The sequence below is a fragment of the Brachyistius frenatus genome, unplaced genomic scaffold (genome assembly GCF_029030835.1).
Source record: "Brachyistius frenatus isolate BFR_SWC_R1_liver_20210118 unplaced genomic scaffold, ASM2903083v1 Contig_10, whole genome shotgun sequence".
NCBI classification, from domain to species: Eukaryota; Metazoa; Chordata; class Actinopteri; family Embiotocidae; genus Brachyistius; species Brachyistius frenatus.
Window position 1 is genome coordinate 2,881,487 of NW_027210609.1, and position 60,948 is coordinate 2,942,434.

Sequence of the window (60,948 nt, forward strand, 5' to 3'; positions counted from 1 at the left end):
CTTTGCCATGACACTCAAAATTGAGCTCAGGTGCATCCTGTTTCCACTGATCATCCTTGAGATGTTTCTACAACTTGATTGGAGTCCACCTGGTAAATTCAGTTGATTGGACATGATTTGGAAAGACACGCACCATCTATATAAGGTCCCACAGTTGACAGTGCATGTCAGAGTACAAACCAAGCCATGAAGTCCAAGGAATTGTCTGTAGACCTCTGAGACAGGATTGTATCGAGGCACAGATCTGGGGAAGGGTGTGTATAATTTTGAGGAAAAACATGAATTTTAATCCATTTTGGAATAAGGCTGTAACATAACAAAATGTGAAAAAAGTGAAGCGCTGTGAATACTTTCCGGATACACTATATGACTGGACACAAGGAGACATATGCTTTTCTGCATGAAGGAACCAACCTATCTTAAATATGAATGGTGACAATATGTACAAAATTGTGAGGGAGTTGTGACCATTCTAAATATTTGCTGTGAAGATTATGAACGGTTTTAGAGGGACTGTTTCTTGGGTACAAAAGAATATAAATGATAAAAGTCATTGTTAATGGAAAGGCAATGTTACTCTTTCCAGTTTTTTTTTTTTTTTTACAAAAGTAATGTTGACTTCCATTGTACTATGGTCATGACAAAGATTTGACAGGTGACACAAAGCAAGAAATTAGATGAGTGACCAGTTTTTGTGTAGTTTTAGCTCCAATTTGAACTAACAGTGACAATAAGGCTGCAGCATTATATTCAAAAATCGGTCATCTGGTTGTGTTGTGATATCAAGTATTCCTGCTCCATTTTTATTTTGTGATAGAATGGAAAAAAGTAACTTTGTCTTGTGTCATTCATATAAAGAAAGTGTGATGGGAAATAATTATAAAAAATAAAAATAAAAATGTATTAAGCTGAAACGAGCACTTTTATTTTAGGTAGGTTTAATTCTTATCAGTAATTTAACAGATGCCTGTTGGCTATTATAAATGATCGACAGCAACGAGAGATCCCACACAGATAAAGGATAATTGGCGTGACACGTGTTTCTTTGAACTTCCTCTTTCCGCCCTATTTTAGGTTTCAGTCTTTACAATATGGATATATTAAAATCCATCTATACCATCGGATCCTGGGCCAGACACAAGACATATTCTTACGGAACATACTCTGGGATTTATTTATTTTATGGAAAGAAAAAAAAGTGAAGTAAGCAATGAATTTAATTTTTTTTTGTTGGCGGTCACTTTTTGAATACATCCTTTATTTACAACCCTGTTTCTGTTAACATTACACAACTTTTCCAGTCTATTGTTGACCCTGTCCCAGCGTTTCAGAATCATGTTGCTGGTATAAAATTTGAAATAAGCACATATTTTTCATAAAATAATATTTCTGTTTCAGCCTTTAATATGTTTTCTTTGGTCTATCAAATTAAATATAGGTCTACATGATTTACAAATCATCACATTCTGTTTTTATTTAGATTTCACGCAATGTCCCAAGTTTTTTTTTATATATGTTGTATATCACATTATTTCCATGATATATCACACTGATGGTGTTTATAACTTCATTCCTAAATTTCTTCAATGCTAATGTTACCTAAAACGTGAAGGAGAAACAATCTAAAGACTGCCTATTTAAAAAATAAAATAAAAAAAAAAAAGTAGGCCCCTGAATGATGACAGTTTGCATTAAGGTTCATTGTGGTCCTATGGCAAACAGATGTAGTTCCATGCCACTTCCTGTCCATCAGTTCCAAAAGACAATCGCAAGACCTCTGTCAACTTCAGTGAAATTTGCTTCCTTCTGCTGCAGCATCTTTTGGCTGTCCTGAAGAAAAGACGGGCATTTCTTCACATCAAAGCTTTTAAATAGACATTTAGCATGAGGAGCAGATGTGTTGTGACATGACTCTCAGGATGGTTGTCTGTTTGGCTAACTTGTGATGTAGACTGACAATGACAAGTGAAAAGGTTCCAGCGGGTGTTTTGTGGCTGAGCCACCCGCTGAAGCAGAACACGAAGGGGACTGAGCTAACCTTGCCTGAAGAACCTACAGGCTGAGGAAGGGGTGCAGCCACATAAAGTCTAATGTATTGTGACATATTACAACACTGAACTCTTTAAATTAATGCAAAATTTAAGTCAAGCAAGTTAATATTCTTAAGGGCCTAATAAATAAATGTTCTACCGTGGTAGAGCATTCAGACTATGGTGGGACATCCAACATGAGAGGTGTTATTCCCCCGCTGCTCGCCTATAGGATAGGTAGAGACTATGCCTCTGCCAACATACATGTGTCCATAGTTGCATTTGCTTGTTGGCCCTCAATCTGCCATTTTGGGGTACTCCAGAATTTCAGGTTATTACAAGAAACAGATGAAAGAATGAATGGTTAAAATAAGAGAAGCAGAGTCCGAGAGATGATCTGACTATTAGTCTTCCATGAAGGTCAAGCTGACCCCAGCTGTTAACAAAGGTTTACTGTCAAATAACTGAAGTTTCCAAAGTGGAATTCAAGATAACTCCAATGATAATAACTTTCTCAGAGTTGACAAAAGAAATTGTTAGCCGCACAGGATATTATACAGCTGTTTTCCCAAGTAAGGAGCTAGTGATTGTTGATTTCTAATTTTTTTAGAATAGTCATTAGACAATAAAAATCTAATTGTTTCTGCAACTATCATCTCGTCTTTTTTTTCCAAGCTTTTACGGGCGCCTGGTCGTAATGCGTTACTGCTGCAAGAAGTTGACGGTAATGCACCTAAAAGCTGTTTGACAATTGGCTGTACACTACAAAAGAAGATGAAGGAGAACACATTGGTACCTATCTCTTGTCAAATTTGTGTGGTGCTGTGAGATTAGATGCTGCGGTACAAACAGCAGAAACATGCAAAGACTACTACAACCATCAAAAAGTGTGAAGAATCTTTATTATGTGTGTTAATTCTCTCTGGTAAAGCTCCCATTTCATTGGTTTAACACGACTATGCACAGTCTTTAGATGAGCGCAACGTTTCCAGCAGATGGTCCATCCACAGATCAACAATCAAGAGTTAGCTTTGTCACCAGACAAAGTTTGATGTTAAACATGCAGAGCACACAACAGCCTTCATCTCAAAGATGATATCAAAAGACATGTTTCTCATCAGCTTTTTCAAAGTCAAGGGTTTTTGAAGTCTGATAGCATCTACTGAGCCGTGAGTATTTAAGGCGTGAGTAAGTCTCTCTTGTGTGTGTGGGTTTGTGTTGCCGTGGGGATATTTGTAGCTGGGAGCATTTTTGCTTGAAATGCTCATTTCTATTCGTAACGATGATAAATAAACAGACTATTCCGTGTAGATCCCATGTCGAGTTTTGCAACCATTTCTTTGTATACGTCAACAAGTTTATTCACTATGAAAGCAGATGTCCCAACAAACCAGCAACTTTTGCAATTACAAGGATGTTTCTTTGGTAGTTTCTCACTTGGGAGCAGGGATTTAATGCTTTTAGTTGGACTTTTATGTGATCAAGTCGGTAATAATTAGCCATGCACCTGACCATTGTTTGAAATGGTTTTGAAACTATAAACAAAAATAGAATCTCATTTTGTTTTATAAAAATGGTTTCATCATATGTGTGTTACAATATTATATATTCAAATAGAATTACTATAATGATTAAGAATGGTAGAATATGAATACTGGTTGTAGTAATGCCAGTTACTTATAAATTAGTCTGCAGTACTTATTTCCTTATTTCGAGGGTAGCTACAAGATCTGTCTTATTGTCCAACTATAGCATGTAAGGCTGTAGCTCAGTTGGTAGAATGGGTTGCACACTAATCAGAAGGTTGGTGGTTCAATTCCCAGCTCCTCCTGTTCACATGCCTAAGTGTCCTTGAGCAAGACACTGAACCCTTAAAAAAATAAAAAAATAAATAATAATTACTCCCAATGATGTACCATCGGTGTGTTGTAAGTCGCTTTGGATAAAAGCATCAGCTAAATGAGATGTAATGTAATAATAAAGGTAAGGGTGATTGAGGAGAACAATTACCATGTTCCTGGTTCCAATGCTTGTTTCTGCTCTGAAGCTTAAGTGTAAAGGGAATTTAATGACTGCATTTAATTTCTCTTAAGTGTGTCGAAGTCTTAATGTTTAGGAGAATCACTGGATACAGAGAGAGAGAGAGAGATGTTTGTCTGATGCCAAAGTGTTCTACATCCATTCACTGTCTAGGGCTCACAGGTGTAATGGATGTTTGGTGAGGGAGAGAAAAAAAACTAATCAAATGCAGGGAGGGTATTGACAGAAGAGAATGAGGAAGAAAAGGATGACATTGGTAAGGGTTAAGGGTACAAAAAGAAGCACAGGAAAAAAGCTACTGGGGAGAAATAGATTTTTGGTGCCATAGGATAATAAAGAGGGAATGAATAAAACAATATGGGACACGAATCACAAACTAACCCAAAATGGTTCATGACGAGAGATACAATGAGCACGATAAACGGAAGGAAGCAGAGAAAAGGAAGAACGGTCGGAGAGGGAACAGCCAGTTGAAAATTATTAACAGCTAGGCGCTGCTGCTGGCTTAGCTATTGCATGTCTACATCACTGAAAGGTTACCATGAATAGTACTGACAGTTTTGCCTACTAGGCTCCAACTGGCATGATTTACTCATAGCATAGGGAGGAGGAGGACATAGGAAGTGTATATAAAGAGGAAGTATGAGAAGAGAAAACAAAGACTGAACAGGCATAAATATGAAATAAAAAATAATTACCAAGCACATGGAAAGATGAAGGGACAGTGAAAGAGTTAAAGTGATTGTGGGGTGGAGGAGCAGATAAAGGAGAGGGAAAAGAGTCAAAGTGAATGAAGAAAGGGTAACATGGAGACCCTGAATGAACACAGATGATTGCGTGATGCTGAGTCATTAGTCCTGGAGTAATAGCTCTCATCACAGTGCCATTTACTTAGGGTAAAAAGAGGACAGTTGGTCCAGCTGATCACCATATTAAACTATTCCTGTACATAGAGACAGAAAAAAGTTTTTGTTTGTCATACAGGGAGTTTGACATTAAAAGGCGTGTTAAATGTACCTTTTGGGTTTACAGCTGAGGATAAAAACAAGCTGTTAGCACTACCTTGTACACTTGGCATTACCTAATTAGGTAGTCTAATTTGAATTTCTCTTTAATGTACTAAAATGGAATGTTATTGCAAGGAGATACTTTTTCCTCATATTCCGCGAATTCACATTCGGTCGAGTTGAAAATATTTAACTTGAGGGGCTGCATTCGCACAAATTGTTAAGATGAGAGGCATCAAGTTCCTTTAACACTAGAATTTAAATTGCCCAGTTTAAGAACTGTTGTCCCGATCATTACAACGAATTTGTCAAGAAAAAAAGGGAATAATGTAGATATATCGATATCGGTGTCAGCAATCAACAAAAAGAAATGGCAAAATATTGGCATTTTGGACATCAAAAAAAAAAAAAATCCAACATTGGACATTCCTAAATTCAACATGTGAAGATGATAGCAGTATCTTTGGGGGTATGTGGGGGTGGACAAGGTGATTTGGTAGTTGTACTGTTTTAAAAAAAAAAAAATTATTCAGTAGTGAAGTACTTATGTGGTTAAATTTGTTTTGTTTGTTTGGCCTTGTCCTTCATTCCTCCAACTTTTGTAGCATTGCACAAAAGCAAATGTTTTTATGGCTATGACTGGAAAAGACATTATTTCAAGAACAAATTTAAAAAAAATTATAGACGGTTTGTATCCTAAATATAAACAGCATTTTTACGTTTGATATGGGATTAAAGAAATTAGCACTGGCCTTCTGTGACTGAGGTAAAATGCTGCTATGAAAGCTACAACAAAAAGACCTCCCCTATCTTAAAATACATGAAAATGCAGACACGCCAGCTAAAGCTGTTTTAAATATTTTATAGTAACGATTTTTTCCCCCCAAATCTTTGTAGAGATACTTGATTATGATATATTTAATACATTTTTAAAAGAGAATCTATATATAAGATGACAGTTTTCCTTTTCTTCCGTCAATCACTAAAACTGGAGCTGGATCATCATATTGCTTCTTGGAGTTACCGTCTAATGTAATTTATTGATTTCTGGCCTGCAGCCTCTGGCCCATAATGTCAGGAAAGGGCCACAAACAATGAATATCTTCTCCAGTTTGACAGTGGATCAATTTTTCAATTCCTATTACTGTTGACTGACTGAATTTCTTCTGGTGGAACTTACGTTTGGCAATCGTTTCCTCTTTTTGCTGTAGAATTAGTTTTAAGAAGTTATAGAATGCCAAACAAACATACATTTTCATGCCAAGGTAGTTAATATAACAGATACTGTGATTGTGAAGGAATATTGAGGAAGTGATGCAATGGATTTCTTAAAGAAGTGTTACTGTCCTGCAGGGTTTTTTTTTTTTTCCAATATTATTCAATGGGGGACCAATGGACTCTAGTTTTGCTTTAATTTTTGTATGATTTCAATTAAAAATAAAAACAGATTCATAGTCATGTTGAGTTAGTTTTATTTATACAGGACAGCCAAAATCACTAATTTGCCTTGAGGGGCTTTACAATATGTATGACACTTGCTGCTATGACCCCTATGTAGAAAGTACTGAAAAGAACTGAGGAAGGGTTCCTCCTTGAAGATGGACCGACATGCAATAAATAGACTAAATAGCATGACAATATGACTGCATTCAGATAATTGTTGTTTTAGGGTTGGATCTCAGGGCACATATATTTTTTTTACAGAAATTTATGTTACAGTAAATATTTGGCAAAAAATGACTAATATACACTAATATATGCCTTGTGTGACACATAAACTCAGTTAGATTGGAATTGTAAATACTTATTGAACAGAATAAACAGTAACCTTTTTCTTTATAATTAAATGAAGACTGTTTTCATTGTTGGCGGTGAAATATATATTTTTTTCATCAGTAGTTTATGTCTGTTAGACTGCTACCTACATGTTTTTCAAGATAAAAAAAAAAAAGAATAAATTAAAATTTATGTTTATTGGGATTTATACAGGCCTGCAAAATGCACTCTTCCCACAGCAGATATTCTAAATTACGCAAATGTTTTGATGCTAACGTATCACTGTACTGCATGACTGTTGTCACAAGCAATGGGTTCAAATGCAATCTGGAACTTTACAATCTGAGAGTAATATTGAGAAAAGATGCCTACATTTCAAGGATTTTTGGTTGCATTTTGAAAGAGGGTTGTTTAGAAGGTTGAATATGACCAAATCTATTATCAATGCAGTTTCATCAGCGGCATATCTTAGGTTTTTACCTCAATTAGGCTTCCTGTGGGAAATCTGACACTAAAGGCAAATACTTTGCATACCAGCTCTGACGCAATTGGTGTGTGAATGGGTAAAAGGAAATGGTCTAAAGCGCTTTGAGTTGGCAAAGGTAATAAAGCACTGTGTAAGTGCAGATCATTTAAATCTTATAAAGACACATTTGGATTTGTTAAAGGAAAATTATTTCATATTTAAACTTGGGTTTTATTTTTGGAACTCAAGCAAACTCCGCTTATTGTAACAGAACATCCCCCCCAAAAAACATCCAATCTAGTTATATAATCGGCAGTTAGACAATAACAGAAGTTGCAAGCAAGCCAAAATTTTTGCCAGATTTACAAAATCTGGTAAATTTGGAGATAAAGCTGACTGTGAGCATGCCTGTATGACGAATACAGATTATCCACATTGCACAAAAACAAAAAGTGAACACAGAGAAGCTACCCTAGCTTTAAGAAGGAAAAGAAGATGTTAATGACCAAAAATTGGGGTTTTAATTTTAGCATTCACTTTTGTCTTCTGAATAATTTTGGCAAACCCCATCAGTTGTTTACTACAAGTCTGCCTGTCTGACTACCTGTTGGTGTGCCACTGGACCTGCTGTGCTCTGAGATCTTTTCAATTACTTTGGGAAGAGCAGTGTTTTCAGGTCATGGAGAGCTATAATAATATAACCCCAGCTGTTATTTACCATTTTTTTTCAGCTTAATGTAAATCTGTGACACAATGTGTTAGAAAAAAGATGTGGAGTAAATACAAATATATACCTGACAGCATGTACAAATCTACAACTAGATTATGATTTATTATTTATTTATTCGATATTATGAAGACATTATTATTCATATTGGATCATCCTGACCACCACCTACTGCAGGGACAATGGAGCACTTTCTGCAATAGACTCCTCCAGCTCCGCTGTCACAAGGACAGATACAGGAGATAATTCCCGCCCACCGCTATCAGACTATACAATAACTCACCCCTCGCCAAATGCATCACACAACAATGACACCATTGCACTGTTGTTTAGTTTATTTAATATTATTCAATTGTATTTTATTGTATAGAATGTGCATTTAAAAAAAAAGTTATATACAGTATGTACATGCTGCTGGAACGGAAAAATTTCGCTCTGAGGGATTAATAAAGTATCTTATCTTATCTTATCTTATCTTATCTTATCTTATCTTATCTTATCTTATCTTATCTTATCTATCCATGACTGTATTCAAAGCACTTTCTTTATGGGTGGGACGCTACCTAAGTAGCGGCATACCGTCAACTAGACATTTGTCCCTGCAGGGGACAGGAAATTACAAACTGCCTGAACATACAGTAGGAAAGGGTTGTGGTCAGTAGAGTTTGTATCTCTACATTCTTGTTCACCGTTGCATCTCTGCAGATGCAACAAATATGGGATAGCCCCGAGGAAAATTATTCATACAATGGCTGCCTTAAACTCAAGATGCATTGTGTCAAGTCATCGTCGCACATTATTATGAATATAAATTAAATCTTTTCAGAGATATACAGTACTTCACCCTGCCGACTTTTCCAGTGCGAGGCTATCAGAATATCAGTATGTAGTTTATTTTATACCCTTTATTTTACTTTCCTATACTGTGAACATTCACACATGAATGCATGCAAAAACAGAACATCACAAGTAGGGTAACGCCAGAGGGGGGAAGTGAATCCATAAAATAATTTATACTCTTCTTAAGGACACATTTCTAACTTCCGTTTTTAAATAAAAAGCTTGCATCAACTGTGAAAAATGTAGTGTGGAGGTTTTTTAAAGTTTCTGAAATGAATTGCACAGTTGCTATTTGCATCGATTCCTCACGCAAGGAGAAGCCACGGCACATTCCTTCAACACTGCAAATTTAACTGCCCATCATAACAACCATCATCCCACTCAATACAACGCTTTTGTGAAGAAAAAAAAGCAATGTATGCATATATTGGTAGTGGCAATCAGCCAAATGAGCTGAACAATATCGGCATGATGGATATTAGCAGAACATCCAATATTGCACAAACCTGAATTCGGTCTGCTATGTAGATATCATTGGGGTTTGTGGGAAATGACAGGGTGCTTAGGTAATTGCACTGGGGTTTCTTTGAATTTATTTATATCGGAATTGTTACATTTGTTTTGTTTCTTTGTTGGCCTCGTCCTCCCCTGCCAAGCTTCTTTTTTTTTTTTTTTTTAACATTGTACAAAGAGCACATATTGCTATGGTTCATGGCTGTGAAAGGTTATTTCAAGTAGAAATCAGAATATTCTTGAAACTGGTCAGTCTTAAACGTTACTGTGATGCAATTGTCTGGTGTCAGTCAGTGTTCATTAAAAGTCACACAGAGGTTATTGTGCTGAAGAATTAGGATACAGTCAGTCAAAACTGAATGAATCAGTGCTGTTCTTTTTATTTTAATCTAATTAGAAATAAATGACAGAGCATGAACGATGTAACATCCCATAACAGCACAAAAGATAAGAAGAGGTGACATGCTGATATTATGCAAAAATAATTAAGCAGAAAGAATATCCTGTTCACTGGCTGATTTCTCTGTGAAAGGATGTGATGCTCACACTGCGTCCACAGGGTTTAAAATAGCTTTTCACCATATTGCACTCAGAAGTGGAGAGCCACTTCATACAAACAAGAACAAAACGGATAAGATCGCCTTGGGCAACGAATTACGACCGAATTAGCCTCCTCTTCTCTCCCCCATATTATTTCTGTGCAGCCACTCATGGCATAGTAAACCAAATAATCCAGTCGTTATCGCAAAGCACATCATTATATGTTAATAGCCTATCCGTGTTGACACACCATTAGGCATAGGGAATTTGGGTAATGTGCTATACCACTGTTTGTAGATTCACAGGCCTCTTTCCCATCTTAGGGGATGTATGTTGGAGCCAGTCAGAAAATGAGCATTGAAGAAGTGAATTATACATGTCATTCTTTTTTTTTTTTTTTTTTTTTTTTTTTAAATGAAATCATGTTGTTGAGGCGTCATCAAAATGAATAATAACCTTCATTATTCTGATTTATGCTGATAGGTGAGTTCTGACATAACAGGACAACACTAACGGAGCACAACTGCTGCTCTATGTGATTCACTTGCTGACAAAGGGAAGGAAAAGCAACTGAGAAAGAAAGGAGGGAAGGAAAGCAGAAAGAAAGAAAGACAGACAGACAGAAAGACCTGTCAGACAGACATTTCAGATGCACTTCAATTCACTGCTGAGACCGGATGCACCTTTGGCCCACTTCTTTTCGAAGTTTATAACTGAAGTTTTAAACAGATTTTCAGGTGGAAAAATAATTCAGAATTTGAATTGGAATCCAGGTAAAAGTTGCTCCCTTTCATGAGGAAAGTAGGTTTGTTTTAAATTACATTTCATTTGGGCTTGTCTTTCTTTGAGGAATACCCCTTATCTGTTTTAAAACAGTCAATCGCCAAAATGGCTTTTTTACAAATGACTATTTCTATCAGTAGATATAAAATTAGGATACGTTTCATAGATTTGTTCTCGCCAATATAAAGGGTGCATAGTGTGCGTGTGTGATCTTCAAAGTGTTTTACATATAGATACAAGGATGCTCTACTGTAGTTATATAGTATATCGTTTTATGGCTGCTGAACACAACCGTGGGAGGCACTCCATCTTCAGGCTATCAGCTCTATCTCTTTCTCGATCTCTCTCATGCTAACAGAATCCACCATCATGCCTTCCTTTTTTCAGATAACAGTTGGATTATGCACACAAACACTGAGTGGACACAGAGCTCCTATCTCCAACTGGCCAGATTCTTTTTCATCTTTAATCCCCCAAAAGACAGGCTTAATGCCCCAGAAAAATCATCTTAAAAGTTTCTCATACAACGAGGAATCTTTAATTTGTTTGACATAATTAACATACACGTTCATTTACCAGATGTGTTGGTGTGCAAATACAAAAATGGTACCCACTGAAGTGCTAGAAGGGTTTCAGATCATGTGTCGGAGAGATTAAAGCAATTTGGTTCTCTCTCTTAGGTCTGTATAGGATCCTATTACATTTTCCAACATATCAGACATAAATAATTTCTGAACACCCTAAAATTACGGGAGTTTCTTATCTGATCTTATCTGCCAAATGCTTTAGGCACCTACTCTCCTTGATAATTTTGTTTCGCACTTCATTCAGAGAATGTGAGGGAGAGATATAAATAGAGGGAAACAGAGAGGGAGAAAACGTGATATAAATAGGATTACAGAAAACAAGAGAGAGGGACAGCAAAATAAATAGAGGGGATGAAAGAGGAGAGCAAAATGTTTCATGAAAAGCATTGTGACAACTTGTAATATCAAACAATGCAAGAATTACAGCTTCGTAGTTGTATGCTATCACTAACCAAGTTGCAGTTTACATCCGTGTCTGTCCAGACTCGTATAATGTAGTGAAGTTGAATTTGGCCAAAACAGCTGACTCAAGACAAAGTTGTAGCGAAGACGAACATGTCTTGACAAGGTCACAGTGACCTTTAACCTTTGACCATCAAATCTAACAAGTTCATCCTTGAGGTCAAGTACATTTTTGTAATACATTTAAAGAAACTCTCTAGACATGCCTGAAATACTGTGTCCACAATAATGGGACAGACAAATACGCCACTGTGACCTTGACCTTTGACCACCAAAATGTTGAATTTGAATCCACGTGAACATTTATCCCCAATTTCACTCCCTAAAACCATACCTGAGATAAAACCTAACTGGACTGATCAACTGACCAACTGATTAACCAACATTGCCTTCCCTATAGACCGATGCTCCAAAACATATTGTAAAAGGACAAATAGGATGTAGGGTTCATTTAGGAGGTGACTATATGAGGCCTATAATTGACATACTTTTCAGTCAAATTAACCATATTGGGGTTAGTGAGTAAGATTCCATCAGCTTGGTATTACTGAAACCAAATTCACTACATGAACATATAGGTCTGATATCTCTCCAATGAGGATTATTTCCAGGTGTTGTATCCTAACGAGTGAATTTTGAAACAAATGGAGCAGCCTTTAACCAATCAGCATTGACACATAAAACAAATGGTTATGGGCTTTAAATGAAAAGATCAGTTTCTCATAATCATAAGTCTGACTACATTATCACACTTTATTTTCTACATATGTATTATATAATCCTGAGGCACCTTTACTGAGTAAAATTTTGAATATAGTGAGTTATCATTAAACCTGTAGTGTTGCCATGGTGTCAGTCTAAATCACAATCAGTGTTTCCATTAATCTGTTCAATGCTTAATTTCACTTTGTGCCTAAATAACTGAGTTGAAATGCTAAAAAAAAAAAGGTTTTTTACCAGGGAAATGCAACAACTTGCAATAGAAACAGAGTTAATGAATTAATCCTGATATGCATGAAGCAAATGACAAACGGTTTTACTGATGAAACCAAATATAGAGGCAGACAAAAACATCAGATCAGTGTGGAGGGATGAGGAGACTAACCTTCCTCAAATTAATGCATGAAATAAATTAATTGGTTGGTTAACTGGTGACATAAAAATGTATGTTTTGTAATGGTTTAAAAGGTTTATGCTCTCATTGTCCCCACCTCCATGCTTATTTAAGCCACACTGTAAATCCTGCAGATGTATCATTTCCTTCAGCAATACAGATATACTTACACTAAAGAGTCTTTGTCATTACAATGTAATTAATCAACTTAACTCTTGGTTATCACAAACCAATCATAACACACCCCAAACCTCAAGACACATGTCACCCCAAGGAACAACAACATTTTTTTTTTTTTTTTGACTTTCGCTTTACATGGTTGACCTTTCCAAATGGTAGGTGTGGAGCACTGGGACCAAGTGGCTCACAGCGAGGTGTCTCCGCCTGCAGCTAAAGTCATCCACATGCATGTTTTCAAGTCCCTGGACTCCAAAAGGTGCCTGTATATTTATGTCAGTGTGTAAATGTTTACTTTGTGCCACACAATGATTGCGAGGTGTTTCTGTGTTTGTTTGTTTTTCTTCTTTTGGTCATTTCCTATAGGTGTGAACAGCCAGTGCTGGTGTCTCTGAGTAGTCTGAATCCAGATGTGTTTCTATTAAACTTTATATTGCTTTCGGCCACTGCTCCACTGTCGTCCAAGGGTGGTTTACAATGTCCTCTTGGGAGGGAAAAAAAGAGAGCGGGTGGGTGGGAGAGAGGGAGGAAAATGTGAACGGAGGTACACCCACAACGTGACACATTAGATGATATGGATATTTACAGTGAAAAACTAATTTGATCACTAAGCACCATTTTATGTGTGGACATGAGAGAGGGCATAATATTACTCGCTGCCCTTTTTTTTTCCCTGCAACCTTTTTTTTCCTACCCTCCATGCAATCTTGACTCTGTGGCAGGGGTTTAATACAATTCTTCACATTACGATCTATCTGGAGCTGTTGATAAGAATATTCAAAAGGTGGCGGTTTCTTATATTCCCACAGTTTAGCAGGAAATGTTCCACCAGAAGCCACAGAAGCTTCAAAGGTCAAATTAGACTGTTGACCTCAATTACCCTGTGCTTTACAACAGGGGCTGGAGGTCACAGCTATGGAGAGGAGTTTCATTTGGAATAGCCAGAGGTGTTTTTGGCCAAACTGCATTTCTTTCTCTCTCTCTCTCTTTGTGTCTTTCTTCTCTTTAACCATCACCATCACTTGATCTAATAGAGCTGATTGATTGAAGAACAATGCCGTCAATCCTTCATTTAATGTGTGTGTTGTTTACAAAGGGCCCAGAGCTCAAATAATGATCAGAAACAACAACTGACACAGCACGACATATCACAAGTAAGACTAAGGCTGTTTGCCAACTGCCATGGAACAATAAAAGGTGACGAAAGAGAACTTGGAAAGACCACCAAAGCCGTCAAAAAACTCGGCGTTGACAAATCAACAAAACTTAAGCTCAGCACAAACTCTACCAGGTAAGGCTAGCAAATCATAGGTCTACCACAGCTATGCACAGTCATTAATCAAAGGTAAGAACTAAGCAGACAGTCAATCCATAATCAACAATCAATGGCTCACTGTGTCACCAGATGAAGGTCGTTAGATGTTAGATGTGCACAGCAAACAACGGCCCTCATCTGAAAGAAGATGGCTAAAGACGTGTTTCTCATCAGCTCCTTTGTGTTTCGATGTGTACGTTTATTCAAATAAAGGCCTAATAGTTCTCAGCAAATATTGGACTACTTGAACAGACCATTTCTAATGTGTATGCAAATGAATGCAAACAAGTGAGAATTACATATAACATGATAAAGTAATGAATGATGTTTGAAATGTTTGTGGTTTGTACCTCGCCAGCTAGTTCAGAGTTAATCAGAGACTGGAGCAAGAAGTCCTTTACTCTTTTTCACAGATACTTAATAATTACACGGGACTTTTCAATATTACAGTATCTCTGATCTCTGATAACTCATAACTATCTATTATCCAACCCTGGATTCAGAGTTTGTTCATTACTGATTCCTCAGAAACGGGGCTGCACAATCTCGGTTTGTTTTCATTCAGGACATCGGCTGCATCAAAACAAGCGCTCCTACTTTCTCACTAAATGAACGACAACATGGTATTACACCATATGACGTAGATCAGCAGAAACCAGCAGTGAGAAAAAAAACAACAACTAAGTGACACAGGTGAAACGAAAACACAGAAAATGTTTGTCCAAAGATTTGAGTAAGAAAAGACAGAGACTGTCAGATTCTTGAGGCTGTTGCATTTTAGCTAATAATAAGAGTGTTCCCTTTCTGTTATCTAAAGTTAATGTGCCAGCTCTATAACAGGCACCATCATATATTTTGTTATGTTTCCTTTTGATCAGGAACATGAGTGTAAATTATATTTATACTAAAAACAATTGTGAATTGTGATTCTCATCTTACCCAGAATTGTGCAGCCCTGCTCAGTAACTACTCGCATTTTCACCATCTACGGTATGCTGTATTTAGTAATAAAAGCGTATTAACATTTTTTATTTTCTTCTGCTGTAGAACAACTTTTGTTTCCTCCTTAACTACAGTTTCAGAGACCAGGTTATCTTTAATAAACAGCGTTCTCTGGAGCCTTACGGAAATACTGCAGAGCTGGTGTCCCACCTAACCACTGGCCCATTCAACCACATTACTTGACAGTGAAACGGGAAACACTGTCATTGCCTGCTCCCTGAATGATGATTTGACCTACAAACACTAAATGTGTGTGTGTGTGTGTGTGTGTGTGTGTGTGCGTGTAAGTGTGTGAGGATGGAGGGTGGAGGGTGGTGGGTGGTGGGAGTTGATGTGTCAACGTGAGCTGCTGGATTTGCACGTGCAGACTGGTTGGTGTATGTTTAAATATTTGTAGTGTGTGTATGAGAGAAATTATGTAGCTGTGTACATAACTGTTTCTGTTTGGTTGTTTGGCTTTTTTGCAAGGATGTGTGTTTGTGTTACAAATGACACCTGCACTGCAGAGGAAGAGTTTTCCAAGGTCGGGGATAAATCAACAGAAATTACACAGCTGCCAAAACCTATTACTGCAGAACCGCGTAACACAGGGCTTACCCAATGGGCAAAGACCACTCATTGAGTCTACTAAGCCAACACACATGTAGTGTGGTACATACACGCACGTGTCCCTGTAGCCGCTGTACTGCATTAATGGACAAAAGACCACAGAAACGGAGTAAAGTGAAGAAATTATAATAACACACTCATGCCACATTGTGTGAATCTCATTTTTGTCGTGCTCGCTTCACTCCTGTGTTATTCAATGTACAAGCAGAAATAAATAATCTACTGATTCCAAAAATCAACAAACGCTGATATGAAGAAGTAAAAATTAGAGCCCAGCCACTACCGAGATATTGGCCTATCGCAGATACTATCGTAAATATAAAGGTTGTGTACTTGCCACAATTTAGTTGATTATCGAAGCCTGAAATCTATCTTAAACAGAACAGAGTATTGCCAAGAGCTATCGGAGGATCAGCCCTCTGGTTAGTTAACAGACACTTCTCCGTTGCATCGACGACGATGATGATGATAGATTGTGGTAATGCTGAATATTTCAGGCTACACTTCCTTTGCTGCCCACTAAAGAGGAGAGGGAGGGCGGCAGTGAGAAAGAAAGATGCCTGGAGTATCCTCAGGCGCCTTCTCCTTTGACCCATTAACTGAGAACACAAAGAAGCTTTTTATTCGACTGGTTATGATGTCAGTAGAAATTAATGTGTCATTTGGAGAACAAATAAGCACTACAGGACCCGGATTTGACTTCATTATGAGTGTTTTAAATGCTTCCACAGGGGAAGTACAAATGCATGTGTGTTCAGTGTGCATTATAACATACTCGTTGTCACCTCTCAGTTTGATGTCATCTAATCATATGGTCCTCTGACACACTATTTAATTACGGAACTGGTGTAAATGTACAGTGATTTAAAGAATGCCTAACTGACTGAATGAGCTATTATTTTGTTAACTTGTTTGTAAAAGGGGCTTACAATTGAAATGTTTACTTTTAATTCCTTTTTTTTTTGGAAGCAAGTTGGATGTCATTTCATTTAACAACCATTTTAGAATACATGTACAGATGTCCTCTAAAGAACTCAAATGCAAGCCATTGCCAAGACAGTACAATTGACCGATGCTCCCTAAATGCCTCACATGATATTGTAGATGCTAGCTAGCCGGCCGGCACAGAGAAGCCTCCTGTTGCTGCATTGCGCACAACTCGGACAGGTGTACGGACAAAAATTAGTTTGAAAAGAGAGAAAGGCAACTCAAGTAAAACCTATGTGTGATAAATGCTGTGGTTCACTGACACTGAAAATATTTCCTCCTTAGTAAACAGGCAAAAGTTATGCATTTTAAAACAAAACCATATTGGTGTGGATGAAGCCCTGAGCTGTTATGTTGTGACCCAATAGCAGCATTTGGCAATTACAGTGAAACAATGAAGTGTAACATTAAGCTATATAGGGTACGTTTTACTTTGAAAAATCTTCGATTTGATAATTAGGACACAGATTTGAGCCACAGTGGTACTCTATCTGAGTAAGGATTAAGCTCAACGGACATGAAACGACGAAGCATTTTGAAATGAAGACAAGGATTCTCCTGCTTTTTCCTGTTATTCCCCTTCTTGTGAAATAAGACTAAAATACAATATTATGTTACAACAGGACTGCAGTTGATGTAATCTTGCAACAAAAACACGATGACCTTAACTGTGTTGAGGGCTTTTGTTTTGCTTTACATCGTTTTTGAAAATGACATTATGATAAGAATATGAAACCATGTTTACAAACTGGTTTACAGACCAAATTCTTGGAGAGATATCGAACAAATTACCTCATTACTGCCAAAATAGATATCTATATATTTATTTGATATTTCTGGTTTGAAAACTACAACAGTGGAAGGCAGATATTCTAATCGGCTGGTACCGGAAGCAGCTGTCTGTCTCTCTCAGGTAAAAGGCGATGAACACTGTTACCCTTTTTAACCTCTTGAGTTTCCTGTCCCGCTTCTCTACTCTCGGCTCTCGCCAGTTCCAGAAACCATTTTCCCTGTGTTCCCCCCTGTACTCTCCACTCGTGCCCCTCCCTTCTTCATTTCCTTTCCCCATCCTTCTCTCTCCTCTCATTTCTTTCAACTCACTCATCTATTTCCTACTATTGGTCATCCACTTTCCACCTAGCCCACTCTATCTGCCTTTCTTTTTTTTGTCAAGGTTATGCCCCCAAATTAAAGCGTGAGAGGAAGAGCATGCGTGCAGGGAAATACCTCGTGTGCACAGACACGTTAAAAACACGCATGTTCAAAGTTACGCTGGTAATATTGTTGGGCACTTTTGTATTTCATCTGCCTTTTGGGAGAGAGTAAAAGGCTGTCAGCATCAAGCATGGAAGAATGAGATATACCTGATATTGCATGATGTCGTGTCAGGCGCTGTGAGCACGCAAACCATTAATTTAGCATATAATGACAGATGCGCACGTGCCGTGTTAATACACATGTATGGTTTTGAGCTGAAAATGCATTACACACACGTCAGCATCAAGCATGCAAGAATGAGATATACCTGATATTGCATGATGTCGTGTCAGGCGCTGTGAGCACGCAAACCATTAATTTAGCATATAATGACAAAGATGCGCACGTGCCGCGTTAATACACATGTATGGTTTTGAGCTGAAAATGCATTACACACACGTACACATACATCCACTCATATTAGCATGCAGTCAGGTGCAGCATTGGCACAAACAGATGCACATGGATACACGTAATACAATGTGGTATTTTTAACCAGGTGCTGAAGCTTCTTCAGTCACGGTAGTGTGGAATTTGCTGCCCCCTGCTGAAACTGAAAGACTCACTCCAGCCTCATGTCACAGTGGCATGGGATCAAAAGGGAGTAAGAACTAATTACATTTAGTGTGGAAGCAGAATATTTTTAAAGCAAAGAACCAATAATATGACCTGTGGCTGATTTTAGGCTGCGAGTTAATAAAAGCCAATATTTCTGTCTAAGGGATGTTTTATGAACTGCTTTATCAAGGACATTCTCAACTACATCGTCTGACTTTTTAAATTCAGATTTAACACTAAAATAAAAAGTCTCATAGTGGTTTAAATACATCAATGAACCCTTATTGGAATTTACTGAACAAAGTCAGCTGTTCTGGCAGGCTTCAAAAGGATTTCACAATCACTTCCTTGTGGAAGATTGAAATATCAGCAGTAACAGCAGTGTTCAAATATTCTATACATGAGCTATAAACTGTTTCTGATATCCTTTTGTCTTTGTATTTGCTCTCTTTGTGTTCTGTTTTCTTTTGATCTTTTATTCCCCTCTCCTATTTATTCCTTTGCCTTTCTCCAGTTCCCCTTTCATCCATTTTATAATCTCTGGGTGTTTATCAGGAGAGTAAGATATAATTTACATCAGATTAAAGCGATGAACAACACGCCAAGAAACTCATGTAAGACTACTCCCAGTAATGCAGGATGTTTTGGGTTGGGTTTTTTTGGTCAGACCTGGAGAAAATTGCACGATATGATACACTCATGTCCATTTGAAAAAATTACCACTCTGAACTAACTTTAATTACAACTTTTACTGCTGCACTACTATAAATAGTAATTATCTAGTAAAGCTGTCTAGATCATTGGTAGCCTGGTGTCACCCACAACCAGATTCACAGCATAAATATATGGGTCTGGGTATCCTTAGGGAATCGTTCACAGTTGGTCCATCCTACAGTAGACTTTGGGTTCATTTTGAAACTATTAGAGGAGCTTTAACCAATCAGTTTGTGCCGAAACAGGCTGACACTCTGCCACTGCTGAAACTACCTTTAGAAAATAATACGCGACTTAAGCATCATTCCATTTAACCACCAACACTGGTAGCAGATTGGTCAACCTTTAGAGTGACTGACTGAACGTTAATGTGAGGTCCCGGCTATAATCACAGCAATAAATGGCAGCTGTGAGCCAAGACTGGATACTTTTCCCAAAAGACACATATGCATGCTGCACGTCGGGGAGCCAGTGGATCGGAGCATATTTCAAACAAATTAAAAAAACAGGTCGTACAATAGCCTGTCGTTAAAAATGTGAAAAAAAGTCATTCAAAGTCGCTTTGTCCGAAATAGCATAGTCATACTATGTCCTCTGAAAAATGACAAAAAAGTTGTACTATAGAAGGTCATCCAAAATATCTAAAAAAAAGTCATACTATAGCATGTCGTCCGAAATATGTTCAAAAAGTCATACCATAGCATGTCGTCTGAAATATGTTCAAAAGCTCATGCTATAGCATGATATATTTTTTTGCATATTTTGTATGACATGCTATAAGTATGACTTTCGTTCAAGTTATGGATGCCATTACAGTGGTGCAGCTGTCAGTGTTGTCATCTCAGTCTGAAGGTTCGATTCCTGCCTGGGACTTTCTATGTGGAATTTTCATGTTCATGCAAAACGAATAACCTAAAAGGGAAGTTTGTCGTTCTTAATATGGATGACTAACTTGTGCGCTTTGTCCATAATGTAAAACATTATGTTCAAGCAAGAACATGCAATCCTCCACACAAAGTTCCAGGCCCCCTATCGAACCCAGAAGCTCCTGATTTGGAGATGACAACGCTGGTTTGGAATCTGCACCATTTTGCTGCCTTAATTGCATGAGTGTCTGACTTATATAACTTTTAAGCATGTCATGGAAGAGCGATCAACCGTGCAGTGGTTGGCATTATTGCCTTCCAGTCAGAAGGTTCCAGGTTTGAGACTCACCCTGGAAAGGATGATGTTAACATCCTAGATGAAAAGCCATGTCAAGAGCAAGAATTGAACCTGGAACCTTCTGACTGGGAGGCAACTACACTAACCACTACACCACAATGCTCTCTTCATTAAAAAGTTTAAAATATAAGTTATATAAGTCAGACAAACATGCAATAAAGGCAGCACAACTTTGCAGTTGCTAGCGTTGTCATCTCACAATCAGGAAGTACTCGGTTCGATCAGGGGCTTGGAACTCTGTCTGTGGAGGATTGCATGTTCTTGCTTAGAGTGTGACTTTGTCACATTTACGACTACATGATGTTTGTTTTACATCATGGACTACATGCATAAGTTAGTCATCCATATGTTGGACAACATATTTTACTTTTAGGTTATTACTTATGCAGGAACATGCAAATTCCACATAGCAAGTCCCAGGCGGGGATCAAACCCAGGACCTTTAGACTGTGAGACGACAACGCTGACAACTGCACTATTGTGTTGCCTGCCATAACTTGAACGGAAGTCATACTTATAGCATGTCGTCAAAAATAGCACAAAAAAAAGTAATACTTCTTTAATGTCGTCTGAAATATGACAAAAACGTCATACTATAGAATGTTGTCCAAAATGTGAAAAACAGTCCCTAACCCCTAACCCTAACCCTGCAGATTTTGGTGTTAGTAGCAAATATTTGGCAGGTTTGACATTTCTATAATCTGCATATCTTTCTGCCAGGCTGTTTCTTCTCACAATCGGTAGCTTCCAGGAAAACTTGACAATGAATCTATCACCTGTCATCTTTCCTAACCATCACTGGAAGAACCGGAATAAAACATTTCTGCCAAAGTGGAATTTTATTTGTCATGCATACAGTATATTCCTGCCAGCTTGCTGCCCTGTTTTAGATTAAGGTTTTAGATAAAAGCTTACACTACAAAGAAAAAAAAAAAAAGTAATTTTACAGTATATGATAAAGACACATTTTCCACTTAGAGAGAAAGGCTTTGGTTTGGCTGCAGCATCCAAAAACTTTTTCAGTTCACAGTGTTCTTAGTTTCATGCACCAGCAGAACAACAAAAGAAGATTTACTGCACATCATCTACTGGATCAAGTCAAGATGTCACCTTCAAATCAAAGACGCTTAAGCTGATTTCTGAAGTGTAACAGCTCGATGCGTGCGTGTGTGTGTGTGTGTGTGTGTGTGTGTGTGTGTGTGTGTGTGTGTGTGTGTGTGTGTGTGTGTGTGTGCGCGCGTGCGTGTGTATGTGTGTCTCTCACATACAGCATGCTCAAATGTACACACAGACACACACGGTGACTCACAAACATATTGGAAAAAGGTTCCATAAAATCTTTCATATGTAGGTCATGGACAGGAAATAACAATGTTTATAGACTCATTCTTTTTTTGTTTTGCATAGTCATAAGGGTGGTCTGAGGGCTGACCCTGCACTTCTGAAGGCTGTAATCAGGATTTTTGAGGCCCCTCTAGTGGTAGTGGAACATAAAGTGATACGTGAATTGATGAGACACGTGTTGGACTTCTACAGAAAGTCTATAAGGCACACTGATAGCAGTAAAAAAATTAAATCAACTTTTCATATTCTCTTTTGACATTTTCCAGTATTTGTTAGAGACACCGAAGATGAAGAAATTATAGAGTAAAAAAAAAAGGTTATTAAACTGGGGCAAAATAACATTTCTATCTGCAAATTGTGTATATATGATACAGTTCTGTGTATTGACAATAAGCATTGACATTGTTTGTAGTTCTATTTTTTCTCCATATATTTCCCTTATGTTAGAGTTATTGTTACTGTTTTGGACTTAGAAAATGTCATCTTACCCGATTTTATCTATAAAATATTCAGAGATAAAAAGGGTTTAAACCCTTTCAATGGACTTTAAGAAAAATGTCAGTATCTAAGAGTAGTTCTTTTCAGGATATGTGCACAGCTAACTTGTGAGATTAAGGTGGATAAAAAATACCAGAGTCTACACTCTGCTTTCCTTCATAATATTTATTCTTAAAAATGAGTAAGCAGACAGTTCATGTGTCCAGTGAATACCAAAATGTGTGTAGAACAGTACAGAACAGTAAAACACCTTTCATTATATTTCTATAACAACATGGTTTGAGCATATCAAAAGTCAAAACAAAGGAAGTATTCTTTTTATTACAGCAATTCTTTTTTTTTTTAAACTTTTTTCAGTCTCAAGAAATATAGACCACAGAGTTCTAGAAAGAGTTGTAAAAATATACATCAATATGATCAGTGTTAAACGGCAGGCTATAATTTCTGATGCACACAACTATTAACTTGTACAAACATCAGTGAGGAGGTGATAATGTCATAATGCAACCACACCAGAGGGACCAATCACATGTTTAAGAGGACGTCACAGCTTAGACAGGAGGAGCTTCAGTCACTAAACACTTCCTCGATTCCCCTCATTACTTACTCAATCACACACTTCCTCATCTCATCAATTCCTTATTTCTTCCCCTGCTTTCTTTGCCTCCTCCTGAAAAACTGTAAGAGAATATTTCATTCCCTCAGATGCTCTCCTCTGATTGCATTTTCATCAGGAAACAAGGACACGGGAAAGAAAAGAAGGGAAGCGAAAGAGTTGGACAGAGAAAGGAAGGGGGGAAAGACAACTCTGAGTCATTTGAGTGCTGATGGGATGAGGCTGCAATGGACAGAGATTGATCTGAACAATGAGACCAGCTCATTGTCACCTACTACAATTACACCGATGACAGGAAAAGACTGCGCTTTCACCCCTGCAGCGGCTCAGACAGCAAAATTATGAGATGTATTTTATTTAGCGAGGTTTTTAGTGTCACAAAATAGGTGGCAGAGGTGCAAATCAACCGCTGAAGTTTAAATGTGTGCTGAAATGTAATGCATCACAGTTTCATACAAGACCGATGTCATTGTTCAAGCACTCCTTGTGATGAAAAGAAGCAGAGAGAAGTGAACGAGGCGGACAAACACAGGTTGAAGATGAGAAGGAGGGACAGTGGGAGAAAATCAGAAGGGGACAAGGGACTAAAGAATAAAAAGAATGAGGATAAGAAGGCAGATGAGGTTTGAAATGCTCATCTGATGGGCGTCCTTCTTCTCCTCTACAGGCGGAGCAGGAAATAAAATTGCAGGGTTGGAAGCACATCTATCTGTCACTCTGTGTTAGGCTCAGCATAATTACTGTGAAATGACAGATATCCATGACTTATAGGAGGGCGGCTAGAGGAGAGAGAGGTGTGTTTTGAGACTCAGCCTGCGAGTCACACAGCTATTTGTAGCCATGTAAGGAGATCCAGAGCTCAAACTAGAAAATTGAAGATTTCTACAAGTGTGGGGGAGGGTGGTTGGTTTTAATGTTTAAAACCTGGATCTCTTTGTATTTACCCTTCAATTTTGCTGTAACCCTCACAAGCAGCGAGATTCCGTAAAAAAAAGCGAAGCCATGGGAATCTGTAAAACCCAATACCCAAGAGCCAATACATGCTGTCATAATGATCAATGACCAAAGAATATCATTCAAATACATTTAGTAAGCGTATGTTGCTGTGAAACAACAATGAATTCAAGTAAACGAGAAAAACTCGAGGCCTAAAAATGTTCCACAGCCCTCACAGTCGCAGCTAGTTCTGATAGGGTCCGAGATTTTGATGGCAAAACTCTTTATATATAATTAAAAGTCTTACTTGCAGGGGTATTCGGTGCCCTCCTATAGCCTCAGTGCGAAGACATACTTCAGTGTCTTTCCTTAACACGCAAAACTATGTAGAATGGTCCCCAAGCTGCTGCATCTTAGATAGTCACATTTGGGTACCTAGTACCTAATATTGAGGCACAGCACTTTGCCAAGAAATGTACATTGTAAGCCTTGTTCAACACAACACAGCGGCATTGTTCTAAAGGCACAGACATAAGTGTGACCAGTACTGACAAGGTACCAAGACAGGTTTTAACCATATAATGTATGTCATCAAACAGAATTTAAAATATTAACAGTTAGAAAAGAAAGACAGCTTTAGTCACACTGTTAATCGAAAACAACAAACGTGTTATTTAAAGTTTGCGCAAAAAGAAGCAGACTACGTAATCGTGTGATAGCTTTTCCTTTTTTTTCTTTTTTTTTTTACAAAACAAAAATAACGCTCCGAGTCATTTGTTTCATTTCCTGTTTTGTATGGTGGCTGAGAATGTTGTCGTGGGTTTTGTTTGTTGGACAGTGGGCAGCTTGGTCGGTCAGTCAGATGGTCAGTTAGAAATGCGTCTCCTTCTCTGAGATGGTAGATATTTTCCCATCAACCTTAAGTTTTGCATCATTGGCAGCGTAAGGACTGAGGGCAGCGTGTTTCCCTCTCATTTTCAGGTCCGGGCTGGGAGTGGTCAACTTCTTGATTCTCTGCAGAGAGACGGACAAAGAAGGGAAAAAGATCATCTCTATCATTCTCTTAAAATAACATTTAAATGCCATTGACACAGTAAAACAGCTTTTTGTGCTACTGTAATATCAACTATTACTTCATTTGTATCAATTAAACTATTTTCATTGTTATCTTTAATTTCATGCTTTGCCATTTAGTCTTGTCTGAGTGATCGAGTGAACAGAACAGCATTGAGATACAAGGTAAGTTAGGGATGTAATGTCTTATCAAATAAAGTTTTTCGTCCAAGCATCTGCTGAATTTGATACTAACTGGCCAAATAACTTGTAAAAAACGGAATATCTGCTGTAATATCAATCACCTGCATGTACAAATATCTAAAGTTTTATTGTATGTCATGTTGGTCTCACTCCAGACCAAAACTTCACTGATACATTCTTCACTTTTCATCATGCTTCAGGTCTACCAAAGGCCTGAGGCCACAACTGATCATCTCCCGTCACAAACCCGCAATTTGTTTTTGTTTTTTTATCCTCCCTCTAGCCATGATGGGGAATCATCCAACTAAATCAGAATGCCTCTGAGACAGTCAGATGGGAGAGATACGCCTTCTCCATCGTTTAGACTTATTCAATACAAACTAGGAATGGGATCAACTAAAACCTTTCCTCAATACCAAAACAGCTCTCCTTTGAACAACAGCTACTAATTCACTCTCCATTTAAGGCCTAACTGGTGTCAGTAACAGTCCCACAGTGAAACATCTGTTGATGCTTTCCATTGCTGTTTTGTAGAAGAGATTTGTACACCAGGACAAGATTTTGCATTATTGTCTTAACATTTTTACTTGGAAAGATCATCCAATGACAATCGTTTTTATGGACGCTTATTGGACAGAGTAGTGCCCAATTTTACTTCACTTATGCAGAAGTAAGTCCAGACCGTGAATGGAAATTTCTTTCCAAGGTAGGCCTAAAAACCTGTATTGTGCAAAATAAATTTAGAGAGCTGAGGAGTTGCTTTGTGTTATGAAGCAGGGAGGAGGAGGAGAGAAGAACGAGTCAAAGGCTGACAGAAAATAATTTTCATTTTATAGATATTTTTTTTGTGCAAAGAAGAAAAATATGTTTGAAGCCTAATGCAAGGTTTGGATAGTGGAGAACAAATGTTTAGGGAACGACCACGGCTGATTGGAGGCTGCTGATCATCTACAGCCTTATCTGATTTGTGTGATATGCATTACAAGGATTACGTTGAATTCCACACAAATTCAGTGGCTAAAGTCCCATATAGAAGAGTATATACATAAATAAGTAATAACTTTGATCCGCTACCTCATTATTTAGGGGACAGCTCTGGAATTTGAATTATTATTAGTATTTATCCATGTGGGTGTTTTTTACCTCAGAGAAGGTGCCAGGAGTCTTCCAAATCTTCCAGATCATCCCCACAGGGATACAGACCATCGAGGACATGGCCATGAACCAGCCAATACCATAGCCCCAGTCAGGGTAGGTGTACACATTGTTGTACTTTAGCGGCTTGTATTTAATCAAAAAGAACAAGAAAATTGCCTGCAGAAAAATAAAAGACACATTATGTTAACAAATGTTGTTATTTAGATTGTAAAAAATAAATGTATTTGCTTCATTGATGAACAAATGTCATTTGCAGGACTGAAACCGTTATCATGCTGTAAATGTGTAACATGGTAATATTTTCCCCTAAATCCAGGTATCAATCAAATGTTGTTTTTGCTTGCATTAATAATCCTAAGAACCTAAATCACAAACAATAAATCAACAGTGATTGGCTACAAAGTACAGCTATATTTTTACCCAGTTATATGTCATGCATAAAAACTGCACTGAATTTGAACCCCAAAATCCATATAAGTCCATCTATCCATGTAAATAAATATGAATCATCTGCACGAGTCTGTCCCTCAGCACTTTTGTGCTTATCTCCATGATATGCTGTTTGTTATTGCTGATGCTACTGCTTCACATGATTTTGTGTTTGGACTCACAGCACAGATGCCCGGGGTCAGGATCATCCAGCACCATTTGATGAAGAAGACAGGTTTGTAGCCAATCATGTCCTCAATATTTAGGTAGAATCTGTCACTACCTGAAATGTAAATGAGTGTCACTCAGAGTTTCTGCATGTATCATCAAAATAATGACATGATTGATGTCTTTTGACAGTTTAAGGCTGTCTAAAAAAGGTTGTTGACGTGATATGGATAAACTCCAGACTGCAACTTTCTATCGAGAGAGGAAAAATAATTTTATATTGCTTTATGTCAAATAGACTTGTTGTCAACAATAATTTAAATGTATGGATATCTAAATCCATTGAATAAAAGGACATACTGTTTGTTTTTTCTTTAGTCATGTCATCACATGCACAATACAGAACAGAAATAACAGAAAAAAAGGCTGTATATGTCCTTAAGAAAAATAAAAAGTCACTGTTGTAGTGCCATTCATTTAATTTTTTTTAACATCAAAATAAAATGATTTATCTGCCTTGTACAACATCAAGAGAATGCTGCATGTGTTTGATTCCATTCTCCAGCAGAGGGCAGAGAAGAAATATTATTTAATCAAAGACGGTAAAAGCATGACACAAGGTTTTGTGCAATGGTCTGTTTTCTGTGCTGAAATGTGTAAATGCTGTAATCTGAAGCGGTAGAAGTAAAACAAAACAAAAATCTGATGACACTCCTTTGAGATTTCCTGCTTAGGTTTGAAGATGAAACTCTCATTCTTACCGTACACCCAGCCGATACATATGGACTCAAATATGGCCACAAACAGCAAACACATCCCGCTGGCAGCGTACGCGTCAAACAGCTGGAAGACGTACATCCCACCCTGATAGGATGAGACGGTGTCAGTTTTCTGCCGCAGCTCAAGTGGATAACATCAAATATGAAATGAATCAAGTGGGTTCGATTATGCTTGTCAGGAATTGATGGCAAGGACAAATCCACACTGCAACCTCCCAGCACTGTTTTTTCTTTTACCTTACTGAACATTAGGATTTGACCCAATTTTACAGTTCCCTGCATCAGTAGGTTCACGTCAAAACCACTGAATATTGTTTTTGTGAAACATCTATGCCATCTGCTGTGCTTTTTGTTTTTTAGTTGTTTTATATAACCTCCTAAAATTGCTATTTAAACACCAAATACAATCTGTCATACCCAATTATGACTTTGATACCTTGAGAATATTTTAAAATGATCTACGGAAGGACAGCAACTTCAGCCTTCAGCATTATCTCATTTTTCTTTGTTAATTTGTGCCAATCACGATGAGTCATCCCTGAACCAATAGTTTTACTTTTTGACAAATACTCGAATTTACATTCTTGCTGAGAGGAAATGATACAATTCACATGTCTGAACAGTGAAAATAGAAGTCCTGCCAACAGCTGATTAGTTTAGCAGAGCCTAAAAACAGGAAACTGTTAGCTTAGCCCTGTCGAAAGGCAACAAATCCACCGAAACGCTCATCTAAAGGTCACTAATAAATATGGTACATCGTGTCTGATTAATTTGTACTTTAACACAGGGTGTAAAGACGTGTGCTGTGAATCCATCTTCATATTGAATGGTCAGATCGACATCATGTGTGGTATCTCCCACAGAACTTTCCATTGCTTCAGTACCAATGGTGGTCTTGTCTGTGAAGATGCTCAGTGATTCAGGTCATTGCATTTCTAAGTTTTCCAAAGGCAACTGGACTTGCTTGAGGACCTTGAAGACACTTTGCCTCTCATCCGAAAGGCTGCTTCAGTTCTGACAGACTTGTGGGGAGTCCCAGTCTTTTAACCTCTTGTTGGGTCGTTAACAGCCTAACACCCCACTAAAACCCCACTAAAACCCTACCCAGGCATCGTGTGAGTCACATGAGTCATGGTGTGGATCGGTGTTAAGCTGCCTGCATGGGGGTGAATCTCAGGATTGCATTGTAAATGCTTAATAAATGGTGTTGTGTTCCACCCCCTCTGTTTGGTGATGGTCGTTCCAGTTGAAAACTCAAACCATCAGTCTTCCCTGGTTAAAATGTGCACATTGCTGTCCTGGAATGAGTGTCCCTTGTCCTTCAGATGTAGGTGGACTGCTGAGTCCTGACCTGAGGAGCCGGGTGTGTTGTGCCGTGATCGTGTGGTGGTCTTGCATTTCATCATCCACTCTACCTACTCTACCTACACTCAAGACAACTTATCTGTTCTTTCTGCTCTCACTAAAAGGTTCATCATAAATAAAACCTCACATGAATCTGAGAGTAGGGTTACATCACAGCTCTAAACCACTAGTAAACAGCTAAGAATATCAGAATATATTCTATGCACATCTTTCAGCCAAACATTGAACAACACTCCCAGGAGACCTTTTGAACTGTGTTTAATCCTGCTCTCGAGTCCTGGTGCCATTTTATTCAAGATGGCTCTTTGGCAGCTGAAAGAAATAAAGTGTCTATAGTGGAGGTAGTGGTGGAAGACAAGTGAAAGCACAGAAAATGTATGTCAAAGTGACAGGTAGAAGAGGGGGTTTTGACAAACTAAAGTCAATCCACCGGACATTAAAGACATAAAAGACAAAAGACTATGAAAGTAAGAAAGAACTGTACTTCAGTAAAGTATGGAATTCTTCCCCTTGTTTCATGGCCGTTATGAACCACTTTACAACAGTACAGTGTGTTTATACTGGGGGTGGAATACAGTGCTTATATAGACATGAAATGATTTTAGTGGAATGAAGACCTTCTTGATAGTGTGAAGAACCAATTCTTCTTCAGTATTACAACATAAAGATGAAAGGTCTTAAAGGCACAGCAGGGCTGCTGCTAATGTCACTCTTGACCACAGACCTTAAAGGCTGGAGACAGTGTCAAACACAAGAGATCTCGCAATGATTTAAAAAATATAATCCATGAAAGATGACAGTGGATTACAAAATCAAATTATGTCAAATTTATTAATAGATCAAGCTATTTAATTATCTTAATCTACTTTTGGACTGCAAAAAAGGTTCACCTGCTTTCTATGACTAAGAATAATGACCATCATCTACAATGTACCTGTCTGGATTTAATCTTAGACTCATGTGATGATGATGATGATGATGATAACGATGACTCGACTAAATAGAGGGTCAAAATATGTACAATTTAAAATGTGTAGTCATAGAAAATAAGCAATCCTCTCAGGTGGTTTATGAAAGTAAAGCTGTACTTTAATGTAAAACCCCTTGATTACAAATAAAGGTAATGGGCTCAAAATTTAATAGTCGTAAAAGGTTTTAGGAAACTTTAATTTTTCTTTATCAACAGCTTCATAGCTGTAAACTATAAAGTTGAGGTACAGCTGAATCCTCCCAAATGTGGCTAAAAACAAGCTGGAACGGAGCAGACTATGTAGCTGAGTCTTACCTCTGTACACATGATGAGTCCAATGAAGAAGGAGACTATCGACATGCCGAGAATCAGATACTCTCTGCGGTAGCCCCTCCTGAAGGTTTCTGGGTACATGTCCACCACAGCTGTCACTAAACTCTCCACACACACAAACTGAGAAACAGACAAACAAATTCATTTCCATGTACAGAAAAAAATATATTTTTCAATTCAAGAAAACTACAGCTGTACAGCCTGGTTTGTTGATAAAAAGATAGTACAGTGGCTTAGAATATTCTGAGGATATTAAACATAAACATATACACAGAAAAGTGTGACAAGTGTGGCTTATGTTTTTTCCACAAGACACATTTTGGTGTCTCAAATTTTCACAAAAAGTTGTTAAAAAATGTAAGTAAATGTCATTAATGTATTATCTTTTCTTTTATAATGAAATAAAAATGAAGCCAAGCTTTTATATTATCTCCAAATATTCAAAATTTGAAGATGCGCAATATTGATATGTGAACCTATATCTTAATTCATGATAAGTGGCAGCGACACAAAGAGACACAGCTGAGCCGATTATTAATATGGTTTGGGCATTACGACTGATTGGTTTTAACAGTCAGTTGATAAAAGCATATAATTTGTGATACATAAAGATTCTGATCTAGTGTCTTCTCATCCAGTTGCTGCAAGTCAATCTTTAAAATCATTATTGAAATTTGAAACTGGCATCAGCCAATGACATCACCTGTGTGCCACCCGAGGGGGATACATAAGTAAATAATCAGCTATAACTGAAGTTCACTTACCTCTTTCTCCATCAGTCACATATTTACATTCAGGATCTTACCCAAATGGTAATTTCAGGAGCAAATTGCATTCCTTATAAACATTGCAAGGTGCAAGTTAGTGGCCATGTTTGGTTTTGTACGAGGAGGTGTGACAAAGTTCTCACTGGATTTGAAGGGTGGTCCACCACCCGAGTCCATCCTGACTGAAGTCCTCATATGTGTTTTGCTCAGGTCTTAGGTCTCAGCTAGTCGTCAGGTTTGTCCCAAGCTTGACTTGTAATTTGCATTTTCACACCAGTGATACTCACCTGACTGTCCAAGCCTAGGAAGATCAGCATCATGAAGAAGAGACAAGCCCAAAGTGGAGACAGAGGCATCATAGTAACAGCTTTGGGGTATGCAATGAAGGCAAGACCAGGACCTGAATGACAAAAAAAAGACAAACACAGGTTTCAGTTTTACTGGTCTTTGGACAAAAGTGATCACAACTTATGCCACAAAGATGGGGTTTTAAGGTTCCCTCTCTTCATGTTTTGCATAATTACTTGATTCTTATAATATCATTAGTTTGACTTTTGATTAGTTAGAGCGATGTCCAATATCTTTGATATCAACAATTTTGCATTGTGAAAATGGTCACTTGTTCTGATGAAACTACAGAGTTATTTCATTCTGCATTACCACCAGGCTCTATGGACCGTTTGAGCATCTTCTAAGACACTGTTTTGTTTTTCAGCTCTCAACTTTATGGTTTTGTTTAACTGTTATAGCTCTTCTTAATCTCATTTGTAGCCACAACAGGCCTTCAAATAGTTATAAAAACCTGCTGAGGACTACCTGCCCAGTACCAAACAGCAGGTAAACATAGTTAGCATTTAGCTTCTATACAGTGGTGCTATTTGCAGCAAAAGGGGCAGATATTACCCCGTTTGTTGGGCTGAAACGGAGCCAAATAATGAGTGAATATTGGACTGAGGTAGAAATAAACACAATTCCTAATGAAAACTTAATTAAAAAATAATAATAAAAATAAAAATAATAAAAACAAACAATTACTGCAGTTTTACTTGTTAGGACTTGAAGTGTTTTAATTATTATATTGTATTATTAGTTATTGTACTATTGTTAGTAAATAGTTGTGGTAAGAGCAGGATTATTCCACATGTCAAGCCATTTGTTAAAAAAAATATTACAATGGAGGAAAGTGTACTGGCTCATGATATACAATAAATATAGATATAAAATCAGGACAAGGACAGATAACTAGCTAATTCCATTGCCAGGGGGAAGCACGGAGGTTGCAGCATCATGCTAGAGGAGGGACTCTCAGCAGCAGGGACAGAGAGACCAGTCCAAACTGAGGGAAGGATGAATGCAGCCAAATACAGAGAGGTCCTTAAAGAAAAGCTGCAGCAGATTGCATGTATCCTGAGACTAGGGCGATGGTTGACCTTTCAGCATGACAATGACTTAAAGCATACAGCCAAGATAACGTTGGAGTGTCCTTCGGGACAAGTCCCTAACTTCCCTTGAGTGGTGCAGCCAAAGCCCTGACTTAAACCTCATACAACATCTGTGGCGAGACCTGAAGATGACACTTCACAAATGTTTCTCATCTAATCTGACAGAGTATCTGCCAAGAATGTTATGACAGCTTGTAGAGACTAAGCCATTGAGACTTGAGCTGCCAAACCGGCCACTTCAAAGGACTAAATCACTACTTTACTGAATAGGATTAAGAAAGTTCTCAGACCCTTCATTTTATTGTGGTATAGATTTTGTTTTAAATTGATAAAAATGTTTGCCCATCAATCTACACCCCATAATGATAAATTGCAAACAAGTTTTTAGAAATGTTTGCAACATCGAAAACAAAAATGTTTCATTTAACTATTTAGGCCCCACTGAAAGGCTGGTTCGTTCAACTGAAGAAGTGGTATGCCATTGCGCTGTTTAAACTCCCACATTTGGTGATAGTCCCTTAGAAACACATTATCTAAAGCATTAAGCTCTGTCCTTCCTGTGCTCTAAGTCAAACATTTCCAATCTCTCGCTCTGTCACATCCACTAAATCATTCATACTGACTTGAATAAATCATAATGCAGTGTTCTAAGAGCCTAGGAAAAGAGTATGGAGTTATATAACTGGACACATGTTTATCCATTTTAGCACAATATGATGGATGAGAGCACCAAGATTTGGACAGACTTTTTTTTTCTGGTCAAACTATCTCTAAGTTATAGCTCCATGGTCTCATTACAATTCTGAAAGATGCTACTTATTCAGATTCGTGACATTACATTGTTTGTTATTCTCTCACCAGATTCTGCCACAGCCTCGATGGGAACATTTTGTTCGAAGGCCATGAAGCCCAGTACAGAGAAGATGGCAAAACCTGCCAGAAAGCTGGTACCGCTGTTCAAACAACACAGCATGATGCAGTCCCTAAGGAGTGAGACAGAAACAAAGAGAACAACAAAATCACACTTACGCACTGTAAAAACTGTCGCTGGACATGACACTAGAAATAACACAAACAGATTTTCTGCCTCATTCAGTTTTATGCAAAGACATGATGTGTAATGGAACAAAAACTAAAACGACACATTATGTACCAATGCATTCAGGCTTCTCAATCATCTTTTCCCAGTGGGGCTCCACCTGTATTCTTATATTTATTAGAGTTGGCTAGTATACAGTGTCAACAGTGATAAAACACAAACAGTGACACAAAAGATACTTTAACTTATTGTTCTATTGATGGTCGCCATGACATCCAACCATTCATCTACTAGTATCTACTTCCTCACCTGTAGCAATTATTATCGTAGGCATTGTAACTTCCCAGAGCAGTGAGGCAGCCCAAGCAGATGGCATAGGAGAAGAAAATTTGCGTTCCCGCATCCACCCATACCTAATTTAAAAAGAGGCATGAAGATGAAGCACATATACAGATAGGTGGAACCAAGTGATAAACCCTCATTAAGTGTTTTAGTAAGGTGTTGACATAGATCATCCAAGTCTCTACTGGTTGAGGTCTATTGCACATAATCCACATCAATTTCATACTCATGCCGTTGTTCATTTATTTTCGTAGGTTATTCTATTGGCATTTAAACCTTTAATCAAGAGCAGATATCCCTGCATGATAACACTGGGATTAATCCCTGCTTCTATTATTAACAAAAACAATTATTTGAGTGAATTTTTTTTAAATTTTTTTAAATTTTTTATTAATCAAACCACAGAATTAAAATGAATAGAATATGTGGTCCCATTTACAAGAAATTATCATGATATGCCAAAAGGTGACTTTTTCTTCTCTAATTAAATCCCACATTTCTTTTGTTACCCCTCATCCACCTTTCAACAGTCACATGACTTCATAATGAAATTATGTCTCATCTTCACTGTCTTCTTTCTCTTCTGAGAGACACATAGTCGAGCAGCATGAATCATAGATTGAAATCCTAAAAGTAGCTTCAAAGTCTTCCAGTTGCTAAATATTCACATTACGCTTCACTGACTTCCTTACAATACTGTTTGGTAGGATTAAAGATGGAGAGCAACGGTGTAACAAGAAGGTTTAATTAAACATCCAATATTTTTTCATAGTGCTAACTCAAACCATAATTGGCAGTATAGCAGCATATTGAATGGGAAGCTGAATGGAATTTAATTTAAGGCAAAACCATTGAAAAATTCTATTCAGAAACTTCAAACTTTGCCCTATATAATACACCGAACACAATATGAAAAGCTTTCATAGAATGACTTTCTATCAAAGATAGTCCCTATGAAGGAGATCCATTGTGTTGAGTTGGTGGCATTAAGACGAGAGAAAGCTGTCTCAAAACATGGGAAAACTAAAATTGTGTTCTTGAAGAACATTGCATTGTAATAACATTGCAATTGCATTGCATAACCATTTCATCCTATTAGACATCGTGTGAAATTCTGACAGAATTCACGTATGAATTCTTGAGTTGTGGCAACCAACATGTTTTGTGAGGTCGCAGTGACCTTCGATCTTTCGCCACCAAAATCTAATCAGTTCATCCCTGATTCAAGTAAAGTGAAGGCAGGTTCAAGTTTCAAGTAAAAGTTTGTGCCGATTAGAAAGAAATTCCCTCAAAGCTTTCCATAAATGTTGCATTCACGATACGAATGGTTGGGAGGGATGTGAAGTCACAGTGACCTTTAACCTTTGACTACCAAAATCTAATCAGTTCATCCTTGGGACCAAAGGAACTGTTGAAAAGGCCAGGCTCACTTGGACTATCGCGCCACACCACCTTGGAGTGGTACGTTCCGAGCCTGCAGACCTGTGCAGGGCAGCTCTCCTCTGCTAAGCCAAGCCAGATGTGGTAGTCATGAACGTGTGTTACTGCGTTTGACAGCCTCGTGTGTTTAAGCATGCGTGTCTGCCTCCGTGTGTGAGTGTGCTCCGTTGAGATCTTGTCCAGTTAATCACTAATATGCGTTCCCGTGTATTGTTGTTTCAAGTATACTGGCTGCGTTTTATTTCATTAAGTGTTGAAGGCACCTTGTGTTAGTTTATCCCACACAGCGCGAGTGTCACTGCAGAATACTACCTGCTTCATAATATAGTTGGTCTTGTGTGTTAACACCGCTGTGGCTTAGTGTTCCACTGTGTTAGCATGTTATGCACGACTGATGACGAGTTACAATTAATCTGTTCTTTATTAAGTTGCATTATTCTTTTGTGTGTATTTTTCATCTGTTTTCAGAAACCACACACGCACACACTCACGAACAAACCCCTGCGTTCTGTATATAACCATTTCTAATAAAGTTCTTTCACTGGAACATCTGGATTCAACAGTGATTTGACCAGTCACTTCAGTGGTGGGCTGTGTTTTTCTGGAACCCCGGTTTATTAGAGAAGCCACAGTTAGCCAGTCTCTTCTTTTTAGGAACGTTTGTGCCAAGTTTGAATAAACTGTACCTAAAAAATATATATTGACTTTGACAATGAAGGTCCAGCTTGCATCCTGTCTCCAATCAATACCAAACGTGTTTCTTTTAAAGTCTTATACAGTCTTTCGCTAAACTAAACCTAGCAGTCCTAGTTAACCATTAAGGTGACAATCATTTTGGAGTCACATTTTAGAGGGCATTGACAAACAACCTATTTTGTTATTTATAATAAAAAAAGGTATATATATATATGTAATCAACTAAATACCTGAAATGTAAATAAATTCCTATGCAGATGTTTTGCATTCTTATGGTCCTGAAGAGGGACTAAAATAATGAAATCATAACTTTTTGTGGCATTTTAATGGTTAAATTTTTTCCCCTTTGCAAACTAAACTAGATATAATTTCAAAGCACAGCGATGAAGTGCCACATTATTTATTCATCGCATGTATTTGGAGTGAAATACATGTGAAGTAGTTTAATACAGGGCTTCCATCACTTTCTGTATAACAGCAAATTATATTATTAAGGTCTGTGTGGAAATCAGTATTTGGTTCATCGACTGCATGGGGATTTACACATGTAAGACTTTTCACTGAGACAGCAGTAAAACGTGCATTATGAAACTAGTTTGTAGTGCAACACAGGGCTCCAGAGACCACAGGATAGTATTGGGTGCTCGCGGATTCAAAACTACTGCAGCAGGGCTCTTTGAAAACTCTCTCACATCACCATTCAGCCACTAATCTCATTTCCCCACCGAAAAACAATTAACAAACGCAAGGTCTTTGCTCCCTCTTGGGAGTAACCACGGTAACTCCTGTGACCTCACAAACACAGGACTGTTCCTGTGGAAGAACAGGCCTTTCTCTCCTAATGTTCATTAATGTTCCCTTTAGTTCACCCTCAGCTGATGGCCGCACAGCGCAGGGAAACCTTAAAGGCCCAGGCTCAGAGAGAATCACTTGTTGATGTTGTGCCTAATTTGGCCGGCTTGTGTTTGGTTATGTTGGGACTGTGGCTCCAGGAAACTTTTCTACTGTTTGAAAGCTGGATGACACTGGCTGTAAGATAGTGTTCTTGTAATGTAAATGTACCCCTCTCTGTGCTCCTCACGTCCCCTTCCATTTGTGACGAGATCCATGCGAATTTGATATAAATATGTAAACTGGAGCATGAAGTCATTTTTCTAAAGTGAATAGTTTAGATTTCATCTGCCACTTTACTAAGTAACACATGAGTGAATGTAATTTGGTCATTATGAAATAGTCATAATATATCACATTGTATAAACAGTGCAGGCGTATATCAGTGAGTCAGCGATTCAGTTTTACCAACAAACATAAGGCTGCCATCATGAAACAACACCAACATTTCTAATGGGCTGATGAAACACTGTGAAAACTCTTTTGAATTTACGTTTCCCCCAAATACTGCGACTCCAATCAAAATGCGTCTTAGTACAAATCCAGTATAGTTCTGCAAAGCTGACATTTTAGTTCAGATTCTAACAATAATATAATTGACAGTTTTACTCTTTTGGTTTACTATTGTCAGAAAAAGTGAAAGGTAGCTGAGGTATTGAAGGATGTGATTGCCAAGTACAGAGTGCTAATGTTAGTTAGGAGGTAAAGTTGGACTGAGTGGCTATAAGCGACGGGTTTAGAGGGTATTTAATACAAAAGAAGGAAACGTAGGAAGGTCAAACCATAAAAGAAAGGAGAGGTTTTGCAAGAACTGAGCATGGAGAAAAGCCATGAGATTGAACTCTTTCAAGTTTTGCCAAATTTCCAGATGGTATTTTGAACGTTTTATTCTAAACAAGATGTTCAACAACACAAACAAAATAAAAACATCTTAGAAATGTATTTGTTTGTAAATAACAACTGCATTCTTTGTTTATGGAAAGGTCTTAATCAATTGACCTGAACACAACCTGCCAATTGAATGTTATGCTATACAACACATGGAAATGTTTTTACTCCTTTTAGCATCACAGTGCTTTTAAATGGAGTGTTTCATTGTTCCATGATAACACTGTATCTTAATAACTTCACTTATCAATACTAATTTGAACACCATATATGTTTTGAAAGAATTATAATTAGACCAACCTCTTTTGATTTATGAACACAAAAAGGAAATATTTGTAATGAACATGTCCATCACATCCCAAAATATTCACACAAAACATATCTAAAAAATGCTGGCTGACTATATTTTGTGTTTTCCTACAGTACCTGCAATTAAAACATGATTTTAACATCGTGAGAGGTTTACGTATTCATAGCTTCAGGATCTTTTTTTTTTTTTTTTTTTTTTTTAAGTCAATGCTGACTTAAAGCACGTTTATTTCATTTCCATTTAAGTGAAACCTCTAATTTGAATCTATGTGTTTTTGTTTACTAAAGCCTGAACACAGGGGTACTAACTTTCTTTTCAGGTGTTTGTAGGCCGATCCAGCCACCCAGAAAACATCTGTATGAATTTTGTATCGTAAAAACAGACAGGGCCTTACTCACTCAAAAAAACAAAACAATAAACATCAAATACTGTAATAAGGTTAGAGGACGTTGTCAGGTTTGACATGACAAGGGAAAGTGAAGTCAAAGCGTTTGTCTGAATGGTAAGACTTTGGTACAAGAGAAGCTGGGGTAAATAAGCAAACACACAGTTGCAGTTGTACTGCTTGTAAAGAAAGCAAGTGTGTATAAGAGTGTGAGAAGTGTAAAGAGGAGGGGTGATGCACGGTCCAGGGAGGAGGGTGACAGGGTGGGAGACAGCCAGAAGTTAAAAAAAAAAAAAAAAGGCATAGGACAGCGGAGAATGGGGGAAGGCATGATAAAGTTCAGTGGTGTAAATAAAGAGGGCAACACCCAGCCACACACTCCACACAGCCTGACGAACAGAACAGAGCCCCGGTTGTCCCCGAGGAAGCTAATTTAACATTGGTGTCAGAAGTAATGTCCTCTGCCCAACAGCAGCACTTCTCCATCATTCTGCCTGTGTGCTGTTTGTGTCTTTGTTGGCTTCAATCCCCTTTTGTCTCACTCAGTCACCATTTATCTGTATCATTGTTTCCCTTTCTCTTATTTTTACTAAATTTGCAGATGCAATCACCTTACTGCACAACTGCCAGGGAGCCAATGAAATGAAAAAAATATATTAAATAAAACACTATGTTAAATGTATAGTCAATATAATTAATAGAGGAAGAACAAACCAGTTTAAAATACTAGAATTTTTATATAAATATCCATCTAAAAAAATAACTGGTGATCGTTAATTTATCAAAAATGTGTATGTTAGGCTTCATGAAGTCTTCATATACCACAGTAAATCCTTAAATCTATGATTGTGGACTGATACTGTATGTTCTTAACACACGTTTACACAGATTTGACTGAATTTCTAGTTTTAATTATGAGGCAGCAAAGTTTCCTTGTTATCACATTTGTGGCATGGCATCCCATAGACCAGCTGTTGCCATGAAGTGTGTGAAACAGGTGTTTAGACAGGATAGGCGTTTGTGAGAGGAGGATCTAATTATTCTGAAATGTGTTTTGTAAACGTGCAAGTTGAAAGACAACCACCTCATTTGCAAGTATAAAAACAAAACACAAAAAGAGACATGGTTATGTGATAGAAAACAGTATCACTTTGAAGTCTTAGACTCCAACTTTGATGACCTGTGTCCAAATTGACCATTCAAGAAGCACTGCGACCATTAGTTATTGTTAAATACTGTATGCCTACCTATCTCAAGGTTTGGCAGATACACAACAAAAAGGTTATTGTAAACTTTTGATATAAGATCTTGATTTAAGACAAATGCAGACTCCTAATATCAGCGATGTCTGATTTTGCAGACCAAAATGACAACTTGTCTACAAAATGGCAGGCACCTGCACACCACAGAAGTATATTCAAATCCTAAAAGTTAAAAATTCTACAGTCAATTGAGGAAAAGTATGTGCATCCATCTATCCATCTTTTTATCTAACTATTCATTCTGATTTGTTCTCTCTTTTGCACTCAAACTCTTCATCTATCTCAATTTGCGTTGTCATGACACCCCATCCACTGACATTTTCTGGTGCTCTGTTGCCTAGCGACCTAAGCTGTCTGCCTTTTCCAGGCGAGGTCAAGGAGTCTCCGTTTGTGTGTCTGTATCTCTCCGTATAAATTACTCTATGTGATGATGCACCAACCCTTTTAGCTACATACCCTGATCTTTAAACCTTGCAGGTTCTCACAGCTCACTGTATTCTGACCCTTGATCATCTCATCACCAGCAGGAAGTGTAAGCCCATATTAAGATCAAGGAGTATCAGCCAAAAGTTTATAACGAAACACCAAGTAACAATATAGAGGTACCATATAATACAAACAGTTTTGCAGCATAAATTGTCAAAAAAAGCAGTTATATAGTGTGTATTTGTTTTTTGTACACCACGGTGCATAAATAGTGAAAGGTGTAAAAAAAAAAGAAAAATCGCAATTACTGTAACAACAACATTTGTCCTTCTGACAGCCAGTCAGCGCCAAACAGGTGGGTGTGAGTTGGGGTATTAATTCATTCCCACAGGTCTGGTCTCCCTACTCCTTCTGTTTTACTTTGGTACCTGATTCGGTTGATCAAATTAACATTTTGCTGCCTTCAGCTGCCATCAAGACATGTTGGATTTTCTATGAATGAGAGTTTTAAAGAATATTATTCCGAAGTATTTACCATGTCTTATATCATTTTAGGCTACTACCATGGACTGTATCTAAAGATAGATGACATGACAGCTCCCCAAAGATAAGTGCTACATTGCCAGCCAGTGGGATGCACATTTTAAACTCTGTGGTGCTGTGATTTGTTGTAAAGTATTCACTGCTATAATTGGTTGTTTCACTCAGTCAAGTGGTCCCTAACTTTTACCCTCTCACAACATAACAACCAATCAATCACAAGCAAATCACCCCCCCTCTCCTCCCCAATCTCACCCTGTCGCTGGTTGCAGTACAGGTCATAAGCCATTCCCCCTCCATCTTAGCACATGGGACATGGGCCAAACTTAAAAAAAAAAAATGTAACTACACCTCAAATAGATTCTTCCAAAATCTGATTTGTGTCATTTTACATACTTCTTTTAATGTTGACATTTTCGGAAGTGTTCATTTGTCTGATAAATTTGGTTTCAAGTTGTTTCATTTTATGCTATAAAATGGGGGTGTAACATCGTGATTGACAGCTACTCTAAGAGAAGTAGTCGTGGAAGCAAAGGTGTGTGGAAAGGACCTCGACACGCCTGCTGGTTGATGCCAGATTGGATCAGCCGGACGGATGCACGTTCTAAACTTTATACTGCTGTAATTGGTTGTTTCACTGTCAATCATCTGATCCTTGACCTTATCCATAACTGTAGTCCTAACTTTAATTTGACCCCCCCCCCCCCAAAAAAAAAAAAACAACATAAAAAAAAACAATCACAGGCAGAGCGTTGCTCCCGCTGTAGTCAATAATTTAGCACTATTGGATGCCAGATTCATAAAGTCACCATTGTATAAGGCCTGGAACTGACTGCTTGCGTGGCGTGTGCGTTACCTGTTGCTGCGTGGCATCATTTCATTTCGGCGTCCATATTAATGGATGAGAGCATCCACACTGCCCGCTGAGACTCAGCTGTTTCTCACGCCTCGCGTCACAACATTTATAAAAGAGACCCGACGCCTATTTGTCACACATGCCGCACGCGGTTCCCATCTAAAATATACAGGGAAATGATCTGTGATCACATTTGTAGTGTGCGATCTAAAACACAGCATAGGCTCCAATTATATCATGTAGACACTTCACCGGGTGAGGGGCGGGGTTTTCTCCGCTGCTCTCTCTCTCCTTCTCTCTGTGTAGCTCTCCTCTGTGTCAGTGTGTGTTTCTGTGATTGATGTGTGTCCCCGCGCTGTTCGAGGATAAAAAAATTTTTTTTAAAAACACGTGCCTGCTTTTTGGTTACAACTCATTACTTGTTGGACTTCAATAATAGTATTCTGATGGCCATTATCAAACAGAAGCTCATTGATCCAAGTTGGGACCTGCAGCCTCATCATCAATCATTATATACAGTCTATGGATAGCTACAACAGTGTCCTTTGACGTGTAGCTTCCCAAAAGTTCCATTGCAGGTCCATTTTAACCTGTGCCACCATCAGCAAAATGTAATAGCAGATCCAAACACACAAGTAAAGAAAGCAGGAGCACTGCTATAAAACTGAAGCGGTAACACCTGCAGGTGGCACAAATGTTAAAATAGCAACAAACTATTACTTTACTTTCCTGTCGGTGGCTTTATGTGGCCACTTCCACTATTCACTAGATTTAAAAGGATTTTTACTGAGTGAATAGGAGGAGACAGATAAAGTGGGTGCAAGCCTACCTGAGGGTCGGAGAGACGAGAAATGTCTGGGTAGAGGTAGAACTTGATGCCATCGTAGGCTCCAGGCAGCGTCACTCCTCTGATCAGCAGGACCAACAGCATTACATAAGGAAAGGTAGCTGTCACATACACAACCTGCAGGTATACACATGAACATGTGTTAATACATGTACAGATTACAGAAAAACATGGTTCCAACTGAGTCACTTTCAGAACATGCAGCAGCAGTTTCTCAGCACAACCTCAAATGATGCGTACAAAATAAAATCAAACAAAAAGCCCGCCGACAACAGTCACCACTGAATAATGTTGACCTCTAACCAACATGCCCACATCCTCATCCGCCCATTTTTTAAACTGCTTCAGAACAACATCAGACTGACTAAATTGAAAGAATCGTGAGGGTGATAGTTTTGTGTAATAACAACTCATGACTGAGACCCAAAGGTCATGAGAGGACATGACAGTAATCTAACCACTCCTGTCCAGACCTAGCCACAAGGTGCTGCAAGGTGAGAAGTACAGTGTTCAGTGTTCAAGTTTTCTCCAGAGCCTAAAAGGGTTTAACAAATATATCTAATGTTGAGATCACAAGAACCTTTACAAGCTATGCATGAGCTTCTATCCTTGTGCAGGCTCAAGATATTCATAACACTGTTTTCAATATTCCTCTATTGGATCTTAGCTGATTTTCAAATACTTGCCACAAACCCATTTTGCAGTAAAGACAAAGAAGATGTTTGATGAAGTATCTGATGACATGTAGCTCAGCAGAAGTCACATTTAAATATATAGATTTTTTTTTTTTTTTTTTTACAATATAATGTTAGTAGTCAGTGGCATACCAAGATCTACTGGTCATGGAAACCCCTGCTCTCACACTCTGGGTAGATTTCTAAAACTGCTTTTTTTCCAAGCAAATAAGTCATTCATATATTTTAAATCTACTGCATGGCATACAACACATAGCTACAACACATAGCATCATACCCAAGCATCATTCAAGCACTACAAGGACTGGTCCTGGCAATAATATAAATTACAGGGATATGTACATCTAGTGGCACCTTCTATACAGTAGCTAGCAATTGCTAACCATTAAACCAACGCTCTCTTTTTTTTATTCAACTATGCAGGTTTTGGAGAATTGTGCTCGACATCTCAATACTCTTAGAAACCTATTGAACAAAGACTCTATCCTCTTGGAAGGCAGAGGCGGGCAACATACATCCCCTGGCTTTCTGGCACCCAGTCAAAGTCCAATTGAGGACAGAACAGGACAGAACAGAGCCAGGCCAGGAGGCTGAAAAGAAAAGAGGGCTCCTCTGGCCCCCTTCTCTTAAACAGGAGAAGCCCAGAGGAGTGATGCTGGCAGTGTGGGAAAATGTGCTTCTCTTTGGAGCATGCACAGAAGTAGATGAGCACACGCACACACATGGAGACACACACAAGTTCATTCACAACAAAGAAATGAGTGTGCACATTCTACAGACAGATAAAGTGGACCATCCACACATATAGGCCTTAAAACCCAGTCATACACGAATGCACACTGCATTTATGGATTCTCCTTTTGTGTGCGTGTGCGCGTGCGTGCGTGTGTGTGTGTGTGTGTGTGTGTGTGTGTGTGTGTGTGTGTGTGTGTGTGTGTGTGTGCGTGTGCCCGTGTGTGTGTGTGTGTGTGTGTGTGTGAGCAAGAGAGTGTGTGTTTGCTAGTGCTCCTCTAGGAGATATAATTGTAGTGCATTTGATGCAGTGAACTTCTTAATCAAACTCCACAGAAGTTCAGTTCATTGTTACAGCATGAGGCTGTGATTTAACGTGTCACTCCAGCATTCAGAAATTGTCGACATTCTGCTCGACTGAACCTCCTGAAACCCCAAAAATCTGAATCAAAACTTTAGAAATGAATGAAATCCTAATCCAGGTGTTGTTTGAACAGTAAACATCCATGACACATAATGAGGCTGTTCACTCTGTTAATCCCAGCGTGGCCTACAGGGAAAATATGGGAAAACATGCCTCCTGCCCAGCAGATCCCTCCTTTAAGTTGTCAAATAAAAACGATTACACATCCTAAACCTTCTCGCCCTCTTTCTCTCCATCTCTCTGGAGATGAAAAGGACAATATTCAATCTCTCCATGAACTTTTGATGCTCCGCATGCTCCTTCCCGCTCACTACGGGTAAACATTTAAGCCACCACAAATTTACTGGTCAAACTTGCCCCTGCCTCGCCGTAAATCTAACAGGAGGGCTTAAATGTGAGACAAACACAGCCAACAAAGCAAACAGCTTAGCAGAGTCGGAACTGAATGGGCTGTAGGGTCTGTAGAAAAGAAAGCACCTCTCTCTTGCAACGAGTGAGCTGTGGTTAATTTCTCATCGCACAGGGAGAGAGAGCCAGAGAGGGGCAGCAGAGGCGGAGGCTGAGGATACACTCTGCATGCTCCTCATGAACGCTCTCCTTTCCACCACTGAATACAGGAATCAATCTTGGACCGGCTGCTAAAGCCCAGCCATGAAGAAGCATTCTCCCATCTTACTTCACAGCCAAACAAAAGACACTTCAGGGAGATATAGGCATTGCCACCTAGTTTTCTTTTTCTTTTTTAACCCCCCTTCATGTAGAATGTGAACCCATTAATTTTTTTCTCATTCACCTCTTCTCTTTTCGCTTTATTCTTTTTCCTCCTTCTGTTTTTCCCACTTTATCTTCATCTCTCTACTCATTCTAGCTCATTGAATCTGTAAGGAGGTTTTCAAGGGCTGCTGAGCAGCCAAACCAAGGTGCAGAGTCCTTACTGTCCTCCTCAAGGCTGGTAGTAGAGACTCAAGGAAAGAATTCGAATGGAAAGTGTAAATGGAGGAAAGGAAGAAGTAGGTGGTGCAGACTCAGCTTTTGTTTAGTGTTTGCAGGAGAGAATTCATGTGGCTTCCTGTGAGAGTGCTTTGAGGTCCAGAGGAGAAAGTTCTCTTTATCTTGAGGCTGTGTTGGATGAAGATTTAAACTGCTTCAATGAACAAGCTGTGGCAGTCACAGCGAAGTAGCATGCACACACATTCCTGCAATATTCAAATACAAATTCCTCCAGCTCTACACATCATGCCAATATATACATGTGGTGTTCTTTGCAATAAAAAGATGCATCCATTCATTAGGGCCCACACAACAGTAAATATGCATGACTCAGACTCACCTTGCCAGTTGACTTGGGTCCCTTCCAGATGCAGAAGTAGCAGATGAACCAGGCCAGGGCCAAACACATGGCCAGTTCCCAGCGCACCCCTCCCATGTGCTCAATGCCATCTGATATCTTCAGAACTCTGCGTCTGATTTGGACCAGAAAACACAGATAATTAATTATTTACAATTTGATTTAGTTCCTACTCTTGTGTAATATAGGCAGAGGCCTTTGTAAACACGTATAACACTGTAAAAACCTGAAATCTGTCTTCAGGCATTAGCTGGTGCTGAGTGATTAAGTGCAAACTGTGCTAAATAAGTTACAACACACATGCAGGATGATCAAAAGTAAGTAGGAGGAGGAGGACACCTCCCCCTCAATAGATGCCCTCTGGAATGGGTTGCCGAACCTGCACAACAAAAGCAGTGGGCAGTCTGTGGACGAGAGGCATCATATCAGTATACTGTAGATGATGTGATACCCAATGCCATCCGACACATCAAGCTATAACACAAGATGTCTTTCTGGGACAACTAAACTGCGCTGTGGTGGCTTAAATTAACAGGCAGGGAGACATTCAGTCTGCTCCACTGGAGAATCTTGAAAATCGTAAAAGCTCTGTTGGTATCAGTATAACATGCAGGAGTGGACCGCCATGTCAACATGACATTGTGAGTCAAATCCAGGCTTTGCAGCACCACCACCTTGACCCAAATAGATTCTAAAACTATCAACTTGCCCATCTTTAAGTTGCTAAAGTTGTGGATACTCTGTAGACTGCAATCTATACAGGTTGGCAGGACAAGTAAATGTGGGTTCCAGCTAGTGGGTTCCAGACAGGGGACAAGTCATTCTCATAGAATACCTGGTTCCAATGCAAAATCTGACCCATCTATATGGGTCTAAGGTTCAATATGTTAGCATGTTATAGTGTCTCGAGGAACTACTTGACAGTCCTGGTGAAAAGAACAAGTTGTTGTGATTGTGCCTAAAGGTTTGGGTGCTTGATCCAGGGCATGTTATCAGTAATAATGACATCATAGCCCGTCGGCGGAGGTGAATCAACAGTGTGCTTCCTGTTTGTTAAAGCATAGCCAGGAAACAGCATTGCTGGAGGATGAAAAGCGAGAGTCTGAGCCACAGAGCCACAGAGCCACATGGTGCTGCCAACTCCTTGCCACCGGGTTCACCCCCGGGGCTTCTGACCACCCATTGATCATCGTGACATGTTCTTGGTGGCCGGCCACAGGCAAGGTCCAACACAGGCCCCCTGTGCCTCCCTGGACAGCCGAAAGGGCAAGATGTGAACGCTAATGTGTGTAAATATACTTGTGTGGGTTCTCAGATGTATGAAAATGGGTCTCTTGTGGGTGAATAGTACAGCATATTGTTCTACAGCGTGACTTATTTGCATACTTATGTTAGTATGATACAGTGACTAAGTCTCCGAATTTAATAGTAATATCAGGCAATTTTAAAATGTTCAGTATTGCTGAAACAAGAGCTAAGCAAAAAAGCCAGGTATCGTTTACCTGGTCATATAAAAATTGTCTCTACAATAGCATTTAGATTAGTTGGTTTTATAAAAGAAACATGTCAAAACGTGCAATTTTTTCTCGCTAAAAAGAGTCATAAAATTCCTGCCTGTCGCAATAACCCTGCATTGAAATCTTGTGTCCTGTCATTTTTTTCACGATCACTAAAAAGACTTTTGATTATCACTGGACATTTTAATCCATTTATTTGTACAAAATGTATTCTAAATACACAAAATATGTGTTTGTTTGGAAGGCTTTTCTGCAAACTCTCTTTCAGTGATATCAGCTTTGTATTTTAAAGTGTTAATATTGAATAATAGCATGCAACATTATTTTTTTTACTATCAATATAAAGATCCGTACAGATGGTGAAATACAGCTCGTCACAGCTCTAATGTTTGTTTAAGCTGTATGTACAGTACAGTCCAGTCTGTTTTGGCATACGCTGACCAAAGCTTGGTCAGTTTCTTTTTTTTGTCAACAACATTGAGGTTGGCTCTTTAACCGTGTCTTTCTTTGGGGTTAGAATTATATTGCTGGGACAAATGTGACATTATCATCACATTCACGCCAGACAGCCCACCTATTTTTATATATATATATATATATATGTAAGAAAACAGAAAATAATCAAAATTTAACTGTTTTGATTTCAATATGTAGCTTGAAAAGGTTAATAAGAAGGTTGCAAATTCGATTTGTCCCAGCAGTGTAAACACAGCGCCTGGCAGTGAGACAGGAAGTGTGGTCAGCATTACACACTGACAAGGCCTGATCTGCTGCCACACTCATGGCTCTAGCTGGGAGACAGCTGGCCTACCAGGGCCTGCTGAGACACAAATATGAAAAGGGCTGACTAATTATTGGGGATGAGGTTTGGGGGCGGGGTAATGTATTGAAGACTGACAAAGTACAGTGTTAGAAGACAAACAGAGATGCTATTAATATTTTAAACCCACAGAGATGAGCGCCATTGTTGTATTTTCTGTAATGTGGCTTTGCACACCCAATCAGAGCTTGAGCTTCAAATAAAGAATGGTGAACATGACAGGAAATGAAGATGTGACAAGAATTAAAGTGTACTCACTCCCAGAACTCAATGACTGGAGAAGTTGCGTTGGGATTTGTGATGTTGGTGGCATTTTCTCCATAAAAGTCAACACAGTTTTCTGCAAATACACAATGACACGTGACTGGTTTAGCGGCTTTAAACATCAAGAGCAGGCAGGTGTTTTCTGTTTTATTGTCTCCACAAGGATATACGACCTTATCTGTTGTTATGGGATAAATGTCCCGTGTTAGCCAGTGTTCCCTCCCCTTACCTGTATTCCAGTAGTGCCCACAGCCAGCCCACGGCAGCTCAGTGGTGAAGCAGTTGAAGAGGTAGAAAATGGCCCAGGATAGGATCACTATGTAGTACACGTTTAAATGAGCTTCGATCACCTGCGTTGCATAACCAATACCTGAAAAGGAAAAGACATACAAGTGGATGGAAACATTTTCAAATTATTGCAACCTTCACAGCTGGAATGGATATTAGACCGATAAAAAAGAAAAATGATGACAGGAAATGCAAATTTCACAGTATTTCATGTGCGCGTTCAAAAGGCGAGTTTCGTCAGTCCAGCTACCATTTTCTCTTTGATTATTAAAATCCTGAGTATGACCTAAAAAAAGATATTAAGTGAGCGTTTTCTCACCCTCAAAGAGCGGGCAGATTTTTCTCCAGCAAGTGATGCCTCCCTCGCTGGTGAACTGACCCAGGGCAGTCTCCAGGAAAAACACAGGGATGCCGCAGCACACGAAGAAGATGACGTATGGAACGAAGAAGGCACCTTTAAGATCACAAACAGGAATAAATACACAACGTGAACATTGCAATACAAGAATAAAAAGTCTATCGGCATGACAGTTTAAAACTCAATTGTTAGTTTGAAACTCAGACGCATACATTATGAAGCATCACTCACACTGACACTCGTGACCTTTTCAGGTTAGGCAGATCAATACTGTGCAGTCTAATGAGGCAAGTGCCTCTTTTATTTGACATCATTGTGCATAATGGATGATCTAATAAAGGACATCATATTTCCTCCGGCTTCACTGCAGTAAAAAATTCAAATAATATTCTTTATTTACACAGGAATTACTCTTGTTCGTTTTAAAAACGTAACCAGCATATACATTCAGTTGGTCCTTCTGCAAGTAAACTGATTTTATGCCCATCAGTTTTCCAACATATGAACCTCTTTATCAGCCAGTTTTGTGGTAAACAGAGTGTTAATATCCATATTAGTACAGATGTAAGAAACTTGCCTCCTCCATTCTTGTAGCAGAGGTAAGGGAACCTCCAGACGTTGCCCAGGCCAATGATCTCTCCAGCCACAGACAGGAAAAACTCAATCTTGTTGTTCCAGTGGCCCCTCTCATTGTACACCCCGTTGTTTAGGCTGGATTTGGACCCTTCCGGGTCTCTGCCATCCTCTGGTTTACCGTTTATAACGGGCCCGCTCTTCTCAGCTGTCATGACGCTCCAGCAACCCGCTAAGAGAGCGGAAAAACACACAAGGACCAAAGATTTGAAAAAAAAAAGGTGACTTCATAACCAGAACTTGAATTGGATTCAGTTAACTTTTTTCCAGAATTTGTATGCATGTCCAATTAAAGCAAACCACGCCCATCAAGTGAAAAAATTGGACCTAATTTTGCTTTTTAGTGGAATTATGCAGCTCCATTGCAGCAAAAATCTTAACAAGAGGGACCATTGCAGAGTCAAGTAACTATAATACTTCATAACTTTTCATTTAATTAAACGGTATAAAACAACTGAAAAGAACGGTGTTAAACTTCCTCTTCCACTTGATGTCACTGTGATATCAATAATGCAACAAAAAAAATGAAACAACTTAAGTTACAGCAAACAAAAATCAATTAACCCAATCAGCTTCATTTTCTACTTACTGAATATAAGTTAGCAGCCTGATAAGAAGTTATAACCACATGTCAAGCAAAATGAAATAAGGAGTTAGAATATATACATGATCGCACAAACAGACTTAAAAGTCGCTCTGCTCACCAGTGTCCTATGGAACAGTGGCGAACCTCCTTTTGGCTCCCGCGATGATGTGCACCAACAATTGCCTTTAGAAAAACGCAGGATGGTTAAGCCTGATCAGGGGGGTGACAAGAGGACAGAGGGGGCAAAGGAGGAAAAAGAAAAAACAATCTGGGTCCGCGTTGAGTGAAGTGGTTTTGCTTAGTCGTTCGTCTATATAAAGGAAAATCCCAGACGTGGTGGAGTGACGGTAGATCTTTGCACCAGCCGATGGATAACCTGCGACTGCGCTCCCACTCTCCAAGCGGTCTACTCTCCAGCGCCTCTACTTGGATAAAAGCCATGTGGTAACCAATCTAGCTCTCACATCAGCGTTACCACGGCACAGAGGGAGCAGGGTGGCAGGGGCAGACGGGCAAAACACGAGAAAAAAGTTGGGACATGTAATTTCAGACCTCGGGTTCATAGTTTTAAAACAGACAGAAACATTAATCAGCTTCACATTAACCATCACTACGTGCATTTAACTCCATAAGTGCTGGGGCTCAAACTGGAGAAGTAGATTAATCAGTTGGTCCAGAAATCCATCATCAATTTATGTTGATCATTAATTCTTGAAGTCAATTTAAGCAAAAATAACAAACATGCTTGATGCTGTTTTGAGAGATTCTGCTGCTTTACAGGGACCTCGAGAAGTTAAACAATTTTCTGGTTCCATTTTCAAACCTGTTGCAAATATTAGACAATTTCCTGATGAATACCCAATTACAATAATAACTGAGATCAGCCTGCATTAGAGCACAACTGGTAAATTTGCATGATTACTAGTTGATATTAGCTTAGCACAGATCGATAAAGATTATAGTCACTATTAGATAGTCTGGCTATCAGAGCGCACCGATACCTTCATTTTACTCTAAAATAGTGTCTCCCTTAGTGCATATTTTGCATTGAAATCTTTAATTATGAAATTTAGTTTGGTAAGTTTCCTCTTTTAAAATATTAATGTTTATTCACCAATTTTTGGTAAATAAAGTATTGGGCATTACTGTTAAACTCTCACATACTGTTATCATTGTTGCCCTCAAAAAATGTTGTACTGGTCAGGCGAATGAGCACATAACAACACAAATTACATTAAAATAGTGTGTGCATGTAGCAAAAGGCTAAACCCTTTCTTTTACCTGAGGTGTTTGTTGGTTTAAGATTTGTGGGAAGTCAAGTCCTAATCTTTAAAGAGGCAGTGACCCCATTTGATTTATGAATTGATGTCAACAGTCTGGTTCCCTTTCATCAGTGCACTTGCTGCTGGAGCTTTGCTCTCAGCATACCAACTCACACATCGTTGTCCCCTCCAGAAGTCACTCTGCACCTGAGCATACAGCACTAATTGATTTCCTCATTTAAAAACATTGGATTGCTGTTGTCAGTGTCTAATGACGACTGATCAGCCCATCATAAAGTCTTAATAACCCATGCTGCTTGATAAACAATTGTTTCCTTATGGGCCTTAAAAAGGGAGTTCGTCAGGTTTGTTCATACACAAGTAGATTGCCTGGTTTCCAGGCGTGATAGACTCGGTGCACTAGGAACTCCCCTGACTCTAAAAGATTGACCTAGTCTCTAAGAATCCCTTCACGCAAGGGTCACTCGTCATTAAAAGCTTAAAGGAAGTGCCCTGCATAAAAAGTACGACCACCCAAAGCGGCTGGCAAACGCTCACTGTGCTTTTCAGGCAGAGTCAAGTTCTTTATTTATGTTGCCCTCACAACATTATCAGAAGGAGAATTCTTCAGAATAAAACTGAATTTTTTTTTGCAGGTACAGAGCTAATGTTCTTGTGTTCTTGTTTTTTTATCTGCTTGTTAGGAAGTATCCCATTAACATATAGCTGTACTGCAATCACTGTTGTGGTAGTAAAGTCCACAGAATAACTGCTGACCCTTTCTAATACAATACCAGACGTGTTAGAAATAGAAAACCTTTCACTGTAGCACTGTTGACAAGATGTCTATAGGTCATTCTACTTAACCATTACCCTTCTGGCCTACTGACTCCGAAACAAACACGATGCTACAAAGTGATTGGCTGTCTCACTCCTGAGGGAGCACAAAAGTTGTTTCATTGGTTGTTGATGTTTGGAGGGATGTTATCACTTTACGGTCCATTTAGGACAGTGGAAGACAGAGACATGTTGCTAGGATACATATCATCAGTGTTTTACAAGGTTCGGTAAGGAAAAATAAGGAAAGAAAATTGACAAGTGGACTGAAGGAGCTGTGTGTTAGAGCCTGAGATGGAAGAAATAAAAAGTATAAGTGATAATTAAAGAAATGGACATTATACAAAGGAAAGACGCAGAATGAAAAATGAATGACAGTAAGAGCAGAGTGGTTAAAGCTGTCGGTGTGCATCTCTCTCCCCCTCCTCTCACAAGATGTTATGTAACATTTTTTTGTGAATGGTGCTCCTTGTTTTTTCTCATTTTAAAACAAACTGTAAGAAAAGTCAAGTAATATACTAAGTTTGTTACTCCACCAACCTGTCAAATTGCAGTTTATTTTTGTCCAGACTCATGTTTGATTTGATACACTTTATTAATCCCCGAGGGGAAATTTCTTCACTACAGCAGGGGGGCTCTCAGGGGGGAGATGCTGCAGCAGGCTGCCACTAGCGCAGCGCCAGGTTACCTGACCTGACGTGCATGTTTTTGGATGATGGGAGGAAGCCAGAGAACCCGGAGAGAACCCACGCAAGCACAGGGAGAACATGCAAACTCAGCACAGAAAGGCCCAGGACCGGATTCGAACCCTGGAACCTTTTTTGCTGTGAGGTGACAATGCTAAACACTGCACCACCGTGCCGCCCAAAAGTTACTATATGTAATGAAGACTTTGAAGGAATTTGGCCAATTATGCTGATTCTGATTGAACACAAAGCTGTAGCGATGACAGTAGACAATAATTTAGGATGTTGCTGCAAAAAAGCTACATATTCTAAAACATGGCTGCTTCATACACATCTTCAACCCAACAGCACAGAAGATCTATACAACCACAGTCAGACACCCAAGACAAGTGTAATCAATTCAGTATCTGACCAAATGTGAAATATTGTTACAATCTCCCCTTCTGTTCCTGAGTTATGGTGTTGAAAAATGTCCAGAAAAGAGTTTTTGCAAAACATTATGACGCTACAGTGAAAATAACCTTTGACCTTTTGTATGTATAATGTTGTCACTTCGCCATTTTATTTTGACTTATGACGACAAGCATATTTTGTGAGATCACAGTGACCGTTGACAAACAGGCTCTTATCAGTTTATCATTTAGTTCAAGAGAACATTTGTGCCGAATTTCAATAAATTTCCTGAGATATCACGTTCACAAGAATATGACGTATGGACATTGGTATCAGACGTACAACATGAAGACATAATGCCTCTGGTCACAACTATTGCTGGTGCAGCGGCATTAAAAATAAATCAGATAAAATACAAGTTTACATGTGACTGATAAGAGCAGTTGAATTGTCATTGAAAGTATAAGTTAATGCAAATTAAACACTAAAAATCTTAAAATATACAACAACAAAAAAAGAAAAGTATGAAAAATATTCCAGATGATAATATGAAGGAGCATGACCCCCCAGCAGGTTATCCTGTCATGGTATGTTTCATTATGTTAACATCATTCCCAACACTTGTATGCTTTTCATACTGCATATTCACAGCTCTTAAACCAAGGATAAAAAATATGCAGTGTCATATGGAAATTAGTTTTATGTTAATAATATGGAAAGCCCCAATTGTTAGGATTGGTTCCTCGGGTTTGTGACATATGAAACCTTGGCTGTCTGAATCTGCGTTTTTAAGACTATCAAACTATTACTGCAGTTCCCAAGCAGAAATGCTTAGTCAAGACGCTGACTGCTTATTTCACTTACCATAAGTCTTCTTGCATATAAACACCGAATGGACATGTTGTCAATGTTAAACACTTGATTTTCACAGTTTAAAAGAGTAAACATGCAGATAGTCTTCCTGATTGAAAATGATTCTATAGGTGCATTTTGTAAGGAAATCATCACAGATTCTGCATTTGTGTTTGGTATGTTTGACATGTTGGAATAAAACTCACTCAACTGACAAAAGACAAAGTCATAACTTCAGCCAGATCTGCCATTCAATACCCTGTAATCTCAACACTTTGCCAAGTGTGTAAACCTCCATCTCAATAGAGACACCACCCCACATCTTCATATCAACAGCAATTTGTTTGAGCAATTCAACGAGACGCCCACAGAACATTTAAACACGGGTCACTTCACTGAGAAAGCTTTAGACCGCATTGATGCACAATTTTCACCAACGACAAAAAGAAACAGCGAGGGAAAGTGAAGAGAAAAGAAGCCAGGGGAAATGCAAAACAAAGAGCCCAGTGCAAAAGATCCCAAACTCAGGTTCAACAAACTCACCGCCGCCAATCCACTGCAATTATTCAGTCCACGTTTCTTTCATCCTCATGCAACAATCAGTCTGCAGTCCAACAAAAGGTAATATTTACACATTCAACACTGTGGCAGTATCAGACAAGAAGTATCAAAAACAATAAAAAAAACAATGGGAGAGTGATGATTTAACTTGAGTCACAAGCATACCCATGGGCATACATACGCACAGACACACACAGCAGTACACACTCTCTGACCCCACCTTACTGCTTCCCTTGCAGAGTCCAACAGATTTCTATGCTTGGCATGAGAAGAGAGTTGAGCGGCTACCAACCAGGCCACCCAGTAGTGAGTGAGACCTGCCAACAACACCCCCGAGCACATGCCAATAGAGCTGAGAAGGCCGATATTGGTATGCTGAATATTAACACTATCAGAGACCAGTAAACTTTAATAAAGCAGCAACACGTACGCACAAACACAACAGTACTCTACAAGTCTTATTGTGCATTCATGAAGCTGGGAATTGGGAAAGTTCCCATTTGGGAATGTCCCACTTCCGAGTTGAGAGCGTTCACAAAAAGGCAACGTGGCAGCCCCTGAAATCTGCTCTATTTCATAGAAATGACAACTTTGTCATCATCCATATAAACCAGCACAGGGATGAAATTGATTTTAGGAGGTCAAGATTATTTGTACACTGCACTACATGTTGATGTACTGAGGCTTTTAATATTTAACACAGCTAATAAACTAAGTAGGCCAGGGTACCAAGTCTACCTAATTAGGGGTCCAAGCAGCATAACTGCGTGGAACCATCTTGTCTTTGTTCAGATTATTAGGACCCAAGTGCTGCGAATACTTGAAATTTGGTTTGTGCAATCTTGAGACGTTTGGGATTAAAAGTTATTAAAAGATTTCCCTTTTGTCAAACGATGTGTCCGTGGCGTGGCGTCCATTTTGCGCCTTTCACCATGAAACTATAGGTTGCTGTAACTTTAAGGTACCTAGTGCAATCTTCCCCAAACTTTACATATTTGATAACAGTCTGACCTGAAGACAACTGCATGGTAATATTCAGTCATAGTCATAGTGCCATCTATTGGCAACAGGCAATGACATGTTTCAGCGTGTTTTCGCCAGCAGGTTGAACAGATCCACCTCAAATCAAGAAAAACCCAACTTGACTTTGATGATTAAACACACAGTGCCATATAGTGGACATAGAACGTGATAGAAAATGTGCAATACATCCCATCCACCGCCATGCAGGACACAAGGTCTGAATAGCTAAATGCTAATAAAATCCATGGCTGCTTCCACCCCTGTCCCGCTGGCCTCCCAACAAGTGTAGGTGTGCGAGGGCCCGTATATCCCAGCTTTCAGTCATACACAGCTTAAATTTATTTATTTCCCAATTAATAACATTTTATTGTGGTGCAATTTACTGTATTTCTTTTTTGCCTGTTTTTGTTTGAAAATGCAGTTCTGGTTTTCTCTTGATTTTCCCATGTGAACACTGTTTATCATTGCATTTAGAAGTGATTTCTTCGTCCACTGGTATTGCAGCTTTTTAAAATAAGGGTTCATTTTAGTGAAAGATGATAAGAAACGACACATGAGGGAAAGTAATTAAACCTTCACCTGACTCAAATTTCCAAAGGTTCATGATTCGAATCTACTGAAGGACGAGTACAACTTGTCAACAGTGTTGCAATGTGTGCTTCTTGTCTTCAACTGCTCGCAATTTTCTCAGACCCTGATCATTGCCGGTTGCAGCTATATTTCACCTTATATTTGGAGATGCTACATGGAGATACTACTTTTCTTCCTTCCACCTTTCACTTTCTTTTCACTCTGCCCCGTCCATTGACGTCAAACCTACTTCTCAGAGCTCTTAAAAACCTGCCACTTTCCTAGCAGGTTATTCAACAGGTGTTCCAGTTTTAACTTGCCGTTAAAAGCATTACATAGCTGCAAAGGTTTCTGGCACTGGCTAGCATGTGCCCAAATAATGAGAATGATGTTTCATATTAGTCAAGTAAAAACAAAAAAGCAATATTGAAAACTATTGTAGTCTTACCTCAGATTACTTAGTACGTGAGGCTAAACAGATGCTAAAGTCATTGATAAAAGCAAGAGTGTGATCTGTAAGTTTAATAACGGCTGCAGAGAGAACTCTTCAGTTGCTGATTTGGTTTGACAAAGTATGGAAGGCAACTTTAAAAGTGTGTTCTGTTGAGATGAAAGTATATGGCTGACTAACAGCTGAACAACACTTTCCTTTCAGATGTGGCTAATCATAATGTCACACAACTGTGATGTGCTGCGTAGAAGCTGCACATTTAAAAAGTTAAAACACTGCAAACACCAACAAGCCTTTCACTTCTGGCAGATAAGATATCTGCTCAGCTTGAAAGTGGGTGAAACTATGCTGGAAATTATGTGATCTCAGCCACTTTAACAAAGGTGTACTTTGTCCGAGCTGGTAATATGAAAGCGAGGCAAATGTCAATCAAATACCAAATTTACACACCTACACACCTCTGAGAAAACGTTTAATCAGATAGAGACATTTGAAAGGTAGATACCATAACTGTAGAGAAGAAGTCATCATTGAACGATTAAGGTGTAAGCATGCAGGGTTTCTCCAGGGTTGCAGGTCTTTTTTAGGGAAATGAGAAATGAATAGGTAAACTTGACTTTTTTTTTTATTGAAATAAGCCAAGAACCTATGTACTCCGACCCAGTAGGTGTGCACCTTTAAAGCTGGTTTGAAATATCCCAATAAACTAAGAACAACAACAACTAGAACAAGAGGAAGAAGTCACATCAGGCAGAATAAATCAAATGACCCATGTGTGTGTGATACAGTGTGCCACAGTGTAGTCGATAGAATTTAGGGATTGATGGTTCACTTGGTCGTCACTCAATTATCACTATAATGTGATCATTGCAAACTTCCTGACTGCAATAATTTTTGCAATAATATTTGTATCAATATCAAGATATATCAATCCATATATTACTGGAAATGGACGGTAGTGGATAAGCAATATCAGCTGTCATGACCCTTGGCACCAGCATGCAGACAATAAATGGATTATTCGTATTAATGGCAAAGGGATCAGAAGATCCTCCAAACATGTCATAAACTTAAATAGTTTGTTGTAAACAAACACAAGTTACTCACCAAAACCACATGGTGTGTATCCTGATCTAACAAACATATCCAGTGGACTTCCTTCCACTTAAAAAAGTTTAATTTTAAAATTATTATGAAGTATTTTGAACCCAGCATGGTTTCTCTCCATGTTTCCTAGCCTGCATGCAGCCTTCTTCTGCTCTGCCTTTGTTGGTGTATTTCAGAATATGTAAGCTTGTTACTGCCACCTGCTGATGATAGCAATAGGGTGACGGCAATGAATAATTTTGGATTGTGCCACCTGCTGTGTGTGCATGCATGTGCATAAAAAGGAGACACGCATACAGAAAGCCATGTCAATTTATTTATAAAGAACATGTATAACCAACAATAGTTGGCCAAAGTGCTGCACTATTAAAACAATTTTAAGCCAAAACAACCCAAGAGTATGTACGTGAGTAGTAACTGAAAATAATTAATAAAAAAAACAAAGTTAAAAGAACCATAGTGCTACAAGAAGTCTAAAAGTTATAAGGGAATCCAAAAAAAACAAGGTCATTAGAATTCATCCTCTGTGGGTCACGACAGTCTGTCATATTTTACAGAACTTAATGTCCAGTAGTTGTGTGTATATTTCAGTTTGGGCCGAAGTGTTGGCCTGGATGCTCAAGACATTTACTTGACTCTGACCTTGTCTGACTGCACATTATGACTGTCGGAAGGCAAGGTTAAAAGTATTGCAACACTGTGATAGAGCCATCTTAATAACATCATGAGAAGGAGAACAGGGTGAATGGCTGGAACAGCAAAGCATGTAAATTGGACAGAGGAGACTTGTGTGTTCCTCTGACAGTCAGTTATAGTTTCTTTTCACCATTATTACCACAATCTTGCCTCAGCTCTACAGGGTTGTTTTTTTGCCAGCGTACTGGATCCATAGCAGTCTTGAAATATCTTAACAACTAAGGGATCAATTGACATAAAATATTGAACACTGGCATTCCTAACAAGATGAATCCCAATAGTGTGGAACTATATTGACAGGTTTAATGTAAAAAATGAAGTGTAATGATTGTTGAAAAAGAGGAGAGGAACTAAACATACAACACCAGAAGCTGGAGGTTTTTCATAAACAAACCTTTTACTCACAAGGCCAGGCGCACATGAAATAGGAAAAATATAAATACAGAGAGCTGGCTGTCCAAATGACACAGTCCCAAAACACCAACGACAACAGACATGAAGAAGACTCAAGGAGCCAAAAAAACCACAGAAACAGAAAAGACAAAACTGACCCCAAGAAAGGGGAACACAGACTAAATACAGTGTGGACAGGAGTACAATGAGTGACAGTTGAAACCCTTAGGGCAGGGCAGACAGGACAGGAAGTAAGGTAAACCCAGAAAAAAGGGGTCAGTGACAAAAAATGATTTGATCACTCATTCACTGCATTCATTCATTCAGTCACAAGATGTTAGGCGTCCTAATTTTTTGAAGGGGCTGTGTTGTCCATTTTGAGCATGGAAATGTCAAAGGTAGCCTAAAGTGTCAGAACTGATAACTGCCTTTTTCAATCACACAGTCACTGGCTTGATAAGCGCCAGGGTAATCATTTCACTGAAGCCCTTCACCCAGGAGATTTCTCATGGGAGACTAGCAGTATTGAACCTGATGTGCAATTATACATTCGGCTATTCCTGGTTCTATGTATGCGTGCTTACCTACCGAGACAACTTTTTGAAACGAGCTATTACCACATCCTGAAGTGCAATAGACCATGGGTAATGAAGACAAACTGGAGATATCACACAAATAATGGCTGCTGGTGGTCTCTTTCTCTCTATTCTCTCTTTCACTTTCATCCATCATCCTAGTCCTCCTCAGCTCATCCTAACATCAAGATGAAATGTTGATCAATCTGGGAAATATGACACCCCCGCCTCTTCCTCTGAATTTGTCATTTCACTTATCGCTGCCTGACATCTCAGTATCGACACAATGAACAGAGGAATAGAGCCATAATACCTGTGAGGTTCGGCGGTGGGGCGGTAATCACAAATCTGTCCATCTGCTGTCATCAGAGAATTGAGTGTGATTGTGTCTCTGGGTGAAAGAGACAGGAAGCGAGCATGCTTGCCAACATGTTTAGCGTGTGTGTGTGTGTGTGTGTGTGTGTGTATGTGTTCCCGGGATATGCATCTTATTTCAGGAAAAGCAGAAACAAATCTTGCATTTGTTTTTTAAACAAATGCTGGTTAGCTCATCTGTCATCCAAGCCCAAGAGGTATTCATTTCAATCCTTTATAATAAATTTGTCTGGATAGAAGTGCAATTTAATCAGACAATGGAGTACTTGGTTAGAATGATGTACATCATTTTATAAAAGTAGAATAGTGCTCAAAGAGTTTAAAAGTAAACCAACAATTTCATAAATCTGTAGTTCATATTACAAATATGTTTGATGGCTGCTCCTCTGTGTGTGACATGAAATGTGACAGTATGGTATGCTATAATTTTTTGTTGTTTACTATTTGAAATGTTGGGAAAAATGTTACAGCCTACTGCGGCCTATTTTTAGGGATTTGCGTGAAGGATTTGGGAGGTTAAACAGCAGAAAGATTGGAAACAAGTGAGACAGCAGACTTAAGATTGTGTCACAGATGACCCCTATTGGCCAAAATTCTTCATTGCAATGCCCCCTCCCCCGCCCCCCCAATCTGTAACGTGACCTATTTCATTCTCCTTAAATCACAGTTAGTTCTGCAGAATGTAAAATAATCAGTATCAACAAAATGATCTAAAGGTTCATGACTGTAACGCACTCTAACACATGATTCATTGTATTTTTTTATTATAGTTTTATTTTGCTTTTAGAAA

The 60,948-nt window shown here is 38.7% G+C and overlaps 1 protein-coding gene across 1 annotated transcript; it reads right to left on the reverse strand.

Annotated features, from left to right (window-relative positions):
* Window positions 1–22,717: 22,717 nt before the first annotated feature.
* slc6a11b (solute carrier family 6 member 11b) lies at window positions 22,718–50,778 on the reverse strand. Its single transcript, XM_069690884.1, has 15 exons — window positions 50,496–50,778; window positions 49,736–49,963; window positions 49,120–49,254; window positions 48,742–48,882; window positions 48,507–48,588; window positions 45,894–46,026; window positions 42,695–42,829; window positions 34,139–34,242; window positions 33,649–33,773; window positions 31,636–31,748; window positions 30,564–30,701; window positions 27,896–27,998; window positions 27,149–27,249; window positions 26,523–26,693; window positions 22,718–25,136 (listed from the first exon to the last, which is right to left on the reverse strand). Exons 2-15 carry the CDS (start codon window positions 49,944–49,946, stop codon window positions 24,993–24,995), a joined length of 1,836 nt encoding a protein of 611 aa, XP_069546985.1. The 5' UTR covers window positions 49,947–49,963; window positions 50,496–50,778; the 3' UTR covers window positions 22,718–24,992.
* Window positions 50,779–60,948: the final 10,170 nt, after the last annotated feature.

What these genes read in the sequence shown, in the direction of transcription:
- slc6a11b (XM_069690884.1), bottom strand. Translation starts at nt 49,946, where the DNA reads ATGACAGCTGAGAAGAGCGGGCCCGTTATAAACGGTAAACCAGAGGAT. An exon ending in CCAGTCATTGAGTTCTGGGA is followed by an intron (nt 46,027 to 48,506) that starts GTGAGTACACTT and finishes GGTCCAAATCAG; the next exon opens with ACGCAGAGTTCTGAAGATAT. An exon ending in GACCCAAGTCAACTGGCAAG is followed by an intron (nt 42,830 to 45,893) that starts GTGAGTCTGAGT and finishes GTATACCTGCAG; the next exon opens with GTTGTGTATGTGACAGCTAC.